Source organism: Engystomops pustulosus, chromosome 7 (assembly GCF_040894005.1).
Source record: "Engystomops pustulosus chromosome 7, aEngPut4.maternal, whole genome shotgun sequence".
NCBI classification, from domain to species: Eukaryota; Metazoa; Chordata; class Amphibia; order Anura; family Leptodactylidae; genus Engystomops; species Engystomops pustulosus.
The window spans coordinates 22,129,475-22,201,563 of NC_092417.1; the positions used below are offsets into that span (position 1 = coordinate 22,129,475).

General features: G+C 45.6%; 2 protein-coding genes across 2 annotated transcripts; both read left to right on the top strand.

Annotated features, from left to right (window-relative positions):
• The first annotated feature begins 1,469 nt into the window (after positions 1-1,469).
• On the top strand, positions 1,470-16,811 carry TARS2 (threonyl-tRNA synthetase 2, mitochondrial). The gene is made up of 19 exons (XM_072115100.1): positions 1,470-1,632; positions 3,268-3,357; positions 3,783-3,970; positions 4,048-4,171; positions 4,329-4,450; positions 5,497-5,614; positions 6,166-6,227; positions 7,360-7,438; positions 7,734-7,880; positions 8,272-8,370; positions 8,867-9,033; positions 9,227-9,389; positions 9,680-9,817; positions 9,898-9,975; positions 10,720-10,820; positions 12,968-13,072; positions 13,265-13,337; positions 13,423-13,537; positions 14,441-16,811. Exons 1-19 carry the CDS (start codon positions 1,561-1,563, stop codon positions 14,587-14,589), a joined length of 2,190 nt encoding a protein of 729 aa, XP_071971201.1. The 5' UTR covers positions 1,470-1,560; the 3' UTR covers positions 14,590-16,811.
• A 5,235-nt stretch (positions 16,812-22,046) lies between these two features.
• Positions 22,047-38,959, top strand: ECM1 (extracellular matrix protein 1). The gene is made up of 7 exons (XM_072115101.1): positions 22,047-22,202; positions 29,031-29,111; positions 30,189-30,523; positions 33,448-33,915; positions 35,088-35,308; positions 35,568-35,655; positions 38,150-38,959. Exons 1-7 carry the CDS (start codon positions 22,133-22,135, stop codon positions 38,306-38,308), a joined length of 1,422 nt encoding a protein of 473 aa, XP_071971202.1. The 5' UTR covers positions 22,047-22,132; the 3' UTR covers positions 38,309-38,959.
• Positions 38,960-72,089: the final 33,130 nt, after the last annotated feature.

Below are 72,089 nucleotides of genomic sequence, written 5' to 3' on the forward strand. Positions count from 1 at the left end.
CTTATGCTCTATATTGTTCCTGTCGGGGGCTTGTAGTCCTGTGTGATTCGGACACGTGAGGGGGGGGGGGGGGGTAGGGACCCCCTGACTCTGCTTTTCAGTTTCCATTGTAGACGTGTGGAACCGCCATCTTCATAAAAAATGTTATCTGTTTTGTCAAACTGAACAAAAGTGAACAATCCCTTTAAATGACCGGATACTATGGATGGCATTGCTATGTGTAATCCTAGGGGGATTTTTTATTTTTTTTGATTGATTGAAAGAATGGAAATTGTAAATACTGATATTTTTGTGACAACCCTTTAACTATGTCCTCATGTGTTTGTGGCTCGCGGAGTCTTGTGTTTTGCAGTCAGATGACTCCCCATTGTGCGGCGTAATATCCCCGTGTATGGAGGGCGGTAACAGCCGCAGGGTGGGGAAGGAATCTGATCCTGACAGGGATTGGTGTGTTGGTAATTCTCCAGTAGTGGCACAGAACTGCTTCATGTTCTGGATCACGTGTCATGGAAATTTGGCCACTATTGGGAGAATAAGCATAGAGCTTGGTGCTCTGCTGCCATCTAGTGGTTATATCATATGCATGACATGTTACACTCTGCTGCCATCTAGTGGCTGATTATATGCATGACATGTTACACTCTGCTGCCATCTAGTGGCTGATTATATGCATGACAGGTAATACTCTGCTGCCATCTAGTGGCTGATTATATGCATGACAGGTAATACTCTGCTGCCATCTAGTGGCTGATTATATGCATGACATGTTACACTCTGCTGCCATCTAGTGGCTGATTATATGCATGACATGTTACACTCTGCTGCCATCTAGTGGCTGATTTTAATACTCTGCTGCCATCTAGTGGCTGATTATATGCATGACAGGTATGATATGTAGTACTCTGCTGCCATCTAGTGGCTGATTTATATGCATGACAGGTAATACTCTGCTGCCATCTAGTGGCTGATTATATGCATGACATGTTATTCTCTGCTGCCATCTAGTGGCTGATTATATGCATGACATCTAGTACTCTGCTGCCATCCAGTGGCTGATTATTTAAAAATGACAGGGACAAATGACCTGATTCGGCCACTAGAGGGCAGCAGAGTTCTATAGATTATTGCACAGTCATGTGATGTGTAGAGTTATGGATTCTGTTGGTCATTCTAGTCTGGTCATTCTCCCATGTCATATATAAAGACTGCCACTGGATGGCAGCAGAATAAACACTATTATATGTCATGTGTAGAATCAGCCACTGGATGACAGCAGAGTACTTGTGTTACATGTCATGTGTACATTTGGCCACTAGATGACAGCAGAGTACTTGTGTTACATGTCATGTGTACATTTGGCCACTAGATGGCAGCAGAGTACTTGTGTTACATGTCATGTGTACGTTGGGCCGCTAGATGGCAGCAGAGCACCACGGTCTGCGCTTAGAGACGGCAGGCTGTCATGTGACGCAGTGGTCACATGACGCGCTGTGGGCGTGGCCTAGGAGTGATGGCCGCTCCCTTGTGTCAGTGCTGGGGACATGCTGCCGGCCGCTGACTATGAGGCTGATAGCGGCGCTGCTGCGGAGGAGGAGGGGGGCGCTCCGTGCACACTACACGCGGCTCTGCACGGTCTGTGCTGCGGTTATGGGGTCCTGTATGTGGGGGCTAGACCTTAACCCTGTGTGTGCTGTCAGCTGCGCTCAATGTCATGGATGGTGATTGTCTTTACATGGGGAAGGAGTATTGTTATATCTCTCCATCTCATACATGCTGCCTGCAGATAGGACACCATGTACAATGTGCACACCCCCTCCTGCTCTATAACATGCTGCCTGCAGATAGGACACTATGTACAATCTACTCAGCTCCTTCTGCTCTATAACATGCTGCCTGCAGATAGGACACTATGTACAATCTGCTCAGCTCCTCCTGCTCTATAACATGCTGCCTGCAGATAGGACACTATGTACAATCTACTCAGCTCCTTCTGCTCTATAACATGCTGCCTGCAGATAGGACACTATGTACAATCTGCACACCCCCTCCTGCTCTATAACATGCTGCCTGCAGATAGGACACTATGTACAATCTGCACACCCCCTCCTGCTCTATAACATGCTGCCTGCAGATAGGACACTCTGTACAATCTGCACACCCCCTCCTGCTCTATAACATGCTGCCTGCAGATAGGACACTATGTACAATGTGCTCAGCTCCTCCTGCTCTATAACATGCTACCTGCAGATAGGACACTATGTACAATCTGCTCAGCTCCTCCTGCTCTATAACATGCTTCCTGCAGATAGGACACTATGTACAATCTGCTCAGCTCCTCCTTCCCTATAACATGCTGCCTGCAGATAGGACACTATGTACAATCTGCTCAGCTCCTCCTGCTCTATAACATGCTGCCTGCAGATAGGACACTATGTACAATGTGCTTAGCTCCTCCTACTCTATACCATGCTGCCTGCAGATAGGACACTATGTACAATCTGCTCAGCTCCTCCTGCTCTATAACATGCTACCTGCAGATAGGACACTATGTACAATGTGCTTAGCTCCTCCTACTCTATACCATGCTGCCTGCAGATAGGACACTATGTACAATCTGCTCAGCTCCTCCTGCTCTATAACATGCTACCTGCAGATAGGACACTATGTACAATGTGCTTAGCTCCTCCTACTCTATACCATGCTGCCTGCAGATAGGACACTATGTACAATGTGCTTAGCTCCTCCTGCTCTATAACATGCTACCTGCAGATAAGACACTATGTACAATCTGCTCAGCTCCTCCTGCTCTATAACATGCTACCTGCAGATAAGACACTATGTACAATCTGCTCAGCTCCTCCTGCTCTATAACATGCTGCCTGCAGATAGGACACTATGTATAATCTGCTCAGCTCCTCCTCTATAACATGCTGCCTGCAGATAGGACACTATGTATAATCTGCTCAGCTCTTCCTGCTCTATAACATGCTGCCTGCAGATAGGACACTATGTATAATCTGCTCAGCTCCTCCTCTATAACATGCTGCCTGCTGATTGAACATAGTGTCCTATATACAGGCAGCATGTACAATGTGTTCAGCTCCTCCTGCTCTATAACATGCTGCCAGCAGGTTGAATGCCCAGTTCTCCATGACAGGTTCCCTCTAATGTTTAGTTATGTGATTCTTCTGCTACAAATAACTTGTATTTATTCTTGTACCATTAAACATTTGGCTCCCTGTTAATTCGGTTTGTTGCTGTGTTTAGGTCCCTCCTGCACTGAAGGAAGTCGGGAGGACATGGAGGAAATATTCCAGTGTCTGTTCGGGTGTCCCGGGAGGGCACAGGTCCCCAGAGGTAACATCACCTTTTATTTGTACATTTTCTTTATTTGTCTGAATTGTAATAAAACTAGAATTTCTAATTCTCCATGTGAGATGCATAGTCTCAGGCGTCAATATTTCGGTCCCACCCCCTCCTGTACGCTTTGGTGCTGCCTTGTACCATCTCTTATGAGTTGTTATATCTCATGTCTCCTTTACCTACTGCACCATGTACATCCGTGCACCCGCGCCTCCCTTGTCCCCGCGCCTCCCTTGTCCCCGCGCCTCCCTTGTCCCCGCGCCTCCCTTGTCCCCGCGCCTCCCTTGTCCCCGCGCCTCCCTTGTCCCCGCGCCTCCCTTGTCCCCGCGCCTCCCTCCTCTGCCCGCTCTCCCCCCTGACGCCTCCATCCCTGTGTTCTATGTTCCCCCCTGCTGTCCTGACCTCACGTTACTTCTTAGTCTCCAGTGCCTGAGTTCATCCTCCATCGTCTTCGCTGCTTTGAGGCCCTGCAGGAGCGGCACGAGGCCAGACTTACAGAGCGGATCCTGAGGGAGTCCCGCAGCATCCGGATCTCTTTACCTGATGGGAAGGTGGTGATTGGGGAGTCCTGGAGAACCTCTCCGTATGATGTGGCCGCACAGACCAGGTGACTGATCATTATCCTATATGTCCTGCTCCTAGTGCTGTCTGTACATTGTACCTATAGCGCCATTCTCTGGGCAGGTCGGGCTCCGCACACAATATCCTTGCGGCTCGAGTGAACGGAGCGGTGTTTGACCTGGGGAGACCCCTGGAAGAGGATTCTGATATCGACTTCATCACCTTCGATTCCCAAGAAGGACGGGATGTGAGTATTTGAGATTGTCATTCCCCAGGTCACCAGCAGGTGGCAGTGGTGTAGTGTCCTGTGTACAGCAGTGCGCATCATGGGTAACCATCCCTCTGCTTGCTGTCAGTGAATCCTTATAGTTGTTCTGTGTTATTATGAGTTGTATTCTGTGTAGGTGTTCTGGCATTCCAGCGCTCACGTTTTGGGGGCCGCCCTGGAGCAGATGTATGGGGGTCTCCTGTGCCATGGACCCAGTATAGAAAATGGATTCTTCTACGATGTACACCTGGAGAACAGGTAACTGCTGCGCCACTTTAATACAACGTCCGACCACCAGCGATGTGACACTAATACTCTATAACATGTCTATTGTACAGCAGCCCCTTTACATCCCTTTGAGTTTTGAAGGAGTCTGTCCCCTGATTTTTACCCCATTAATCTAGAATCCTTTGCTGTGAACTGTGAAATCTCACCTGTTTACCTATGGAAAATCTTCTTCAAAGTCATGTGTCAATAAGTACAGTCTGATTTTACCTGAGATGAGTCAAGCTTAGAGGCTGCAGGGGGAGCTGCTCTTGAGGTGCCCCCGTTTCTATTCTATAGAACCTAGAAACATGGTTCTGTTAACGTTTGTAATAATCGCTACAAAGGACCCCATCCCTGGGGATCAATGAAGAACCGTCATGTAGGAAATGTGAGCTGCAGTTAAAAATCCAATTCCCTTCTATGTCTTTAACTCCCTGTAGCTCACAGAACCACAAGCCAGATGCTTTTTGAAAGATGAAATTCTCTTCTTTAATCAGATATGAGAACCTTCGCTACCTTGCTATAGAACGCCAGATATAGGTGTCTAAATTGACTCGCCACCTCAAGCTCTGAGCCCAACTCTTCTCTAGCACAACATGACTCTTCTCTGCTCCTTGTCACATGACTTTGAAGTAGATTTTATTTTAGATTTAACATGCCAGAGGGGATTGTAGAATTTTGGTCAGCATATAATTGCATACCAGCAGACTCCCACCTGAAGCTCAAAAGGGTTACTTCCAAGAACTCCTGTACTCTCACCCCCTGCTGTCAGCCAGGTGTGAGTGTGCCTAAAGGGGCTCATGACTGATGTCATTGTGTCTTGAGAATTGAAGAATGTGGCTGCTTTCTTCCAAAAACAGCGCCACACCTGACTGTGGTTGGTGGAGGTACTGCAGCTCAGCTGTATAGAGATGAATGGAGCCGGGTTGCAATATCGGCTCAAACCTTGATCAGGTGTGGCACAGATTTTGGAAGAAGGCACCTGCGCTATGTCTGGTGCACATAGTAACCCCGTCTCTTCCCCTGTTGTCTTGTAGCACGGTGCTGGGCAGTGACCTTCCTGGGCTGGAAATGGCCTGCAGAGAGATGATCCGCCAGAAACTTCCCTTCCAGAGAGTAGAAGCCTCCCGGCAGGAGCTGCTGGAACTGTTTAAGGTGCGTGACATCCAGGCTCTACTACTCCATAGCGGCTCTGCTCTATATTATCCTGCCAAATCCTTGCTTTGTAGTAGATGTTCCAGGAGTTTGGCGCAGTTCTGGCGCACAATGTAGCAAAGACAAGAACCTATTGGGAAAAAAGACAAACTGCATTGAACTGAAGTGGAAGGCGGCTCACAATTTACACGGGAATCTACATCCCGCATTTAGGATCCGTCAGTCCAAAATAAACACTTGGTTTAAGCCTAAATGAAAGTTCTCCCATGAGCGCTGCAGTCTCTTTTCTGCACATCAAACACAGCGCTGCACATTGAATAGTGGTGGGGTTTGGTATTGCAGCGCAGCACTACTCCCTTAGATGTAGCTGAGCTGATGGAGACATTGGATCAGATGATCCCTGGTGGATAGATTCTGGTCCATCTTATGGGACCCACAGCTGTTGGATGTATATGAATGACTTTCTTATGATATATATTATATATGACATATTATTCATTTGCTTCTCCTCTCTACATTCTGCCACTTATAGATTTCCACTTTTTTTACAGTATAATAAATTTAAGACCCAGATAATTGAAGACAAAGTGGAAACCTCGACCAGTATATACAGGTAACGTTCCGTCTCCGTGTTGCTGATGGTGTAACCTTGGCCTCTTGCCCCTGATCTGCAGCCCCCCGGGGCAGTGAGCGCTTCATACATTACTTTATATGGTCACCAGACATTCACAAAGCACTGACAAATGGGAGGAGTTTTCTTTCCAGCTGTAGCTATGAATGTCGGGGTAGGGGGTCCATGCTCCAGACCTCTATGACCCAGTAGATACCGTATACCCCTGACATTATAGAATGGTGCAGTCTAATAATTTGGGGGTCACTGCAGGGCAGAGCAAATGATGATATTGCTGGTAGTCACAGCTGATCTCTGCAGAGCTCAAGACTACCTTAAAATGTTCGTCTAAAGGTTGAAGAACATGGAGGATTTTTCCGAAAACAGCGCCACACCTGACCATGGTTAGTGCCGGTATTGCAGCTACACTGTATAGAGATGAAAGGAGAATACCACACCACCCATGATCAGGAGAGGAGCTGTTTTTGGAAGAAAGCGACCACGTTTGACCTTTTAGACAACCCCTTAAATACTGGTGTCACACAGGATGGAGTCACCAATGGATTTCCTTCACAGAAATGTAGCAACATATATTCCTGGAAGATGCCGAGTCATTTGGTGGCTGAGAGTCTTCTGAACTGCAAAAATGTAAAACCTCATGTAAGCCCTGAACTTGAACAGGTTGAAACCCCAAAATTTGGGTTCATTTAGACTGTAGGTGCAGTGTTTGAACTTTCACACACACATCTGTGATCAGACCGAGTCCTACGTCATGGACTGGATTCCTTGCATCGTATTGATCAATGATGCAGGGATTCCTAGCCTCTTATGTCGATTTTATACTAGTACACCCTTCCCGAGCTGTGGCGCAGGACTCTGCATGGTTCGTGATAACGTGGTGATCGTGGATAGTGTGTGGGGAGCCCTATAGGTGAGAATTCCCAAAATCCCCTGCACTATGCAGCGTCTATACAATGTAGTGGATAGACGCCATATGTGATCCACCTATACAAGCAATGCTCCTTATATGTATACACCTCACATACATAGCAGCATAGGATGGGAGTGGTATTAGTATATGCAATCCAAAAAGTCCCGATCCATTGATCCAGCTCCTGATTATTATTCCCTTTAGGTGCGGCTCTCTCGTTGACCTCTGCCAGGGACCTCATGTCAGACACACGGGGCAAATTAAAGCCATGAAGCTCCATAAGGTGAAGTAAAATCTGTCTACATAGGATGTCTGGGAGTAGTGGGGGTCCTGGTAGTCAGACCCCACTTATAAGAAACTGATTCATCACATAAGTTGTCGTAGGGCAGGACGAAATTGCTGTGTACCCTCAGCCGTTCCTTCTGGCCACATCGGTGATTTAGGTGTTGGTGTGGACAGAAACAAGTGTTGGTATTTGTGTAGATGGTAAAGCACAGGTTGTCACTGCCCCACCCTCCATCATGTAGTAATATACGGGTGCCAGGTCTTTATGACTTGACATATTTTGCTCTTGTTAGAACTCAACAGCCTATTGGAAAGGAGACGCCTCTATGGAGAAATTACAGCGAGTTTATGGAATCTCCTTTCCGGACAATAAACAGTTAAAAGAATGGGAGAAGGCGCAAGAAGAGGCGGCGAACCGGGACCACCGCAAAATAGGAAAGGTACGGGCTGTATATCGGGAAGAAATGGGAGTCATATGGTCCTGATCTGCTCCTTATGGCGGAAATGGGTCAGTACCGTCCCACTGATGACACGTATGGCCTATATACTAGAGAAGTGACAGTGCTGGGGGTCAGGCTACTGAGACCCTAAGAATACCGAATAACCCCCCCATGTGTGTTCACTGCTCACACACTATGTCCCAATTCTCTGTATAGGTTGGATACCTGGTGATCTGATAATTGCTCCCTATGGTATGGATCGGGCATAAGTGTCATCCACCTCTAACACAGCAGATGGGGGGTGGGGGGAGAAGAAGACTCCAGTATCTGTAGGTAAGAGGAGAACTGACCTGCTGAGCCTCCTATTTATCTGGGTTTTCTTTGTTTTTAGGACCAGGGATTATTCTTCTTCCATGAAATGAGTCCTGGAAGCTGCTTCTTTCTTCCCAAAGGAGCTCACATCTACAATGTCCTCATCGACTTCATCAAGGTATTTGGATCTCCACCCGTACATCACATGATGGGGCCTGCACCCTTCAGGCCTGAGCCTAGTCCTATGTGATCCTATTGGAGACTTGTATTCCTGGAAGTCATAACTGGAAGCAGTTTGTGGCTCTGCCATAACATGACTAAAGCTCCAGTCACAGGAGAGGAGAAGCGTGTAGACCCTGGACTATATTAGTATCGGATCTGATATGGGTCTGACATCCCATATCCAGACTCGTTAGTATAATTGCCTTGAGTCTTATGCCACGCGTTGCAGGGTGTCTCCAGTGATGGAGCTGCACTTGGTGTTGGCATCTCTTGTGGTACTTGACTTGATGACTTCATCTGGTCCATTGACGTCTGGTGGCGCCTCGTGCCCGGGTGTGGCGCACACTTATTGTCTATTGTAGTGTGAGCCCTCATCTACATATTACCTGGGGGTGACTCACGTCTGTACTTTCCATTCTTCACATATTTCCACCATTACTCCCATCATACAGGAAGAATACAGAAAGCGGGGGTTCACCGAGGTGATCACCCCCAACATGTACAACAACAAGCTGTGGGAGCAGTCGGGGCACTGGGAGCACTACGGGAAGAACATGTTCTCCTTCCAGGTGGAAAGTGAGACCTTCTCTCTCAAGCCGATGAACTGTCCCGGTCACTGGTGAGTCACGGTGTGATGTCAGGGCCTACAAGGAGGGTTACACATGGCACAAGTAGTCCTAATGATGGCTGACATATGACTACTGCACAATAGTGGGGTGCTTTCTCTGTATCACTACCCCACCCCTACTCCACTCTTATTCCAAAATCCACCATTTTGTTAACCCTTTCACCTGTACTTTGGGACCTTTCAGCTTGATGTTTGATCACCGTCCTCGGTCCTGGAGGGAGCTCCCGCTCAGACTGGCTGATTTTGGGGTTCTGCACAGGAATGAGCTGTCCGGAGCCCTGTCGGGGCTGACGCGTGTCCGCCGCTTCCAGCAGGATGATGCCCACATATTCTGTTCCATGGATCAGGTGAGCGGGTCAGGGGCATCTACAGGTACTAGATCCTTGTCTTTAATATGACACTGTTTGCTGCTGATCTGATTGGCTCATTTCACGGTCCATAGATACAAATGTAACATAGCGGTGATAATGGTAAGATCTGCAGCAGACGCTGTCACTGAGCCGATTCTCATCTTGTAACATGTAAAATGACAGCAAGCAGAGGTCTTGAAGTGATTGAAAGCGTTTGTGTGTTCTCAGCCTTTATTATAAGATCAGAATATCCCTTTAATACCTTGATGTACGTAACCCTGTTACAGCTGGAGGAGGAGATCAGCGGCTGCCTGGACTTCCTGCGCGCCATCTACACGGTGTTCGGCTTCACGTTTAAGCTCTTCCTATCCACACGTCCAGAACAGTACATGGGAGAGCTAGGGGTGTGGCAGAGGGCAGAGCAGGTAGGTGACCCTCTCCTCCTCACTGACTGTTTCCTGAATAGAGGAGGAGGCTCTTATTGACTTCTCTCATTCTCCTTTAGGAACTTGAGAAGAGCCTGAAGGGGTTTGGTCTTCCATGGGAGGTGAATCCAGGAGATGGAGCGTTTTATGGTCCTAAGGTCAGTAGAGTCGCCTGGCAGCGTTATAGTGCCAGTGCCCGCATGCTGTGGGCATCACTTCCTACATGTGATGATTTAACACCGTGTCATCCACTTCTCCAGACATGTGCCCGGAATATCTATGGAATGTATCCAGACTTATTATAGTGATATGTGATCTGCTGGTTCCATTGTGGGGGGACCCCGGCCAGATATCACACAGCAAGTTGTTATCCGCTGCTCTTGCGGCACTGGCCATGACCATTTCCCTAAAGGTTTTTCCCTCCGCTGGACTGGATTGTGGTCGTGTGAATGACGCAGGAGTGGCCTCGCGCACACACCCATTCCTGGCAGTAATCCTATAACTTTCCCTGCACTGACGTCTCGTGCCAAGTCATCATTTACTTGTATTTGTTTGGATGGGAAAGTGAGGGGTTGCCTAAGGGTTAAAAAAAAAAAAAGTTTTACGTTTGAGAAATGGCATCGCCTTCGTTTACACATATCATTCTGCAATATCCGTAGATGTTCGTAGACGTGCTACTAACTGCATACACAAAGGTATAATCGCACCGATCTCCAGGACTACTACATAACAGTCTGCATCTCTAGGGTCACTGCTGATGACTGATATTGTTGGCTGTTTGTGCAGGGGGTTTGGAGCTGTGTGTCAGTGACGTGATGATGACACATGGACTTGTACAGTCCTACAGTATCAGACGGTAGAAGTCGGTGACTTGTAACTGGGTTTTCTCTTTCCTCCTCTAGATCGACATCCAGATAAAAGACGCCATGGGACGCTACCACCAGTGCGCCACCATCCAGCTGGACTTCCAGCTCCCCATCCGCTTTGACCTCCGCTATGTGGGGTAGGCGCTTGTGTCAAGTATTTGTATTTGCAGAGGGAACAGGAAGAGGCTGGTCTTAGAGGAGAGAGTTGTGCGGTGTTGGTGAGTGGGTGGCGGGGAAGGCGCCGGTGCCACTGATGGAGTAATGTAAGATGTAACCAGGGAATGTATAGGAACTTAATGTAGGATCCAGGATTCACAGCTACACGTATCTCTGTAGAATAGAGGGGGCCCAATCTCACTTATTGATGGGGCCACAGGTAAAGGAAAGGGGTAACAATCAAACTTGGGACAACCACTCCGGTTACTTCTCCTGTGGACCCCGCTGCTTCTCCAGATCACTATATACATAGGGCAGTCTAAGAAATCCAACCCTTTCAGGAAAGTGTGTGTGTGGGGGGGGGGTAGTTAATGTTAAGGGGTGTTCTTGATTCAGCAAATAATTGATATTGTTTGTGTAAGGAACAGTTATACAATTTTCCACTTTACTTTCTGTATTAATTCTTCAGTTTTCTAGATTTGATATTTGTCATTGTATAGGAAACTTTGTTTACTTCCTGTGGATAAATATCAGTCCCTGGTCATGTGATGTCACACAGGTGCACGGCTCGTTATATCCCTGGTCATGTGATGTCACACAGGTGCACGGCTCGTTATATCCCTGGTCATGTGATGTCACACAGGTGCACAGCTCGTTATATCCCTGGTCATGTGATGTCACACAGGTGCACAGCTCGTTATATCCCTGGTCATGTGATGTCACACAGGTGCACAGCTCGTTATATCCCTGGTCATGTGATGTCACACAGGTGCACAGCTAGTTATATCCCTGGTCATGTGATGTCACACAGGTGCACAGCTAGTTATATCCCTGGTCATGTGATGTCACACAGGTGCACAGCTAGTTATATCCCTGGTCATGTGATGTCACACAGGTGCACAGCTATTTATATCCCTGGTCATGTGATGTCACACAGGTGCACAGCTCGTTATATCCCTGGTCATGTGATGTCACACAGGTGCACGGCTAGTTATATCCCTGGTCATGTGATATCACACAGGTGCACGGCTCGTTATATCCCTGGTCATGTGATGTCACACAGGTGCACGGCTCGTTATATCCCTGGTCATGTGATGTCACACAGGAGCACAGCTCGTTATATCCCTGGTCATGTGATGTCACACAGGAGCACAGCTCGTTATATCCCTGGTAATGTGATGTCACACAGGTGCACGGCTCGTTATATCCCTGGTCATGTGATGTCACACAGGTGCACGGCTAGTTATATCCCTGGTCATGTGATGTTACACAGGTGCACGGCTAGTTATATCCCTGGTCATGTGATGTTACACAGGTGCACGGCTCGTTATATCCCTGGTCATGTGATGTCACACAGGTGCACGGCTAGTTATATCCCTGGTCATGTGATGTTACACAGGTGCACGGCTAGTTATATCCCTGGTCATGTGATGTTACACAGGTGCACGGCTCGTTATATCCCTGGTCATGTGATGTTACACAGGTGCACGGCTCGTTATATCCTTATGCGTGTGATGTCTCATAGTCGACCCCTGTGAGACATCACATGACTAGCATTATAAAGAGCTGCGCACCTGTGTGACATCACATGACCAGGGCGTCCTCACATGACCAGTGACGTCCTCTGTGTACGCGGCTTGTATAGTTCCTGGGTATCATGTACAGGTGCGCGGTGTTCCCATCCTCTGGTGTAATAATCCGATAATCGCTCTCCTGTTACATGTTACCTGAGGACACGGCCTGGGGAGAGGAGGAAGGGACAGGATGATCACATACCAGTCCTCCCCTTGTTATGATATGTAGAAGTGTTTCCTTCCTTATCTATGAAGCCCCTGTCCCAGGATTATCAGTCATCTGTGGTATCTGGTGTCCCCCATATGGATGGAATAGGGTTAGTCATGCATGCGGCCACCTCTATGCTACTCTTCATGAGTACTCTACACATAGAGGAGCAGAGTGTTGGCTCCTCAGCCCCTGCACTCAGATGTGGGACCCCCATTCTCTGCCCTCAGTGATGAGACTGTGACTCCATTAGTGGATTGATATGCACACAATGCAGGATAGTAGATGTATCTGCAGCCCCTCCATTATGCTATTAACCATCCGCATCTTGTGTCTCCCATCACAGTAAAGAGGAAGGAAAGCCGGAGAGGCCGGTGATGATCCATCGGGCGGTGCTGGGATCCGTGGAGAGGATGCTGGCGGTTCTGGCTGAGAATTATGCTGGGAAGTGGTAAGTGTCTGTATATGACATTTGGCGCGGCTGGTGACCCCTGATAAGGGTTTACACATACTGGGGCATATGTAGTTATATATAACCCTTCCCCATCTTACTTTTTGGTGTTAAATAAGTCTTGTATTTTAAACTCCATACATATACATTATAGGAGAATACATACATAACATGACTGTATTCTGTCTCCAGGCCCTTCTGGCTTTCCCCATTCCAGGTCATGGTTGTCCCCACCGGAGGCGGCGTGGAGGACTATGCCCAGGAGGTAGGTCCCTGATCTTCCCCCATATCCTTAGCTGTGATGTAGGTGCCTCCCGTATAAGTGATGGCTCTTGCCTCTTTCCTGGCAGGTGTACAGGACTGTCCATGATCAGGGCTTCATGGCCGACATAGACACAGATCAAGGAACCACCTTCAATAAGAAGATCCGCAAAGCACAGCTGGCACAGTACAACTTCATTCTGGGTCTGTGTTCATCCTCTGTCATGTGCTTTGTGCCTAAGATCTCTGCTTGCTTTCAACTGACACATTTTAACAAAACTCATCTACAGTGGGAGGTTCCCAAACTTTCAGAGAGGCTGTAGATGTTGTGTCTCTTCTAGACTGATACACTGTAACGAGCACAGCAGCTGTGTCAGTAGCCTGTGTCGCAGCCAGGAAGTTACCATTCATTGACAGCAAGCAGAAATAGTAATATCCAGTTTTTGTGCCGGGTGACATTTCGTGACACTGGTGCGGTGTCGCCCTGGAGCAGATGTGACATGAGGAAGGAAACCAGCGCTGACATGTGACGTGTGTTTATGTATCGTCAGGAAAGCCGCAGCTATATTGGTATAACCCGCAGCCTAGAGGATGTATACAGGACTTACAGTATTGATCTAGGGCTTGTAGACCTCAGGATTAGGAGCCGTCTGGAGGATACAGACAGGAGTGCAGGTTTTCGGAAGCAGTTTTTGAACCCAGAACCAGGAGAATATTGAAAACACAAGAATTATCATCTATGTCCTTTATATTTTCTCCTATGATCTGCACCTGTTTTTGTATTCAAAAACTGCCTCATAATCCTGAAACGCTGCCACATTTGCCCACAGGCTGTACCTGGTATTGCAGTTAAGTGTATGGGAGTGGGTTGCAATACCAGACTTGGCCTGTAGACAAGAGGGGCGCTGTTAGCAGTCCTCTAGAAATAAAGAAAACCTTCCCTAGTGCGAGGAACTACACAAAACCTCACATGTCCCTGTGTGTATACCTGCACAGGCCTGATTCTACGCTCTGTGTATACAGGGTTTCTATGTGATTCTGGTGGAGGTATGACACTGCGGCACAGCTGTCCTTGGTAGGTCTCCTCATACTTGTCCTCTTCTATAGTGGTCGGAGAGAAGGAGAAGCAGAACAATACAGTCAACGTACGGACGAGAGACAGCAAGCAACATGGAGAGCGGAGCCTGGAGGAGCTGATGGAGCGGCTGAGCGAGCTGCGGGACCACCGTGTCCACAACGCTGAGGAGATCTTCTGATGGCATCCGGATTGTCCATAGCACATGAGACCTCACGTTACTGAGTGTGGGGGGGTCACGGCAGAGCTTTACCATCTGTTCAGGGATCATCTTTGATGGATTATCGAGCATATTATAGTATTCTGTATGGGGTGACTCTAATTCCCATCTTCAGTCATATGTGATGCTGGGAGTCCCTGCTTCCCTGAGGGACTACTATCAAGTCTTGTTCTCATTGTAGTAGGGATTACTAGCGTCATAAATGGCTATGACATTGGACTGTGTCTTTGGGACCATACACACATGACTGGTACCGCTGGTCTGGACTCCATAGCCTTCCATACACGTTGAGAGGCCAAAGCAATGATCTCAGCCCCCCCTCCAGCTGATGTGTTCCGGACTCTTCCTCACTCCCGCTCCCCAGTTACATGTGCATGCTCGGCTCGTCTGATCATACACATGTATGAGGGGGTCAGGAGGGATAGTGGGGCGCTGCACGCTGAGGTGCGTCACCTCTGCCGATCCTAATCTTGTTTGTTGCCAGTATATTTTTATACCAAATAAAGAACGTGGGATCCTCATGACTGCAGGTAAGCACAAGGCTTAGGATCCTGCTATTTACCTTCCTATTTGGCTGTGGGACATGTGATAACGCGTGGATTTACCCATCTTCTATCCAAATCAAACATCCCGCCCTCAGGATTGTTAACGTTTAAGGTCACCCAATTATTCCCTCTGTATACATGTCCTGGATCATGTGTATGCTGGCTCCTTATTCTATCAGATAAAGCCACCAATTCAGAAGATGTGCACGCTCAGCCAAGCCAAAGGTGCATGTATGCTGGGTGTCTGGGTATATAACTGCCCCTGCAACCACTAAACTTGACTCGTCTCATGTGAAAAATGAGATGAGTCATATTTGCCATACTTTGGAAGAGCTTTTCTTTTTTTTTTTTAGGTAAAGAGAGAATTCTAAAAAGGGTATTTCATACTCAACCTGATGGGACTAGTAGTTCAGTGGGGTAAAATATAGTTCTAATACTTGCTACTCCTGGAAGAGAAGATCGGACCCATAAAGATTGCATGTAGTCCCTGGGATACATTATGCATATGTGCTGACAGTTTCTTCTATTGTTAGGATAGGCCATTGCTTAAGGATGGGTCCAATGCCTGGTGCAGTCACAGGTTCCTTAGCACCCATCGGGATAGATGAGAAGGTATTGGATACACAGGGGACATATAAGGACACACACGGGTGCACCACATGATTGTATTGTAGTTACACTGTTCCGGTATTACTGCCGCTTCTTCTATGGAGATTTCTATTAGCAGTTACAGCCATCTGCCACTTGTGGCGCTGTTTCCAAGGCAGAATTGTAATCATTTTATTGTAACAGCGCCCCTGTAGTCAGTGGGTTGTGTCTAGTATTGCACCTCACAAGGGATTTGGAAAATTGCCGTCTTCTAACACCCTCCAGAGCAGGAATGTTGGCGCTTACTGGAAGTTTGTCGTATATGATGCGGTGATCGTCCTGGCATCTCCTCATGTGAGAGGTTTCTGGAAATGACAAGTCGTGGCAGGTCCCAGTAAGAACCAGTTGTGCAGATTCCTGGATGTGCGCTGTGTTTACATACAGACTGGTGGATTCTCTCCATACAATGAGCTGGGTCGTTGGCACATGTGTGGGCCGCGCCCGCTCTCTATGTAGGTCAATACTTCTGAACCTAAAATAAGCAGCCCCTAAAGATAGAAGACCATCGGGGGGAGTAATGTTTCACCTGCTCAATATTGTTATGTTAACTCCCATCATCTTGAGGGGTCTATTCTTTGCAGTCCAGATCAGACTTGGGCCTGGGCACAAAGAGCTGATACCAGGGAACAGTAGCCTTCAATTGTATAAAACTGCACATATGGCCTTAATAGCTGTCAGCCAAATGTGTTGGTGTAGATGACATCATATCTAAATATTCAGGGCTGTGGAGTCAGTTGTGATAAAATGGACCAACTCCGCCACCACTAACAAAATAAATGCCAAAAATTCAGAAAATTACTTTAAATGTCTATTCTATTTCTTATCCATTTATTGATCTAAGGTCCCCTATAGTCATACTGCACAACTTTAAGGGGGCCACCAGCACCCTATATGCACCAATAACCATCGTACAGCACAAAATATCCCCCAGAGATTATGCACAGTAAAGCAATAAATACCAGCAAGAAACCAAATACTGCATTCAGAGCAGATAATAAAAATAAATAAATGATCTCCTTTCCTGGCTCCTTTTCTCCTCCTTCTATCGCACTGTAATTTTTTCTCTCCTCCATGTGCTGCTCTCCCGCGCTGGTTGTATGCAGTGGCATCAGGACCCAGAGCAGAGCTGTGCCCGGGTGCAGTACAGTACAGCACAGCTGACAGGTACTTACCACCCCAGGGTCCTCTGCTGCTCCTGCGGGCGTTCTGCTCTGGGTCCTGATACCTGTGCATACAACCAGTGTCAGAGGTGAGAAACAGAGTGAAGACACAGGAGAGGACCCGGGGCAGTGAGGACTTCTCAGCTGCACTCACCATTACCCGGCCTCATGCACCAAAAAATGCTTCCATTAGTTATGTTACGTCAGTTCTGGAAATGCTTATTGGACTCTGTTAGCAGGGTGCAGACCGCAACTCTTGGCTTGACCGGCTGCATGTGGCCTGTCTGTGCGGCTAGTACTTTTCTGATCCCCTTTTTAGTTGAGATGAATGTGGCTGCACTTTATGTACATGCTCAGGCGTGAAGCTCCTCTGCTACAGATTAGAGGAATAAGACACTGGAAAGGAAAGGCCACATTTAAGCACTGCCAGAGTGACCAGGAAAACAGGACTGCGGAATCAGTAGGTGACCATTTTGGTTCTGCTGGTATTCCTCCTGATCCTTTCCATACACATGCACTCTTTGCTCCAGCAAGCATTTGTGTTCTGATTGGGGAGAGGGTAGTTATCCTCTGGTAGTAGCTGTGATACCCATCCTATGAAGAGGGGGTTTGACCACTGGGACCCCCACTGGATTCAAGAATAGGGGTTCCTTTCCCCCATCTGAATGTAGCAGCACGGTGGTCCTTGGCCCTGCCGCTCCATTCTGTATGGCACCTCCAGGCACTGTACTCTCTATGAGCAGTGTGGGAACAGAACCAACGTTTTTCTGATCAGTGGGTCCGACCCATTTTGTTAAAGGAAATAACATTATGTATTGTGCCAACACCTTTAACATAGTTGGACATTAGATGCCTTTGGTCTTTTTTACTCCAGGGTGCGGCTGCAGGGCACAACACGTGCATTGGTTTATATTTTGGGAGTTAGTGATGACCTCATATCCATCACCGCACAATACTTCTAAATAATGTGTGTCAGCCGTGATAAGTCATTGCTATGGAAAGTTTATCCGGCCCTTTCCTCCTCTCATGGATTCTCCTTCACCTCGGATGATGAGTAAGTGGCTGATAGTGTCATAGAAGCAAAATCTCTCTGGGTTTCCCCATCCACTTATTACAAATGGGAACAGATGCAGAAGTGTGCGGCTCGGCCCTGTCATAGAAAGTTTCTCTGTGTAACACAGCACATCAGACGGGTGTAGTAACAAGCGTTGGCCACTACAAGATGTATGGTGCTGTCTTATTTTGGCTCCATATAATGAACTGCGGACATCAGTTCATCGTGGGGGTAGTCTGTGTATCTGACCCCCACTGATCAAATGCCCTATCCTATAGATATGACCAGGTAACACCCTTTAAAATGGAGATTTGGAGCTTTGTATCAGGAAAGAAAAGGAAGTTGTTATGCGGAGGTCGGCCATAATGCACCCATGGGATTTGTGAGGGGTAACTGGAGACGGCCGTACACATGAGATGGATGTTATATAATGGTTCAAAACCATAATTATCTTAGTTGTCCATGGCAGCCAATCACAGCGCTGGTTTAATTTTTCAAGAGCTGAAAATAAAATAAAAGCTTCGCTGTGGTTGGTTGTTATAGGCAACAGAATATTTTATCAATTGAGGCCTGCGAGCTGAGGCTTCACTAATCCCGAAAGTAAAGGAGGCCCCAATCTACACCACAAACTGAAATATATGGGGTCATAGGTCTATATACCCTTTTAGTGGATAACCTGGAGGAGGGCACTAGAGGTGGACACAGCTATATACCATTGCTGTGATTTTGGGGGACATGAACCCCTCAGGTCACTTACAACAGCCCAGTCATTTTTCCTTACACACCTCCCATCTGTGCAATCTGGGACTCTTAATACCATCACGTTTTGCCAATACAGACTATTGGGGAGATTTATCAGAAGTGTCTGAGGTAAAACTGCTTTAGTTGCCCATGGAAACCAATCAGAGCTCAGCTTTCATTTTATAAACAGCTGCGGGAAAATGAAAACTGAGCTCTGATTGGTTGCCATGGGCAACTAGAACAGTTCTGCTCTCAGACATGTCTGATAAATATCCCAGATAGGGGAAAAACCTCATAAAATGAATCCCTGATCTATAATAATATAGCAGCACCCCATGCAGTGTTGAACTACAGTTCCCTGGGCCTATCCATCACCAACCCCCTAAGAATTAGACCCCAATTGACTTCAAACTGGGTTGTCTTCCACTGGACCTCTTGGGCCCAGTATCAGGATAGAGGATCCTTTGATACTTTGGTGGGTCTATCGGACAGTAACCCCAGGGTTTTAGTGGTGCCCAAGTGTGGATATGATTTGGGGTTAAAACTTCATATCATAAAAAGGGGATTTGGCGGCTTTAGTGGTGTAAAAAGAGAGCTATATGGTGGAGTAGTGTACAGTAGTAAAATCACCTACCTATCCTCCGTGTGGTTCTGCATCCTCGCAGCGGTGGCCATGATGGTGTCTCATAGACCAGTATTAGGCCTAGTGAGGGCAGGTTATACTTCTCTATGGGGCACATGAATCATAGTTTTTCGGCTGTCACTTTTACAAGTTTCCTAAAGCTGGCCTACTTACTCATTGCAATATATCTTAAAGGGCACCTACCACCCCGATTCTACCTATAAAGGTAGAAGGGGTGGTAGGTGGATGAATGGGACGTGAGGATAGCCCTTTTTTGGGCTAATCCTCACGTCCCGGGTGTCTTTTAGAAAACTTTATTGGAGGCATATGTAAATTTTTTTATGTGGCTACTGGGGCGTGGAGTAGCCGGACATGAGGCTACTAGTCGCGGCTACTCCACGCCCCAGTAGCCACGTTACTCCGCCTACCATTTAATCTTCGGCGCGCAGCTCCTCGTAGCTACGCGCCCTCGTCCTGGTCCCCCGGCACCTGCGGCCTTCTGCGCATGCGCAGAACGCAGGGGACCAGGATGAGGGCGCGCAGCTACGAGGAGCTGCGCGCCGAAGATGAAATGGTAGGCGGAGTAACGTGGCTACTGGGGCGTGGAGTAGCCGCGACTAGTAGCCCCAATGTCCGGCTACTCCGCGCCCCAGTAGCCGCATAAAAAAATTGACAGTTTACAGTAAAGGTCTATCCTCACGTCCTATTCATCCACCTACCACCCCTTCTACCTTTATAGGTAGAATCGGGGTGGTAGGTTCCCTTTAAAGAGGACCTGTCACCTATAAAAACGGCACTAAGAGGTCCTAGCGCCAAAACAGACGCAGCAGAGAAACCTCCGATAATGGTAGCAGATGCTGCCACAAACGCCGGACCACTCTCAAAGTGGTCCGGCGTATTCATGAGGGGGCGGGTTTAGGGGTGGTGACATCCGCATGACGCACTACAGTCACCGCTGACCTATGGAGTGTGAGGGGCGTTCTGGGGAAGAGGCAGCGCCTTGGACTCTTTCCCCCCCCCCCCCCCCCCCTCATGAATTTGTCGGACCACTTTGAGAGTACAGAGAGTACGGACCGGCGTTTACAGTGTACATTGCGGCAGTGTCTTCGGTTTCCGATAACGCTAGCAGTGTAACACTGCTTCATAGGAGATAGCGCTAGTGCCGGTTTTATAGGTGACGGGTCCTCTTTTAAGTTTTACCCTTATGTGATACATGTGAGGAGTTGCCTGTTTAGTCTCACTTTTGCGACTTTTGTGACTTTTTAGTCCCAAATAGTAGCTCCCAAAAGTAAGTCTGGGTTTGGCATGTACTGCTTTGGGACTTATTAGGTGCAAGAATGGGACAATTTCAGAGCTTAAAAGTCTCACAAGTAAGTCTACAAGATGGCAAGTACCATCATTCGGTCCATATAAAATGGAACCCACACCATGAATACAACATGTGTCAAAAAAACCAGAGCGGTGTGTAACAAGACTAAATTTCATAGCAAACAATCAATTTTTATTAGACGAAAAACACCATAAAAACACTTAAAAGTCTCACAAGTTGAACAAACATCTGGGCTACAAGGATAAATAGAGATTAGTGTATAATAATGAGTCCAGTAATGTATCCACCATACACAGCGAATAGAAACCTCTTCAGGCTTTTGGATGCTGTTTATTTGTTTTTTTTGTAAACCAAACCAGAGGTGAGAACCTATTAGCTATTATCTTAGAGGGGCTACCGTCACCTCCTTGGTCCATCCATCATTACAATATCTGTCTGACAGTTTTAATTTATTTAGGGGCCCAATTAGAGGCCGTCTGTAAATGTAGGGAAACCGTCAGCAGGCTGGCAGCAGCAGTTATTACAGTGTATGGGGGTTCAGGTTGGAGATCACGTCCTCAAACACTCAGATTATTACAGCATCACTAGTGTGATGTGAGTGATCCTAGTGCCCACTGTTACTCATCTTCTTGTCAGCCTGTAGTCATAGAGAAAGTGAGTGCGAGTGTGAGTGCGAGTGCTGCCTCATGTGTTTCCCCACAAATATTGAGAAATCACTTTTTGGAAATAGAATTTTATACAACGACGTAAGATGCTCTGCAACATTGTGTAATATTATAGGACTCCCCTGTGTGGTGAGTATACGTACATATAATACTGTATATAGGGGCAGTGTATACATGACTCATTTACATCTATATACTGTGTAATATACTGCTCCCTGTGTGGTGAGTATATACATATAACACCGTATATAGGGGCAGTGTATACATGACTCATTTACATCTATATACTGTGTAATATACTGCTCCCTGTGTGGTGAGTATATACATATAATACTGTATATAGGGGCAGTGTATACATGACTCATTTACATCTATATACTGTGTAATATACTGCTCCCTGTGTGGTGAGTATACACATATAACACCGTATATAGGGGCAGTGTATACATGACTCATTTACATCTATATACTGTGTAATATACTGCTCCCTGTGTGGTGAGTATATACATATAATACCGTATATAGGGGCAGCGTATACATGACTCATTTACATCTATACGTTGTCAGCTCACAGGATCCAACCACAACAACACTAGAAACTGCTGCAGCTGAGATCACAAGACAGAGGCGGGCAGTGACCCAGCGGGTGTGACTGCAGGCCCGGGGGTGTGGAGCAGGACTCCCTCATATAGCGGGGAGCTCATCCAGGAGCACACACACCGCCTGCCATCCAGCAACCATGAGACACCCAGTGCTGGGGAGGATAGCCGCACTACTGCTGCTGCTGCTCATCTGCTCAGGGGGCACAGGTAAGACACAGCTCTGCTGCTCCTACACATCAGTACAGATGTAGCAGAGCTCAGCGGCTTCTAGTCTTCTACATACATCCCATATAGCAATTATCTCAACAGTCTTTACGTTAAAGTTTTAATAGTTTAGTTGTTCATGCTGTATACGGTGTGTATGTCATTATCTACATGTAGTTGTTGGCAGAGTGCCCCCTTATATATATACATGGCTGGCTATATAAAAAAATTTAAAGGAGTTTCCTTTGTTATTAAAAGTTTTTACATGCCAAATCTATCATATAGCGGACACCAACAGAATCCCATGAAACCATTGACTTTTAATCAGTTTCATCAGGTTCCTCTGCTATATTCTTCATTTGGATACATGGGATAGTCCTGCATGATGTTCTGGTGGTCAAATATGGGTCCCCTGATCATAACATGACTATATCATGATCACTCACTGACTCGACTCAATGGAAGACCCCAGTAATAAGCGTTCAGTTTCCCTACAGCACCCCCGAAGGATAAATTGAGTATTACATTAAAGTAATTTTGAAATTGCACAATTTTCCTATCAAATAACGTGGGCTTCTAAATCCACTGATCATAAAATACAGCTGGACCCATATTGATGGGCTGTAATAGATGGGAGTAAGTGTTTAGTTTCCCTGCAGTGCCTCCACAGGGCACATGAAGTATTACACCGAGGAAGCTGAATTGTGAACCTCTTCATTACTGCTTTTTTTGGCAACAACTTATAAAATAGAAAAAGTTGCAGACAGATCGTACATGTAGGGTTGAAGCAGAATTTTCTGCTGCCTTAGACGAACTATAGAATGTAACCCCCATCCTCAGGTTATTGTTTTAAGTAAGGGGGTTCTCCGTGTTGTGTCCTACACCCACGCTGACATCAGGTGTGAAGAGACACTATTTTACAAGTTAGGTCCTGCTTTGTAGCGGGTGACTGCTCCCCTGATGCCGCCCCCCATTGTGCTGCAGATGTTGCTGCCTGAGGCAAGAGGCTCAACTCTCTTCATGGCTGGTGCACACCCGAGTACATGTTGTACACAACTGCCATACTACTAAATGGTTGTGTATAGGTGGTCCATATTCTCCCAGGTGAGCAGCTATTATATTACACCCACATATTATTTCCCATGGTAACTAGTACACGCCCTTATGTCCAATATACAATTAATATGTAATGATATAACTGGATGACCCACTTACTACATTGCACAATATTACACAGCGGTTCTGGGTTGCTGTGTGACGCCTGGGGGTGCCCTCTCATGTACTGGTTTCTCTGCCTCCATAATTATATCCTATAGAGTCATTTCCTATATCATCTCCACGTTACGGCCTCATCCCAACATTATTATTAATGGCACACACCCCGTTTATTGGCTTTGTCTTTTCTGGTCCTTTTAGCAGTTAGGTACTCTGAGACTTCTCGAGGTCCTTAATCGTTAGGGTACTTACGGTCATAGTGTGTCCTTTTGCAGTTAGGTGCACTGAGACCGATTAGAACCTGAGTAAAGCCACAGGGTATGTAATGGTGAAAGGACCCAGGATGACGGACCAAAGGTACCACACCTAATGAATGCGAAAACTAAGCTCCATAGCCACAGAACCTAGTGTGGGTCCTTTTGCTGAAAAATACTCTGGCTTTACTCAAGGTCCTCAGCTATTTCGTCATTAGGTACCTTTTGGCTTTCTCTAGAGGTCCTTTTGCCGTTAGATCCACTGTGACTTTACTCAAGGTCCTCAATTATCAGACCTTTGGACTGTTACCAGGGATCCTTTTTTGTCCACCCCAAATAAAAAAATGAATTTACTGTATTTAATTCCTGAGTAATCAGTGGGGCTTATCCTCCCGGGGATCTGCTGTAATAGTCACCACAGATTAATCCCTATGTGTGTGTGAACATACCCTTATTAGGCTGTGTGTGTTGTCAGGTATCCCGGGGCGCTCACTGTTTTGCTTTCACTGCTGCACTTTGAGAAAATTGTCCAAAAAGTTTTTTTTTTTTTTGTCAATTTTGGCACAAACTGTAAAAGAAATTCTGCTCCCCGATCTAGTCACTGGTATTTTATTATACGTCACAGGTTTTAATTATCTAAATATAACCCCCAGGCCCTTGGCGTGAAGTCATGTGCTGCCCCCCTGTGATATAGCGGCTTCCTAGGGATAGCCACAACATTCCAGAGCCGGGGGCTCCCATTGTAGAGCGGCGGGTGATGTTGCTCTGTCACCACCTGCACACAGCCTGGAAAGCTCCAGGGTTATTACACTCAGCCATTGTCTGCAGGACAGTAAGCGGGTGATGGACAGGAGGCCCCAAATAACAGGATTCCCCCTCCATTATGGGGCAGGTTACATAATAAACCATAGGGCTGGGATCCAGCAACAATACACTGTCCTTGTGGAAAGCTCTGAAATATTAGTACAGACGATCCCGAGTTACTGACTGACCCCCTCTGCCCCCTGTGACCTCTGGTGACCTTTCTGGATGTTACTTTAAGTTTTATTGATAATCCTCGTTCCAAAAATTTTGAAAATTCCATTGTCACAGAGACAAAAAAAAATTGTGTTCCTGCTTACATACAAATTCAACTTAAGAACAAACATAATAAACCTTAACCCTGGGACTGGCTGTAGTTACAGCAATGCCGTGCCATCCTAAAATCATATTCGCACAGGACTAGTGGTCATAAACTTAATCCCCATCTCAGTTTACTAATAGCCAGAGCCACCCCAACCACATACTCTACTATCCTCCTCAAATAGAAGTATTAGCTGTGACTAGTGGCACAAGCACATGTACACGGAGGAAGGTACATGGCAGAGCCCCTCATACCCCAGTACCCACAGAATAATTCTCCAACCTAACTTCCCAATATCACAACTTTGCTCTTCAAACATGGGTCATGGAGGAGGCCGTGGGTAGTAAGGTTGGATTGTGCTGTGACTAGCAGCAAAGGGAAAGTTTCATATCTTTGCTATATAGTAGTCACTTAACAATCCACCATCCCAACTTCCCAATAGTCAGAACAGACCAGTGCTACACCTTTGGTCATGAGATGGGGGTCATGGAGGAGGCCCGGCTGTGACTACTGTAATGTTAGTGAGGAGGATTGTGCTGTGATGTTGCAATATCACAACTTTGCTCTTAAAGTATTGGCCCAGGTTAGTAAGGTTGGATTGTGCTGTGACTAGCAACAAGGGGAGAGTTTCATGTCTTTGCTATACAGTCACTTTACAATCCATCATCCCAACTTTCCAAAAGTTAGAGCAGACCAATTTTACAACTTTGTTCATGAAACGGGGGTCATGGAGGAAGCCCTCGTGTGACTAGTAGTAACTACATTTGAGACAACTCCTCACTAGAACCCAATAATCACAGCACAATCCTCTCCATAGTCACAGACTGTCCATAACTTTACTCATCAAACAGTAGGCACCTGTTGTAGGAAGAGGCTTCTGTAACTATGTGAAAGCTAGTGTGGGGGAGTATGTATGGACACATATATGGGTATGCTATTTGGAAGTAGGGGTGAAGACTTTAGCTGTGACTGTCTCCAAAATAGTCACAGATTTATTCTTCACCCCTAGTAGCTTTACTCTGACTAGTGGGGGGGGCTCAGCTCTGAGCTTGGATAATGACTAACAACTGAGGGACAGATTTGTGCAATGTTTGAGTCAACATGACTCAATAGATGTGACACATGGCATTATTTAGTGTGTAGGGACCCCCCCCCCCCATTGTCCCGTGGTGGCAGCATAGCAGAGCTGAAGATGCGAGGTAAGCTACACATTGAGGGGCATGCAGGCGTGCACGGCAGGAGGAGTCCTCGTCTGCATGACGGATCCTCCTGAAAGAGTCTGTTTGTGTATGGTGTCAGGAAGGTTATCCCCTCCGCTGCCAGAGACGTCCCGCTCTGTATCACCACTAATCTGGGCATTAGATGGCAGGTGAATTATCAATGTGTACAGTTCATTACATAACCACAATGGAGGGTAAAGGGGGCAAATACTACACCCGGGCAACACAATTTTTCAGCAGCTGTGGTTATGCAGACCATGGTCCGGGAGATCTGTGTAACTATACATTTCTTTGTGGTGTTAGTAGCAGCAGGACTGTGAAAATGCATTTATATTCCATTGGGGGCGTGTCCTCACACTATTGTGCTCTGTGCGCTCTCTATATTCCTGTTTTCTGCTCTGAGTGACTTCTGCGGTAAAAGAAGTCTACCACAACTTTATCTCTGTAGAGGGGAGTATCTGTGGAAAGCTAAGAGCACAGCAGTGTGAGGACAAGTCACAATCCTGGAATAGAAATGCATTTTTCACAGTCCTGCTGCTACTAACACTCCCACACAGTTAAGGAGGGGTATTGCAGTTTTTATCTTATTGAATATGGATGGGCATGAGTTTCGGTTTAAAATTTGGGATGGAGAACACATCTGGAGCTACTGGATGCATCGCTTTACATAAGATTAGCCAATGGGTGCGGTGCTACTTTTATCCTTGATCTTGGGCTGGATCCAAAAACTGGATCACATCAAAAAGGGGGGGTCATATATCATAAAAAACATGGTGTCTTTCCTCTACAAACAGCGCCATGCCTGTTCGCAGGTTGTGTCTGGTATTGCAGCTCTGCTTAATTCCCTTCAATGGAGCTGAGCTGCAATACCAGACACAACCAGTGAACAGGAGTGGCGCTGCTTTTCTTAATTTGACAAGAATGGACACCTTTAACCTTGTATGTAATGTCTCCCAGGACAGAAGGCGCGGTGTTGTGCGATCTGTTCTAATATTCGGGTGACATGATTCACGTCTGGATAATTGGCCGTTGTCACGGACGGTTTATATTTCTGCCAGTCTGCTGCTTATAATAATTTTCTCACCCTGGATAATTGCTTTATATAAGTGATCTTGATGGGTATCTAAGCTATTAGTGTTATGTAGTGCTATGGGTGGGGATAGCGCCACACACAGGACACCACAGCCACTACATCGAGACTGGGGATCATATAAATAGAGGCCATTGCATAAGTTTACACGCCCCGTTTCATCAGTGTCACTTATTTTGGCATATTAGATTATGAGAAATGTACTGACATGTCCCAGGCAGAGGTGAACGCGGTTGTGTGTCTCTCCCTTTACCCCATGGATTTTGGGGAAGTTTAGATGGAGCTTTCGGCCTGGTGTTGCAGTTACAATGATGATTCACATTGTTTGCATTGGGTTGTTATGACGATGGGGAATCGGCGCATGTCTTGAGGTTTACTGCCTGATCTGCTACAGATGAGGTGAATCTCCAAGTCAACAGTACCGAAATCCCTAAATTTTATTTGTATATTGTAATCTAAAAACTGCTCTAATTTGGGGCATCCCTCCTCCGTCATTTCCATGTGATGTCTACCAGGGTGTCCGAAGTGGAAATTCACATTAAAAATCAAAGTTACTTCTATTTTTCTGTGAGCAAATTTGTTAAACTCTGTTTATAGGGAGGGCTCCAGGGGTGCGCACCCCGGGGCCCCCACCACTTTACTCATAAAGGGGTCCCCAACAGATTTTGCAATTAGGGGCATTGGGGGGGGGGTGCTGAAACTAGAAACCATGGATGTAAGGTCAGACTACAAAAGGTTTGTTTGTTGTCTGTAACCATGGAAACAGATAAATCTGCATTAGAGCTGTATATATAACAGAAAATAGTTGCAAATGTATACACCTCCCTACAAGCAGAATACTACAGAAAGTGTAACACTGAATGATTTTTAGTATAGTCTGAGTTTTACTATAGAAGAAGCGATTAACCGCTCAAGGGCGAAGCACAAATTACTTTTTTATTTTTTTTAAATCTTTTTTTATTTATAGAAAGAGATAACATTGTGCTGTTACAATGGTCAGACAGACTCATATTGACCTTGGAATTGGGCACAAAAATCATGAGACTCAAAGAGCAAGTCTTTTTTTTTTTTAAAGGGGCACTCCACACCGCGGTGACCTTCTCCTAGGTATAAGCTGTTCCCCTCTAGCAGCTCATGACTGCATAATCTGGTTGGGGATTTGTTTTAATTCACTATGCAATACCACAAAGGTGAGACGAACATTGACTACTCAAAAGTTATACATGACATGGCTCATAATGATTCCACTTGAAGGGACAGGTTGTTTAGTGCAGCTTTGTGCTCTGCAAGGATAAAAAGGTCCCTGACTATGAGGTGATTAGTAGAGGCCTTCCTGCTAGGACCTCTGTGATTATCTGTAATCTGAGAGAACCCGTAAGTGTTCAATTTCCCTGCAGCGCCCCCATAGGGGAAATAATGCATTGCAGTGCTCAGTCCTCCAGATTCCTAGGGGGAGATTTATCATCGGTTTTGCTGGGCTTTTTTTGGCGTAAAAAAATCACATGTAGGTTTTTCGGCAACTTTTCATTGCTAAAAAGCTGCACATTTCCACCACTTCACTAAACCTAGAACTACTGCTAGTGCAACAACATGTAAAGCCAAATCCATGACTTACAACTTTTTTTTTTTTAAGTTGTGCTGGGAGTTTTTATGCATTCTGCAACTTTTTGAAAGAAAAATCCCAGATACATCTAGAGCATAAGAACATTTATTAAAGGGCCAAACCACATTAATGAATCTGACGACCAAAGACAGAGATAGAGCTGTCCCAAGGATCTGCCTAATGATAAATAACCCCCAAACCCTTCTGATGAAGTAAAACTATTGTTTTTGCATTAAATTGAAATGAGTTTATTTTATGGCATATATTGATTAAATAAAAAGTACTGTGTACCCTGATCTAACGCTCAGATGTGCTTGTTCTTTCAGAGGAGGAGATCCCTATAGTGGAAGACTATGAAATGCTCCAGAGAGAGGTGGTGCCCCAGATGCCCCTGGAAATAAGTCAAAGTAAGATCTGGTATTATTTCAGAGGTTTCCTATACCTATACATCCCCATCTTACCTAATGTACATTATACTCTAGTCCCTACCAAAGCTGTATTCAGATTTCTGCGTAGTGTTAATCCCTTCTCTGCACTAGTATATTGCATATTAACTCCCCAAACACTATAGACCAGTAGAGAGATTACCAATTACTCCCCCCCCCCCCAAGTTGTGATGTCATACAAGCTGGGAATAAGATATGTAATAGATACATGAACATTATATACTGGGTACATGCCCGCGGAGCAGCACAGGCCTGGTCTTGTGTACACTGGCTGCCCACAATGTGCCCTGTGCTATCTCAGCTTTCCATGCAGTGTGCCAGCCGCTGTCAGGCAGTGCCCGTGCCCATAGGGCGGTGATGTTTACCATAGGGCGCTGTGATTACTGACCCTAATCCTATGTCTATTGAAGAGCACCGATCGCCCCCAAGTCAGGGCATGTGCTGCTGCACCCACTGCCCCCCGGGGGACCCATCACTACTACATACTCTATGTGGATTCATTAGTGTCATAGCTCCAATTTGTCTGGTACACAGCTACAAATCCCCAATACATTTTACCACTCCCTAATCGGATTTTGATTTTGGAGTAAGAATTAAAATCTGACGTTTGCACAACAATTATCGTAAATAAAAGTTCTCCTTATATAGTGGAAAGATTAAATTCTGGCTCTCCACAGCCACCACCAGGGGGCGCTCATAGGATGTGATGTATACACCTAGTGAGCTCCCCCTAGAGGGGGCTGCAGGTAGCAAGTATTTATCATTTAGAGGAGGTTGTCCACAAGATAAATGGTAAGTATCTAACTACTACTATCCCCTCCATAATCCTGAATATGAGGTCCTATCTATGCATGTACACAGCCACTGTCATCTACGAGTCTGACAAGGATGGCTTAGTGCTGGTTATCTAGAGTAGTCCCATACAGACCTGCTCCACCTCCTTTCTCCACTCCATGGTTTAAGGGACCCCTCCATCTTTATTGGGAGTATGAGGGAGCCAAGTTGTGGCACTAACATTGTCCCCTCTTCTTCTTCTAGTTGAGTTGTCGTCTTTGATCAAGGAAGGAACCGTGATGAGTCCTCGCGGGAGAAGACCCATATCCCCCTGTGGTGGACGCAAGCCTTGTCCCTTGGACGGTTTGACGGATTCCCTGGGTGGCAACCTGAACACTTTCCCCCCAGGACGACCAACTCATGACAACATTGGTAACATCTGCATGAAGAATCGGCCTAAAACTTCCTATGGGCCCCACAACCTGCCCCGGACTGGATTCTCTCACCTGAGCCGCCAAGGGAACGCCATCAATGAGCTGGAGGAAGGGTACAACACGTGCTGTAAGAAACCAGAAAAACTCAGCTGTGCAGTAGAAGTGGTAGGTCCCGTGGTATCTGCTCCATGTCTGTATTCTCCTGGGATTCAGGGCCCCAAAGCCTTGTAATTCCAGTTCTATCCCTGTCCAGTCGGCCCAAATGGAAATTATTATTGGCTAGTTCTCAGAGCAGAACAGTGCCCTCACCGCAGCCTCTATTACACACTGCGCATGCTCTGGAACTTGTTCTACTGGTGGGGGTGTGTCCCTGCACAGCCTATTACTGGCTCTCCTCATAGGGGTGTGTTCATCCACAGCCCATTACTGGCTCTACCGGCAGGGGTGTGTCTCAGCACAGCCTACTACGGGCTCTACCGGTGGGGGTGTGTCCCTTCACAGCCTATTACTGGCTCTACCAACGGGGGTGTGTCCCTGCACAGCCTATTACTGGCTCTACCGGGGGGGGGGGCGGTTGTGTGTCCCTGCGCAGCTCATTACTGGCTCTACCGGTGGTTGTGTGTCCCTGCACAGCCTATTACTGGCTCTACCGGCGGGGGTGTGTCCCTGCACAGCCTATTACTGGCTCTACCGGCGGGGGTGTTCCTGCGCAGCTCATTACTGGCTCTACCGGCAGGGGTGGTCCTGCGCAGCTCATTACTGGCTCTACCGGCAGGGGTGGTCCTGCGCAGCTCATCACCTGAGCCGCCAAGGGAACGCCATCAATGAGCTGGAGGAAGGGTACAGCACGTGCTGTAAGAAACCAGAAAAACTCAGCTGTGCAGTAGAAGTGGTAGGTACCATGGTATCTGCTCCATGTCTGTATTCTCCTGGGATTCAGGGCCCCAAAGCCTTGTAATTCCAGTTCTATCCCTGTCCAGTCGGCCCAAATGGAAATTATTATTGGCTAGTTCTCAGAGCAGAACAGTGCCCTCACCGCAGCCTCTATTACACACTGCGCATGCTCTGGAACTTGTTCTACTGGTGGGGGTGTGTCCCTGCACAGCCTATTACTGGCTCTCCTCATAGGGGTGTGTTCATCCACAGCCCATTACTGGCTCTACCGGCAGGGGTGTGTCTCAGCACAGCCTACTACGGGCTCTACCGGTGGGGGTGTGTCCCTTCACAGCCTATTACTGGCTCTACCGGCGGGGGTGTGTCCCTGCACAGCCTATTACTGGCTCTACCGGGGGGGAAGGGGCGGTTGTGTGTCCCTGCGCAGCTCATTACTGGCTCTACCGGTGGTTGTGTGTCCCTGCACAGCCTATTACTGGCTCTACCGGCGGGGGGGTGTGTGTGTGTCCCTGCCCAGCTCATTACTGGCTCTACCGGCAGGGGTGTTCCTGCGCAGCTCATTACTGGCTCTACCGGCAGGGGTGGTCCTGCGCAGCTCTTTACTGGCTCTACCGGCAGAGTGTCCCTGCACAGCCTAATACTGGCTCTACCGGCTGGGGTGTGTCCCTGCACAGCCTAATACTGGCTCTACCGGCTGGGGTGTGTCCCTGCACAGCCTAATACTGGCTCTACCGGCGGGGGTGTGTCCCTGCACAGCCTAATACTGGCTCTACCGGCGGGGGTGTGTCCCTGCACAGCCTAATACTGGCTCTACCGGCGGGGGTGTGTCTCAGCACAGCCTATTACTGGCTCTACCGGCGGGGGTGTGTCCCTGCACAGCCTATTACTGGCTCTACCGGTGGGGGGGTGTGTCCCTGCACAGCCTATTACTGGCTCTACCGCTGGGGGGGGTGTCCCTGCATAACCTATTACTGGCACTACCGGTGGGGGTGTGTCCTTGCACAGCCTATTACTGGCACTACCGGTGGGGGTGTGTCCTTGCACAGCCTATTACTGGCTCTACCGGCGGGGGTGTGTCCTTGCACAGCCTATTACTGGCTCTACCGGCGGGGGTGTGTCCTTGCACAGCCTATTACTGGCTCTACCGGCGGGGGTGTGTCCTTGCACAGCCTATTACTGGCTCTACCGGCGGGGGTGTGTCCTTGCACAGCCTATTACTGGCTCTACCGGCGGGGGTGTGTCCTTGCACAGCCTATTACTGGCTCTACCGGCGGGGGTGTGTCCTTGCACAGCCTATTACTGGCTCTACCTGCGGGGGGTGTCCCTGCACAGCCTACTACTGACTCTACCGGCGGGGGTGTGTCCCTGCACAGCCTACTACTGACTCTACCGGCGGGGGTGTGTCCTTGCACAGCCTATTACTGGCTCTACCTGCGGGGGGTGTCCCTGCACAGCCTACTACTGACTCTACCGGCGGGGGTGTGTCCCTGCACAGCCTATTACTGGCTCTACCTCTGGTGTGCTACTGTGTAGGGAGACACCCAGTTGTCAATATCTGAATAGCTAAGAGATATAAATGAGGAACAGAATACTGAATGGGACCTTCATCGGTCTTTGCAGGATCTGGAATGGAATCAGCTGCCGCATCATGAAGGGAAATGTAAATTATAGTTGGGCCTCATACGCCCAGAAACTTTCTATAAAGTCTCTGGTCCGGATACAGACATAATAAATGACTTCTATGACACCCCCTGCTGATAAGAAGTTACAACAACAAGGTCATGAGCTCTTATCTGATCACCGGGAACTGAGTCAAGGAAACGCTGGAGGGGAAGGGGATAAAATGTACCAATCCATCATGAAGTCACTTTTTTTCTGCATAATATAACCTAAAGCTCTGAAATCCAATCTTGTATAATAAATACACAAAAAATGAACATTTTAAATAACAGTATACAGCTCTCATGAAGACCGATGTACGACCAGTCTATTACATGTATTCATGTGCAGAATCTCCATTTACAGACTACACTGGGTGTATGTGTAGTCTGTCGCCACAGAGACGCATGACTCTGCATAGGAGCTGTATACACACATCTGTATTTTTGTATTTCGGAGGCAGGGGGGCAGACTATGATGTATGAGATCCCCTCTCAGGATCGGGTTGTAATGTGAAGGTTTATGTTCTCTTCTAGTGGAAGACGACCTTGGAGGACTTCTGTCTGAACGAGTTCTCGGTGAAGACGCGCCATTTCCATTGCTGTAAGAAGTCCGGATCTCAGAGGGAGAGCTGCTTCAATGATGACGCCCCGAACCCCAACTACATCATGTCTGCCGCCCTGCAGGAGGTCAGCTCTGAGGTCAGAGCTGTTGTGGGGAGTCCTCGAGGACTCAAGCCTTGTCCACACAACTCTCCCACATGCCAGGAGATGACGGACAGCAGGTACAAGCTGTCAGACCTGGCCTTCCCACCCGGGGAACCCAAATCCAGCAACATCCAGAATATCTGCAAGCTGAGGAAATACCGCCCACTCTACACCGACAACCACATGCCTGACAGCGGCCATAGCCATTATGTGCGCCGCGTCAAAACCATACAGCGCATGGAGGGAGAGTTCAAGAAGTGCTGCAAGACTGAGGACGTGGCCTGTGCCCATTCCGGGGTCAGTAAGATCATCGGCTCGGGTCTGTTTTGTGCTACACAGTGCCACACCTATGAACAGGTTGTAGCTGGTATTACAGCTGAACTCCATTAAAGTAAAAGAGGTTGAGTTACAATACCGACCCTGACCTGAGGACAGGGGTGGCGCTGTTATCGTTACAAAGCGTGATTGTTTTAATAATATCGGACAATGCCTTTAAGTAACTATATTTCTCCCCTTTCCTCTGCAGATGGGAAAGATGGGAGTTGTAGTCTTCTATGTATAGCATTTAATAATCACTACAGCTCTCAATAATAGCCTGACCAATGGATGCGATGAGAGCATATTGGATTGTATAGTACAAAGACCACTATAACCCCCAAACATGGTAATAAGAGGAGTGTATTATGGCAATGATGGGAGTTGTAGTGGTCTATGTATAATTGGAGTGTATTATGACCATGGTGGGGGTTGTAGTGGTCTATGTATAATAGGAGTGTAGTATGATCATGATGGGGGTTGTAGTGGTCTATGTATAATAGGGGTGCATTAATACCATGATGGGGGTTGTAGTGGTCTGTGTATTATGGCCATGATGAAGGCTGTAGTGGTCTAAGTATAATAGGAGTGTATTATGACCATGATGGGGGTTGTAGTGGTCTGTGTATTATAGTGTATTATGGCCATGATGGGTGTTGTAGTGGTCTATGTATAATGGGGCAGTATGATCATGATGGGGGTTGTAGTGGTCTATGTATAATAGGAGTGTAGTAAGATCATGATGGGGGTTGTAGTGGTCTATGTATAATAGGAGTGTAGTATGATCTTGATGGGGGTTGTAGTGGTCTATGTATAATAGGAGTGCAGTATGATCATGATGGGGGTTGTAGTGGTCTATGTATAATAGGAGTGTAGTATGATCATGATGGGAGTTGTAGTGGTCTATGTATAATAGGAGTGTAGTATGATCATGATGGGGGGTTGTAGTGGTCTATGTATAATAGTAGTGTAGTATGATCATGATGGGGGTTGTAGTGGTCTATGTATGATAGGAGTGTAGTATGACCATGATGGGGGTTGTAGTGGTCTATGTATAATAGGAGTGTATTATGATCATGATGGGGGTTGTACTGTATGATCCCCTTGTCCATGGGTCAGATGCTTCATGTACATTTTTGCTCTTTTTTCTGCAGTGGAAGAAAGTTCTTGGAAAGTTTTGTGCCAAGGAGCAAATAGTGAAGACCAAACACCATGAATGCTGCAAGAAGAAGGATCAGAGCAGCATGTACAGCTGCTTCGCCTCTGAGGCTCCGTACCCAGAATATGACCGGGAGGTGGTGGTGCTGGACCTGGGGAACATCACAGAGGACGGCCTGCACAAGATATGCGGAGACTCCAAGCTCCTCACTAAGCAGTAAGTACCTACCTACCCATGGCATGGCCTACCCACAGGACAACAGCGGCTTCTCCATTCCGCCCATAAAACTTGGCCCAATCTTTAATGGGTTAACACCTTACTTTCCCACTAGATGGCGCCCACATATTTCAGTGTAGATAATAACGATCTATAAATCTATATGACATTGGATCAGTAAATAAACCCGCCATCCCTAGAAGACCTAATCATCAAAATTAGGAATGTTTATTCCTATTTCCTCTTTTTCTTTTTTCAGAAAACAGATGCCATTCCTAGTGTCTGGCCTGAAGACCTCGTGCTGCCCCCTGCCCCTGGACAAGAAGATGGGGTGCACTGCAGAACAGGTACGTGTCCGGCCATCAGAACTACAACTCCCAGCATGATGGTGCTTGTACAAACTACTGGAAAATCATTTATTGTGAAAAATTGAAGTCATCTGCATTTACCACTAGGGGGCAGTGTAATATCCGCTAATCAAAATGTAACAATACTGATCATTCTGCACCAGCCGCAGGTTTTACTAATCACTAATGCAGGATTGTAGCCTAATATAGAAACCCCTCTTATATCATCAGAAGAAGCCTCGTGAAATAAGTAAACAAATAGTAAACATTTTTTAAAAAAAATCTAATAATTTTGATGCAGGCCGTGCCAACTTGGCTATTTGTAGCAGACCAGTAAATATTCCTGTCAGCAGAATCTCCCCCTGCAGTACTTTCAGGTAGCCACTAGATGGTGCCAGCTGCATACATAATTGTGCAATGTGAGCCATATACTGTAAATACATGTGCAGTGAGCGCCCCCTAGTGGCATCTGCTGGTCACTGCGTCTCTGGAGAAGGTATCAGCATCCCCGGCTACATCTGTCCAGGCTGACATCAGAAGACTGAGCTCCACACATCACCCCCCAGCCCCTGCAGCCATAAATCTATGAATATTACAACATGGACACCGCTCCAAGAGCGCAATCAGTTTCCCATGCGGAAGACCTGACCTGAGATATCACCATCAAATGTTCCATGGACAAGGTTAGAGACACCCCAGGGGTACGTGACTCTCTGGGAAACGCAGTGAACCCCACAACGTGCTCCTGCTGACACAAGGGGTCCCACTGCCTGACCCCCCTCTTCCCCAGTCTATATAAGACCCTACAATGTGGTCCTGCTGACACAAGGGGTCCCACTGCCTGATCCCCCTCTTCCCCACTCTATATAAGACCCTACAACGTGGTCTTGCTGACACAAGGGGTCCCACTGCCTGACCCCCCTCTTCCCCAGTCTATATAAGACCCTACAACGTGGTCCTGCTGACACAAGGGGTCCCACTGCCTGACCCCGCTCTTCCCCAGTCTATATAAGACCCTACAATGTGGTCCTGCTGACACAAGGGGTCCCACTGCCTGACCCCGCTCTTCCCCAGTCTATATAAGACCCTACAATGTGGTCCTGCTGACACAAGGGGTCCCACTGCCTGACCCCCCTCTTCCCCAGTCTATATAAGACCGTACAACGTGGTCCTGCTGACACAAGGGGTCCCACTGCCTGACCCCCCTCTTCCCCAGTCTATATAAGACCCTACAATGTGGTCCTGCTGACACAAGGGGTCCCACTGCCTGACCCCCCTCTTCCCCAGTCTATATAAGACCCTACAATGTGGTCCTGCTGACACAAGGGGTCCCACTGCCTGATCCCCCTCTTCCCCAGTCTATATAAGACCCTACAATGTGGTCCTGCTGACACAAGGGGTCCCACTGCCTGACCCCCCTCTTCCCCAGTCTATATAAGACCCTACACCGTGGTCCTGCTGACACAAGGGGTCCCACTGCCTGACCCCCCTCTTCCCCAGTCTATATAAGACCCTACAATGTGGTCCTGCTGACACAAGGGGTCCCTCTGCCTGACCCCCTCCTCCCCAGTTTATATTAGGACACATTCTCTCTTGTGGAAACAGAAATGAACAAGATCTCTGCTTGCAATCAGTGAATGGTCAGATGCTCTTTGGAATTCTACTCTTATCCACACTGATACATTGTAACAAATCCAGAGGGGGCAGTATGAAGAATCACAGCATTCACTGACAGCAGGACCCTCTCTCCATCTATATTGTGCACATACATTGGGACATATATAAACTATTTCCCATATCTATACAGGGATTGCCATCACCTCTACTCATACGTTGTTAATACTCTTCCTATCGGTATAACCTACACTCATACTAAAACCAGGTTTGATACAGGCACAAGCTGACCCACCCGCAGGCTGAGCCCAGCAGCTTCCAGCATGTAAAGGCTATATATAGGGATGAAAATGACTGCAGTCCCTCACAGATGCACTTTGCTTTCTGTACTGAAAGAGTCAAAGAGCACAGCAGTGTGAGGACACCCCCACATGAAGCGGATGTCCTTCACCTACTTGCATAGGATAGACAATGAGTTGGACATGTTTTTCACACTGCTATATTTCCATAAATATTCTGACCTCTAAGCCGGGGTGACCCTAAACTCTCCAATGTCTGAGGCAAGATATAGAATGGCGCCAACTCCACCCCATGTAGTAGAAATATAGCAGTTTTTTCTTTAATAAGGGGGTTCTCCATGCAGTGTCCTACACCCATACTGAAATTGGGTGTGAAGAGACCCCATATTTAAGTGTCAGGTGCTACTTTGTAGCAGGGGACTGTACCTTTGATGCCGCCCCCCATCTTGCTGCCTGTGGTGCTGCCTGAGGCAAGAGGCTCAACTCGTCACATGGCTGGTGCACCCCTGCAAAATTATATATATGTATTATATATTTTATGACCATTGGATTAATATCCTTTTTTAATTTGTCTTTTACAGAAAGAAAAGTTCATGACGACTTTGTGCGGAGCTAAGAAGTCCTTGTGGAAGGACAGCCAGGACTGCTGCAGCAAGGAGGGGCAGGAGCGGGAGCAATGCTTCACATACTACCTGCACAGCGTCTCCATGGCCGTCTCACAGAGATCCAAGGGAGAGTAGGACGTCCCATCGCAACGGATACTGGAGTCCGATCCATAGCGCCACCAGACCCACCCTGACCCAGGACAAAAATTTTATATATTTTTTTTTTAACACAGTAAATGTATAACCGGTCCCTAAATACTGGGATCAGAGTTGCAATTTTTGTCTTCAGTTTGATATTCTATGATGGGTGCTAACCTACTACTGTAATAGGGGATGCATAATTCTAGCTGTAGCAGTTACCCACCAGTGACTGGGAGGAGCTTAAAAGTAGTGGGCGGGTTAGTGACTGTCAGTGGGTGTGGCTTCTGTAAGCTTGTTGTATCCACACCAAATAATTATTGCTGTGTGAATGGATTGACGTTCGGGGCTAACCTGCACTCACATACATGATATGCGCTGGAAGCATCCCATAATGCTTTGCAAGGCTAACACGCAGAATCTATCACGGACTAATATGTTCCATTGGATAGACACGGTAGAGAGGAATCAGGAGTATTTTGTGTAACACTGCCAAAAATGGTCTTATTATTTATAACCACTTTTTTGTAGCGGCTTCAGGATTTTCACAGATGATGATGTAAAAGTAAATGATGTAGAGGGAGAATGAAGCTTCTGTTTTGTAATTTACAGACGTGATGAAAAAATGGAATAAAACAGTCACATGTGGCAATGTCTTTCGTTGGTTATTCGAGTTACTCATCATTGATGGCCCCGCCCCTGAGGAACTCACAGGATTTTCTTTTCGTCAGCACAGATTTCTATGGGAAGCCATTGATAGGTGACTGGTCGACCTATAGATTTCCTTAGCAGGGTTATTCATACAAGTCATCTCTTGGTAAACTGGCCTTACTTCCAACTTTCCCATATAAAAGTAGACACCTGTATCCTCCTCCACCGGGTCTACAATAGGGAGTGCTGTGCAGAGATGACATCACTAACTGTGATTGGTTGAAGTGGTGATTAGGGGTGGATTATGACGGCCCTGGGCTCTGGGCTGTATAAATATTATATCCCCTACAAGTCTGGAATCACTTCCTACATCTGGTACTAGAATCAGCTTCTTGTGGAATGGAGGACGTGTCCCTTTCAATGTGGCTTTCAATCTGCGGTTTCAGGACCTTTGGTGGACCTTCAAAGGTCCTGAAATGGCTCTTGTGTACAAGGGCCCCAAGGTACCACCGATATTATAATCCACTACTGGGGGTGACAAGAAGTTATGGCATACAAGTTCTTGTATGCCAGGCAAGTTATTGAAGGATGTACTAGGGAGAGATGACGGTAGGAAAACTGTGTTTGTTCCAGTCTCTCCCGCTCTGAATATCGTTCACTTTTCGTAGTTTGTTTTAAGAGCCTGTACAGATTGGCATATTTGTAGGTCATTGTAATGCATGGGTTTAATGCAGACAAACAAATATGTCAAGTTGTCATAAGACATTGTTATTCTACTAATAAAATGAGCAGTGACCGGCTGAGCTGCAGTACCAGCCACGTCCATATACAGGGGCGGCGCTGTTCCTCATCCGGTGATCTGCTACTCCTAACAACACAGAATACATGGCAGAGGGCTTCATCATGTGTAATTTAAGGACATCTAGTGGCCTGTTTTCAAACAACACTCTAATGTAGAAGATGTGGGCAGTGGTGGATTTAACAAAATTTTAGAAAAGAACTGCTGAACCTGATGCTAAATGTTCCACCACTAGGGGGAGATCCCTGCATACAGAATTAGTGCTATATGGGGCAGAATGTGAAACATGACTCCCTTATGAGCCACTTATCACTTACCCCAGTAAAACCTACCTCCAGACCTTAATGTCTCTACACAAGGAGTGTTGTGGCCCACGAGTTCGTCGTTGAACAGATCGATCTCGGCAATCATCTCCCAGGTATGAAGTGTTTCCTATCCCTGCAGCGCCACCACAGGGGAAATGAAGTACAGGCAGTCCCCGGGTTACATACAAGAAAGGGTCTGTAGGTTTGTTCTTAAGTTGAGTTTGTATGTAAGTCGGAACTGTATATTTTATCATTGTAATCCCAGACAGAACTTTTTTTGGTCTCTGTGACAATTGGATTTTAAAAATGTTGGGTTGTCATAAGAATCAATATTAACAATAAATCTTCATTACAGACGCCTGTGATAACTGTTATAGCTGATCATTGTAGCCTAGGACTAAAGTACAGGAAATTACCAATATCCAGAGGTCCGTTTGTAACTAGGGGGTCGTATGTAAGTCGAGTGTTCTTAAGTAGGGGACCGCCTGTACTACACAATGAACAATACTATCAATAGGCAGTCCATGTAATCCTGGGTCATCCTGAGTGGCAAATAGATGAGGGTCCTGAAATGGGGGCTAATAGGGTACATAGGGTCACCGCCTGAATAGTGTCACATCCCTACAGTACGTACCATAGATTTGATGGTGTTAATCCCCAAATGTTCAGTCCGCAGTCCGGTTCCCTCAGCACCTAGACTATAATAAAGGGAATAGTAACACATTACACCACTGCTTATTGCCCCCATAAATAACCGGACCTCGTGTATCTAATCTGATATCCACCCCGGGCCCAGCTTTTCCTGTCATGTGACCGGCCCACAGACTGTTATGGATGTGTTTGTCTTACATAACAACCCTTTTTATTACTAAGAAAACTCTTCACTTTGTGTCCCGAAATATCTTCTACAAACTTTCCACGACATGAAAACATCCCCATGGGAAGGTTTGAACAAGCGAGATAAGAAGCCGCCAATTATAACCCGGCCGCATGTTCTATTCATGTCTGTCACCCCAGGCCTGTGACATGTGCGGGGACCACAATCATCTCCGCAGCAGAATACTGGACACGACTGATTATATATATATACAGTATTACAGAAGTATGATTAAAAAAATCTTTATTTTGTGTAACAGCGCCAAGTCTGTCCGCAGGTTGTGTTTAGTATTGCCGTTTGACTCCATTGACGTGAATGAAGATGATCTGTAATACCACACACAACCTCTAGACTGGTGCGGCGCCATTTTGAGAAGACAGTTGCCATGTTTTTCATTTTTAGATATCCTTCAGGTCCTCCTATCCCAGGTGTTTATGGAGCCCTTCACCTCCATGAGGCTCATTTACTTACACGTCCGCTGGAGTTCACCGAAAGTGCATTGTCCATGAATAAAGCACTGTGAGGCGATTCACTAAGATCGCGCGCCCGATATCCTGCATGTGTCGCTTCCCCGCTCAGGTCCGCCGGAGTTCACCTTCTTCTTCCCGGTGCTTGGGCTTGCGACACAATGTTTATTCCTGCGCTCAGTCCGTTGGCATTCCCCCTAAATTGTGTCGCATGGAAGCCAACGCAGCTGCGCCAAAAAAAGGTTTGAGTGCGCCAAAATCCCAGCGCAGACACTTGTTAAATACCTGTGCAAGCCGTGTAATTCCCGAAAAAGGCACACAGTCCGATAAAAGTGAGCAGTGCGACCCTTAGTAAATGAGCCCCACTGTGCCCCCTGCTGCCTAGAAAACTTATTTTATATCTTCCATATACCTACAATTGATCTTAAGTTACAGGCCGAAAGCCTTCTAATAACATCTGGAGTTCATGTGAAGAGTTGTCATGGAAACTGGGCCTAGATTTAAAGGACATCTACCACTAGTATGAAGGACTGCATGCAAATGAGCCTAAGGGGCTCCAGGCTCCATTAACACCTAGCAGTTAAAGCGCCCCTGTGTCACCCCATATGTGCACCTGCAATGCATCATGGGGTACCAGAAGGTCGCATTGTAGCTCTGTCACATTTACAAAGTTGAGATACCCATCACAACCACTATGCAGCAATGGAATCAGGGAAGGCGTTCACCCTTCAATCACCACAGTTGGCGAAAATCTTTAAGAAGAAAATGAAGGAAATCTGGATTGTTAAATCTAGGCCCGGTTTCCATAACAACTGTTCATGTAAACTCAAGATGTCATCAGAATTTAGGTCAGTGATGCGAATTCTGGATCTTCTTAGTGAGCTGGCTCATTAGGCTCCACTCACTAAGAAGAGACGGCTCTTCTGGCTCCTGAACGGCTTCCTATTATTTATTATTTATATAGTCACCCCACACCGCTCACTTTTAACCCAATTGTATTGGGTTAAAGTGGGCGTGGTAAGACGGTTAGGGGCGGGGTTAAGTGAGCCATCAGCTCACTGATGGTAGCTGGCTACCGTAGTTCACGAACAAGAGCCGGCTCTTTGTGCCGGCTTGTTCGCGAATGACACATCACTACTCTAAGTAGTGCAGCCTAAGGCTTCTGGCCTGGAACTTAAAATGAATTTTTAGGTATATAAAAGATATAAAAGTAGTTTTATAGGCAGCAGGGGAATACATGGAGGTGAAGGGCCCCTTAAACACCTGGGATAGGAGGACCTGCTGGATTTATAAGAATGAAAAACATGGCAGCTGTCTTCTCAAAATGGCGCCGTACCACCAGCACTTTGTAGAGGTTAAATAGCTGCACGCCGGCATATTATTATCAGCCGGCTATTGTCTTTGATAGTAGTATGCCAGTGTGCAACTATCTATTCTCCTAGAAGCACGAGGGGTTAAATCATGTGGTAGATTTCCTCTACAATCAGAAACAAGCCTGATAAAACAGGGGCAATTATTCATAGATCCAGAAAGTGTAACAGCCCATGAAGCTACAGCACAGAGGGGCTCTGGTGACACCCCCAGAGCCCTTGTGACTCATTAGCATAATTCCAAAAGTTGATTTTAGAAGGAAGGAGGCCATGGATAATCTAAATGCAACCATAGTCACGATGCCTCGTTGTATGAGTAATGTCTCTGGTTTATTATGGGCTTATATTGGTATGATAGCATGGGGTGTGTATCTTCTCTCTGAGTTTTAGAATACCTCCCTTATATATAAAGAATACTTCAGAGCTGCATTCACACTTTTGCTATCATTGAAAACCTTCAGCAGGTAGATTATTACAGTCAAACATTACATTTCTTATCGAAATCAGGTGTCTATAGTGACCTTGATCACTCAGAGTGGTAGTTATTGTAAAAACATGAAATGTTGGGTGATTTCAGCTCTGAAGGCAGCAGATTTATGAATGCAGCTCAATGCCTACTAGATCGGTAATTGCTAAAAGTGTCCTGTGTTACGGGAGAATGTCACTGTGCCCAAATCCACATGATCCTGGTAGATAAGGACACGGTGTGGAGCCGGTGTGTATATTAATAGGGATCAGGAAGGAAAGTCATGACATTACATGGAAACAATGCCATGTTCTGACGTGATGGGGGCACTGGGCATCTATTCTCAGACCAATAAATATTTAGAGTCTGGTGGCACAACCAAAAAATATCAGTCAGACATTTCCAAAATTGGTGTAAATTTAAAGGGAACCTATCATGAAATTTTCCCAAATACAGCTGATAGCAGGTTCCCATAGAGCCCTATTAACTAATTGAAACCCTTCTTTTAGTTAGAAGTTGTTCCCTTACATCCCCATAAATCAACTTATATTACCGGGCATCAGAGAGGCTGAGTCCTGCTCAGACGGTCCCTCCTATCTTCTCCTTCCCATGTCCCGTGCCTCTTCTCAGCATTCAGCACCTAGTGTCATATGACCAGGGTGATATCATCTAAGGTCCTTTACCCAGTTACATTTGCAATGTCCATGTATGTACGTATCTGATCACATGGCAGTATCGTGGCATGATCACAGCATACCTGCATGGACTTCTACTCTCCCCATCCTCCCTGGAGGCTGCTGTGATTTCATGTGATCAGATACATACATGGGGTAAATGTTGCAAATGTAACAGGACCCTAAATGACATCATCCTGGTCACGTGACATGAAGTGCCCAATGATGTTCCACACAGCAGTATGTCCTAGCAGTGAGACATGTCAATCAGAAACATGGAGGCGGGGCAATGCCAGTAAAATTTACTATACATCACTCACAAATGGAGTGACACATCAGTTTAGTTGCATACAAGTTTACGAAATGATTTTTGTACCATTGCAGCCATGGAAAGGAAACATTTAGGGATAAGGGCAATGCATTTAATCATAGTTTGTAATGAAGTATTTATTTTGGGTGGGTTAATTTAAATGTTAGGTTCTTATTAACCCCTTAGCGCTCTGCGCCGTAGCTGTACTGCGCTGAGTCCCGCGAATAGCGCTCAGTGCAGTACAGCTACTGCGCAGAGACGATGCCGGTTCAGCGCTGCACAGCAGCCGAACCGGCATCGGTAGCCGCAGGATTTCAGCGGTAATTTACCGCTGACATGCCCGGCTAACACCCGCGGTCGGAGTGGGCTCCGATCACGGGTGTTTAACCCGTTAAATGCCGCGGCCAACGCGACCGCGGCATTTAACATGCCTTCTGGGGGGCTTTACCCCACGATCGCCCCCCCCCCCCGCACCGTTTTCGGGGGGGGGGGGCGATCACCTGTTTGGGCACCTCTGGTGTCCGATCGGGTCCCCAGAGAAGCCTGGAGGGATTGCCTTTAAGATGGCGTCTGTGACGTCATCTTAAAGGCAAAGTGTCAGCCTATGCATCTGCATAGGCTGGCACTGATAATACCCTTCAATACATTAGTATTGCAGAGTATTATCAAGAACAAGCAATCAGATGATTGCTTGTTCATATCCCATGGTGGATCATGTAAAAAAAATGTAAAAAAAAAATGTTTTTCAATAAAAAATTACTTTATAAATAACTAAAAATGCCCATAAGCCCCAAAACATATAAAGAGACATATAATGCTCAAAAAAGTCTAAATCATAACACAAACCCCACATATATAGTATCACCGCGTACGTAACAATCCATAGAATAAAACTAAATAACTTTTGAACCCATATGATGAACGCCGTAAAAAAAAAACGCTAAAAACCCGCCAAAAATTATGTTTTTTACCTATTATATCTCACTAAAAATGCAATAAAAAGTGATCAACAAAACATATGTACTCCAGAATGATACTGTTGCAAAGAACAACATGTCCCGCAAAAAACAAGCCATCAACCAGCTCCGTAGCCAAAAACGTAACAATGTTATGCCACTTGGAAGACGGCGATGCAAAAATGATAGATTTTTCCCCACATTAGGGTTTTATTTGGCAAATTTAGTAAAACATAAGAAAAAATATTCATGTCTGGTATCCCCGTAATCGTATCGACCCATAGAATAAAGATTACAGGATTATTAGGCTATATGATGAACACGAAAAAAAAAAAAGTAAAAAATCCAGTACAGAATTGATGCTTTTCTACTCATGACCTCAAAAAAAGTTCCTAAATTTTCAACAATAGGTGATACCAACCCCAAAATGGTAACACTGGAAAAAGCATCTCATCGCGCAAAAAAAAATAACATCACATGGCCCAAATAACGGAAAAGCGAAAATTTTATAGCCTTCAAAAGGGGCCAATGAGGAAACTAAAATCCTGGCAGCTGCAGGGTGCTCCTTCCCTCCTGCGCCTCGCTGTGCCCCCATAACACAAGTAATGTCCACATGTGGGGGGTCGCTACACTCAGGAGAAATTGTAGAACAAATTTTATGGTGGGTTTTCTCTTTTTATCTTTTGGAAATGTGTAAATTTTAGGGCTAAATGAACGTATAACCGACAAAATTTGACCATTCTAAATTTCACCGCCATTTTGATTCAATTACTTTGAAGATCTCAAGGGGTTAACAATCTTTGTAAATGCTGTTTCTGATAGTTTGTGGGGTGCAGATTTGAAAATGGGTTGGTTATATAGGGGGTTTTTGTTGCTAAATATGTCAAATTTAATTTCAAACAGTATTTATCCCCAAAATAGTCAATTCTGAAAATATGGAAAATCGCTATTCGATTTGTAGGCCGCGTGACGTCAAAATAAATTATCCAAACATTTCAAAAATTATGAAAATGTAAAGTAGACAAATGGGAAATTTTATTCAGCAAGTTATTTAGGTGGTAAATCGATCTGCCTGAAAACGCTGTGATTTTGAATTTCAAAAATGGCAAATTTTTCTAAAAATTCATCATTTTTTTCCTTTTTTTGTAAATAAATACAAAACTTATCAGCCAAAATTTACCACTAAAATGAAGTACAACATGTGGGGAAAAAACAATCTCAGAATCACTTTGATAAGTAACAGTGTTCAAAAGTTATAACCATATAAAGAGACGCAAGTCAGAATCCAAAAAATGGGACTGAGCCTTAAGCTGTAAAATGGCTGCGTCCTTAAGGGGTTAAAGGGATATTAACATCAAATAATTGAATGGAAAGACCATTTATATACAAGTCTTGATAAACCTTTTTTAAGAATAATTTATTAATACATTCTCACATTACCATACATGAACTTATACTGTATGAATATATATGTATACAGCATAGGACCCTGGGGGTCTATACACATGTGACCCATTAATGCACATCTGCTGCATATTAGCCTCCTGACTGGACAGTGTGTTCATAACACCTACAATAGGCAATATAAGGGTTAAAGGACCATGCATACATAGACAGACATCCACTTCTGCATTTCAATGAGTTGTACTTACTGTAGTGATATCTTCCAGGGTTATGGGCAGTGCTAATAGCTGGGAATCTGCAGAGCATCAAATGTTAAATATATAAAGCAACTTCAATTTTTTAAATTGTTGTTTTTTAACCTTTTGTGCCTTTGCAAAATGATAGATACATTTGGACCAGAACCTGACCACCAGCAAAATCAAAGGTTTCCCCATGGTTAGGAGACATTGTTAGTTGTGTCCTGTTAGGGTTTGAGGATTGAAATATATTAGTCTACGATAATAATAATAATCAATAATTCTTTATTTATATAGCGCACACAGATTACGCAGCGCTGCACAATGGGGCTCACAATCTAATCACCCTACCAGTATGTTTTGGAGTGTGGGAGGAAACCGGAGTACCCGGAGGAAACCCACACAAACACATACAAACTCTTTGCAGATGTTGACCTGGGTGGGATTTGAGCCCAGGACTCCAGTGCTGCAAGTGCTACTCACTCAGCCACTGTGCCGCCCGATTGGAGTATATAAGTTTTCAGCAAATTTATATCATAAAAACAAAAAAAAAAAATACTCATTTCACATTTCCCTTCTGTTCCTGTTCTGGTAACCAAAAATTTGCCAATGACCATGTATGAAATTTCAGTCTATTCATTTGAATGGACAACCTGTAATACTACATTTCTCCTTTAGTGGCCGCTGCAGGGAAAATCTTTGGCTGGTTAAAGCTCCTCCCACTTCCAGCATGATCTAGTGATCACAAAGGGTGTGAAGAGAAGTCTCACAAGGTACAGAGAAGATATGGATAAACAAGGTCACGGGTCGATTTAAACACCCCACCTAGAGGTAGAACTGGATAGAACAATGAGCCAGGATTCGGATTGGACCAGTGTCTCGGGTATGAAGCAGAAGCAGCAGGTATTTATGGTAACCTTGATGCAACAGTTAAAACAAAATGTAAATATATATAAACATACATAATTTGCAGAAATTTATGAAAGATTTTTTTTCTTTTAACCCTTAAATTTAAACATTATAAATTGCCCCTATAGTGATTGGATCCACGAGGCCTAACCTTCCTCCTCACCGTCCTAAGCCTGTACATGTGCTGAGTGTTATTTGGTTTGACACGTGAGCCCATTGTAGTGGCAGGGGGATTAGGACACAGGAAATAACGGGTTTTAAGACCTGATAGAAACTAATTGTGTCTGCGGAGGGGAAGGGAGTGGGGATGGTGCCCCTGAATCCTCTCTGTGCTCTCTAAGTCTATGGGTGACCTCTAGGCCCGCAGTCAGGCATCGCTGATCAACAGCTGATATCCTGTCAATTACCAGTGACCTGAAAAAGTGCAGCACCTGCCCGGCTTTGACCTCACATTTTTTGGCACTTGGGATGGATATAGGATAAAGTCCTTGTAAAATGTTCTAGTCAATGCTCCTTAAGAGCCAATGCAATGGGTACACCCTGTATTTATCAGATAATGGGCTTGGGGAGCAAGAATCATGCCTCCCCTTTTTTGGAGCGATGAAAGAAAATTTCTTTGTCCTAAGCCATGCCTTTTGCTCTGCCCCATGCTTCCCCCACACAGTATAATTTCCCACATCTCCCCCTCACATTGTGCCCCCAGAAGCTCCCCCTCATATTGTGTTCCCCAGGTAAATCCTCTTCATATTGTGGTCCCCCAGCAGCCACCCTTCATACTGTGCCCCCCTAGCAGCTTCTCTTCATATTGTTCCTACTAGCAGCTCCCCTTGATACTGTGCCCCCCAGAAGTTCCCCTTCATGCTGTGCGCCCCAGCAACTCCCCTTTATACTATTCCCCCCCAGCAGCTCCTCTTCATACTGTACCGCCCAGCAGCTCCCTCTTCATACTGTGTTTCCCAGCAGCTCCCTTTTCAAACTGTGCCCCCCAGCAGACCCTCATCATACTGTGCTCCCCAGCAGACCCTCATCATACTGTGCTCCCCAGCAGACCCTCATCATACTGTGCCCCCCAGCAGACCCTCATCATACTGTGCCCCCCAGCAGACCCTCATCATACTGTGCTCCCCAGCAGACCCTCATCATACTGTGCCCCCCAGCAGACCCTCATCATACTGTGCCCCTCATCAGCTCCCTCTTCATACTGTGCCCCTCATCAGCTCCCTCTTCATACTGTGCCCCCCAGCAGCTCCCTTTCATACTGCCCCCCAGTAGCTACCCTTCATGCTGTGCCCTCCAGCAGCTCCACATCCTCCAGTAGCTCCCTCTTTATACTGTGCCCTTCTAGCAGCTCCCTCTTCATACTGTGCCCCCAAGGAAACCCACATCATACTGTGCCTCCTCCAGCAGTTCCCTCTTCATACTTTACCCCCCAGCAGTTCCCTCTACATATTGTGCCCCCAGCATCTACCCTTCATACTGTGCTCCCCCAGCAGCTCCCCTTCATACTGTGCCCCCCCCCCCCAGCAGCTCCCCTTCATACTGTGCCCCCCCCAGCAGCTCCCTCTTCATACTGTGTTTCCCAGCAGCTCCCTTTTCAAACTGTGCCCCCCAGCAGACCCTCATCATACTGTGCTCCCCAGCAGACCCTCATCATACTGTGCTCCCCAGCAGACCCTCATCATACTGTGCCCCCCAGCAGACCCTCATCATACTGTGCCCCCCAGCAGACCCTCATCATACTGTGCCCCTCATCAGCTCCCTCTTCATACTGTGCCCCTCATCAGCTCCCTCTTCATACTGTGCCCCCCAGCAGCTCCCTTTCATACTGCCCCCCAGTAGCTACCCTTCATGCTGTGCCCTCCAGCAGCTCCACATCCTCCAGTAGCTCCCTCTTTATACTGTGCTCCCCCAGCAGCTCCCCTTCATACTGTGCCCCCCCCCCAGCAGCTCCCCTTCATACTGTGCCCCCCCCAGCAGCTCCCTCTTCATACTGTGCTCCCCCAGCAGCTCCCCTTCATACTGTGCTCCCCCAGCAGTTCCCCTTCATATTGTACCCCCCCCCATACTGTGCCCTGCCAAGAGCATTTCCCCTTCATACTGTCAGCCGTAGGTCTTGGTTAAGGAGTTCTATAGGACAACAGATTTTAAATAAGAAGACCATTAGTGTAGACAACCAGCAAATACAAGGTCCTCCGTTATACAAGGCTTATTCTTTTTTTTTTTTAAACTGATACCCTGCAACAGAGGGGTAGACATGTTGTAGAGTAGCAAACAGGTAGGTAGCAGATCCAATTGTACACTTGACCAGTGCTTTTCAGGAAGTGAGACACTGCCTTGTCCTAGCAGGTCATACAGGTCTATTACTGGCATGGGCGGCCTTGCTCTTAACCTTCAGTAATGACTTTGTAAAGTTCCCCTGACCTTCAGCAAGATTCCACCATTAGAATCACTTCCTTTTACATTATTCTGAACAGCGACTCCATTTAAGAGAAATATGTGCCTATACAAATGTTTTATCCTGGATCAGACCTTTTGACCCTAAACATGCTTTATCCTATTCAGAGGCTTTCTGGCATTGAGCATGTAATCCCTACATTGCTGAACGCTGTCACTGAGATATAAATATACATATTCTATTAGGTGTAAAATGGAGTATAAATCCTAAGATATGTAAAGTCAAGCTTTGAGCTCTCGCTGTTTACCCAGGCACACATTGACTGAATGATCCGGAGGTCGTTTTAGTTGGAAAAACACATCGACCTGGCAGCAAGGATTTGGTGGTTGGGAAATTCGTCAAGAGTATGAAGCTTGGAGAGCAGTGTAAATGCTGTGGTGCCAGCTGCCAGCACAGTCTGATTGGTGTGGTTTTATGGTGGTTTAGTGGTTGACCGCAGCTAGGCCCCTCCAATCCCCCCCACTCAAGGCCGGCAGAACAGGAACCAACTGTGAGTTCAGGGCCCAGACAGGACAACTCCCGGCACTGGCAGACTCTGCAACCCGAGAAGGTAGAGCCGACAGAGCGCAGAATATTTTCTCTCTAGTATTTTCTTTGAGGAAGTTCCAGTTCTAAAAAGTCATTTGAAAATTCCAGATTTTGAACCTGAAATATAAAACTTTATAACATTTGAAAGTTCTCTGTGGCTAATCTACGTTCACATGATACGTGCCGAGTCTAGCGGGGAAAGAATAATACATTACTGAAACCTAAGAGGTCTCACAATCACCAACACTTTCTTCAAATCTGCTGTAAAATAGAGGAGTAGAGGAGTCTGTGCAACATCTCCCACCGGGGCCTAGCCTTTTCTTGGGGCCTGGAGGCAGCCGGGGGCCCAGAATACCGGTGTGGCTGCCGGTTGCGGCCTAGGGCACGCTGTGTTCACGGTGCTTGGTATGGCGACCGGAGGGCTGTCCTACAGCCTGGCAGGTCTCCAGCAGGTGGTGTATGCAAGAAATATGGAGGGAGAGGCTGATGTACTGGTTCTCCCTGGGGTAACCCCTGAGTGTCCATAGTATGAGTCGCTGAGTTATGGATGGGGGGCCATGTTGGTAATACAGCTGTATTCAGGGAACAGATGGAGGCAATGTTGTGCAAAACAACTCATGGTTCTTTATTGGAACAACTGCAGGCAACGAGCCAAAAGATCTGATTACAGATGCCGGTTTTGTTGGAGATTCTGGATTACTGGAGTGGTCATGAAGAGTGATCCTCAGGAATAGATTCACCAGCCTGGTAGTAGGTGCAGATTGGGCTGTAGTTGTGTCCAGGTATGGAAGCTGCAGCTTAGTCCTGGGTGTTCTGTGTGTGACACTGGAGGTGCATCACACTATCTCTCTGGTCACTTACAGTCTGTGCTCTATATTGAGTGCTAAGGCCTAAGAGGCCTGTGGTCAAAGCATGTGCTCTAAGAAGTGTGTTCTCTCTAGGAGAGCTGGGTTTCAAGTGATGCTCCTCAGTAAGGAGCTGGCGACTAAGAGGCCTTGCCCCTTCCTGTCCAGGGGTTTTGTCAAACCCTGGTCAGGTGGTGGCTCACTCTCCAATCACACTCCAGTTTACAGGTTGGACTACAATTGGATGACAGTAAATCAAAACACATCCCCTGTTAACCCTTGCTGTACAGGCATGGTCTACCACTGCTAATTACCTTACAATGAATGTATTACCCTAAAAGTGAGTTGATCAGACTCCTCTAGAGGGATCCTACAGATAGAGGGCCTTATTCGCAAGCACTCCCTTGCCTACACATTGTCAGGGGTGTTGCACCTGCTTCTAGTGTGGGTGGTTTGATGACCCTCAGATAGTTGTCACAGATTGGAGAGGCACATTCACATGGTCAAGGTTTGCAAACATTTCTTATGGCTCATAGACCTCATGTCCATACAGGAGGATGCAGCCAACTAGGTAAAAAGTTCTATGTTTTCTCCAACCCTGAAGAAGGGAAATTATCTACATTGGACACAAAAATTTAGTAAAATGTTCCGAGACCTTAGGACATTGTGAACAGTCAGCTTCTTCCTCAGGGATGACCGGAGAGTTACAGAGGAAACATTATACAGGGAGCTCTGTTTATCTGCTTTTTAAGTAAGTACAACACCTTTCACAGGAAGTTATTACTGGCCGGGTACAAAACGTTTTTGGAAAAAGTTCCTCATCGATGCTTAATATACAGGACTGGACGAGGGGCCTCACATTAATAACCTGATAGTGATCTGAGAAGAATAGTCACCCGCTCCACAGCTTAGCAATATGAAGCTCAGATACTACATTTAGGGAGATGGTGGGATCCCAGTAGTATTTGTATTGTGCTCAGGCCCCATTTAGGACAATCTCCTGGCACAGTACAGCAGTGTTATGGGACCATTGTTGACCCAGACAATATCCATGTCCATGTCATAACTTATTAAATTAATTTTATAATGAACACATTCCAAAACTTGCTTAAAGGGGTATTCCGGGAATATGAACGTCTGATACAAAAACCCATGATGCTATCAATAAATGAATATAACAAAACTCAATGTCATTAGTTACAAAATGGAGCTTAAATAGTTTGATTCAAAAAATTTCATGGCTTCTCTAAAGTATGTGAAGTTAAAACCAAGATGGCCACCACTGGAAACTACAAGTCCCATGATCCTGTAGCTCTCAGTAACTCCTCCTCCCTCTTATGCTCTGATCCCAGTGATGATATAACAGACTTTCTTACTCTGTTTCCATAGTAATCATGTGTAACTGCCATCACTGAATATGACCTCACCACAACACTGGCCATACTAGATCCCCTGTAACAACCCACTACAGCCAAACATAGTGGGGATCACATGACCAGCCCAGGCAGCTGCAGGACATGTGATGCGGACATGTGACCAGCGGCCATTGTCCTGTGTCTTCTCCACGCGGTGGAAACTAATGGACTGATTAAAGGGCCAATAACATTTTAATTCTTCCTTACAGTGTATGTCAACAGCATTTTTCTGCTTAGAGGAGCAAAATTTTAAATAACAACTAATTACACAGTGGGGGTCATTTACTAAGGGCCCGAATCGCGTTTTTACGGCTGGTTACCCAAATTTTTCCGTTTTGGGACGTTTTTCCCTGAATTCGGAGAAACCGCTGCATTAAAAAAAAAAGTGTCACTGGACACGCGCTTACCTGCACCCGGCCCGGCTTGGTGAATTTCAGTGCATTCCGAGGAACTTCAGTGCAGCAGCGCCACCTGGTGGACGTCGGAGGAACTGCCTTAGTGAATCGCCGGAAGACCCAAATCCACCGCAGAGAACGCACCGCTGGATCGCGAGAGGACCGGGTAAGTAAATCTGCCCCAGTATCTTATATTTTACTGACTCATTTGTATATGAATTATGCTTATCCCTGGAATACCCCTTTAATACTTCATATACTGCCCATATATGGACTTACAGTAGCTGTCTCCTTGATGTAGGTTTCCTTGTTTGGGGTAAAGAAAATAACATTGACTGATGAATGTGCTTGGTGTCAGAGGCTGAAAATCCCAGAATAAAGCTATAAATGCTAAAACTCAAGTTGCCTACCCCCACCGGCTGAGCGGCATAACAGTATAAACCGTGGGGGGAACTAATTCCGAAGCTTTGGCCTCTTAGTGTATACGGGCGCCACATGTTCATGCCCCTGCCCGCCCTCTAGTACTCAGTAGTGGATTATAATACAGGGGGGTTTGGGTGGTAGCCCGGGGCCCAAGTCTTCTAGTGGGCCCATGTACACTCAACCACTGACCAAATTTCATACTCAGAAGCACCTTCACCCATGAAATCCTCCTACATCTGTTTCTTTTCTCAATACACATGTACACAAGAACCCTTTCAGGACCTTTAAAGGTCCTAAAAGAGCTTTCAAACCACATATTGAGAGCAGACAAAAGGGATGCATCCTTTTTTCCCCAAGAAGCTGATTCTAGTCTCATATGTAGGAAGTGATTCCAGCAATACTATTCCTAAAACCCAGGACCCGTGGCAGTCTTAATCTAGTGTGTGTTAAGGATCCCTTTAAATACTGCAACCTAGAGCAGTCAGCACCACATATTATGCCATACTCTGTAGTAGACGTGGCTCCAGTATGTGTCTGGTACTTTGACAACACTATAAATCACCATTTGCCAGTTCTCTTCTGTAAAAATAAGATAACACTGTATGATCCGCCTATTGTTTGCATAGCACCTGCTAAGGGTCACATAATCCCCCCATACTCCTGGGCCCCATACCATCCTGCCCTGTACTGTTCTGTCTACTGATTTGGCATGTTGAGAGCTATCACCTTTGGATCGCACTGTAAGCCCCTATATCCTGTCCTGAAGAGGTTTATCTTGGACAGGGGCCAAAGGTCTTCGGCAAACTCCTTGGAGACAAATTCTGTCTTAGCAGAACATATTCCATGAGTTATGGCTCAAGATAGCGGCTGAAATAACACTGTGCATTGTACAAGACCTCAGGAGATAATCCATTACCATAAGGGCTGATATTCTATTATTAATTAGTGGTGTTAATATTTGTATTATTTTTTTTATAAAAATTAATAATGAATTAATATTTTTAAATTCATTTCTGTTTTTTTTTTGCTATAATTTGTGGTGTTAAAGGATGCAATGTTTCTAAACCAAGCACACTTACCTGCCTGCGTGTGACTCCTGGCATAGGATCTGTTCTGCATTTTGCTTCTAATTGCTTTTTGGGAAAAAAACGTCTTTAAAAATTATTTAAATGAGCTCCAGTAGCCCCTGAGGCTCATTTGCATAATTTTAAAAGACAATTTCCAAAAAAAAAAATTAGCTATAAAAGAATAAAGAAGAACAGATCCTGTTTTAGGAGGCACACACCCACAGGTAAGTGTACTTGGTTTAGAAACCACGTGGTAGATATTTGTATTCTTTTTAATTACTATGAACAAAATTTACTTTTGTGCTTAATTTATTTCTCTGTCACTATTGTACTTTTATTATATTACTTTAGCACTTTTATTGCAGTGTTTTTTAGGATAAAATTTATAAAAATCCAGATTGGCCCAGCTTATGAATATATTTATTTCCAAATACAAATATGAGAAATTTTGTAGCAGCCAGGACTGAAGTTTCTAGACAGTGTCAGATATCAGTATTCACATCCATAACTTACCACCTCTGGTCTAGTACATGCAGGTTTTACAGCTATAACATTTTCATTGCTGGGTTATCCAAATATTTTTTGTGATATTGGGCCCTTATTTTGGGGGTTTTACTATGGATGTAAGATGTCAGTATTTTACATTTGTGCTATTTTAATAGTTTAATGTGAATCAATCACTCTGTTTCTTCTGCCCAGGAGCAGCATATGGTAAAGGAGGAGACGCTGAGCTCTGTGATATGTTGCTGTATATGATTTGGGCAGGAGCTCTGAGTGAACCTTGCCAGGACTCCTAGAAAACACAGTAAGAGTCCTGATTACTCCGTCCACAAGACTCCTAGGAGAGGCAGCATAAGTCCTTATTATCAAGCTCAGAAAACTCTTAGCAGAGGCACAGAGAGTCCTGATTACAATGCACAGAGAGCCATGATTATGATGCCCACAGGAATGCCCCTTTTAGTGCAGAATTTTGTATCACGGACACTTTATAAATACATGTGCAAACAGTTTGTCCTGAAAATAATGTGCAAAGTCATATAAAAATCTAGTGCAGGGGCTGTAATAAATGTGGGCTATTGTCTCCCCCAATGAATGACAAGAAATCTCTCTGCCTCTCCTAGGAGTCCTGTACAATGAATGATCAGGACTCTCACTGTCTCTCCTAGGAGTGAGGGGGGGGGGGGGGGGCGGGGGGTTTGTGTCAGGGTCTGTATGCCTCAACACCGGCGTACAAGCCGTGATTTAGTCGCAGAGTCGGGAATTGAGAGTACTCTGCCCTCTTAGCAATCAGTTATGATCTATCAGGAAATCTGGAACTAAGGGGGATATTTATCTTAAGCCGGCGCTCGTGCATTTTCGGTAGCCTATTGATGTATCGGGCAGGGAGCTGCATAGCGTTTATTTTACGCCAGGCAGTAACACCCTGTGCCGGCCCACTCCGGGCCGACCGTGCCCTCTGCTCGACCAACTGTGCCCCCCCCCCCACCCCTAAACGTCCCACTGGCGTGCAGGTGGCGGATTAGGTTCTGTCACTTTTTTTAAATCTCATTCCTTTATTAGTCTCAAATGAGATCTACTTTGTAGGGTAAAAACTAAAGACAAATTTGGTGCAAAATTAGGCGAAAATGAATCGGACATGTGACAATTCCAAAACACATTTACTAAGGCAGAACTAGATCCATCATAAATCACAAGCCAAAAAAACCCAAACCAGGCACAAAAATAGGCGAACTGAGACACACTGGGGGTCATTTACTAAGGGCCCGATTCGCGTTTTCCCGACGTGTTACCCGAATATTTCCGTTTTGCGCCGATTTTCCCTGAATTGCCCCGGGATTTTGGGGCACGCGATCGGATTGTGGCGCATCAGCGCTGGCATGCACGCGACGGAAATCGGGGGGCGTGGCCGAACCAAAACCCGATGGATTCGGAAAAACCGCCGCATTTAAAGAAAATAAAGTGTTGCGGGACTCGCACTTACCTTCACTCGGTCCGGCTTGGTGAAGATCAGTGCATTCCGGGGAACTTCAGCGCAGCAGCGCCACCTGGTGGACGTCGGAGGAACTACCTTAGTGAATCCCGGCCGGACCCGAATCCACCGCAGAGAACGCGCCGCTGGATCGCGAATGGACCAGGTAAGTAAATCTGCCCCAATATGTTCAATTTCCCTGTGGTGCCACCTAAGGGGAAATGAAGTATTACACAATGTCCATACAAATAAGTAGGCAGTATGTGGAGTGCATGATACTCTTTGTAGTTGCTCTTCCTATGGTAAAAAGCAGGGCCCTCGCCAGGTCTCCCTAGGCCCCTGGGCGACAGAGCCTTAGTGGGCCCTTTTGCAATAATCTATGCTATATACAGCCCCCTTGGAGTTTAATTATATAAAGCCCAACCTGAATAACCCTTATAATGAAGCTTATGAATTGTTATTTGTTCTTCTACTGTTCTATCTCTATGTCATAGTTGCTCTGACTCTACTCAGGAACCAGGTGGATCAGGCTGAGCCAATGTAAAGCCAAACACAAAGTAATCCTATGCTTATATTTCTAGCAGTGGGATATCTGTCCCTACATCATAGCTGTGAGTGAGGGGGGATCATCCTGCCCCTATAATGTAAGCGCTGATAATAGGATGAAGCAATCCAAGCATTATGTGCACAGCACTGAGTCTACTTTTCCCTGTCTTTGATGTATAATCAGCTCACACTGTACCAATAACCTTAATGCACCACACACAATACACAGAGGGGTTTATTTTAGGAACTAAGCCACACCAATCCCTCCTAAAGCCTAATATTTTGTAAAGTAAGGAACTGCTTGTGATCTTCCGTTGAGATGTACCAACATGAGATTGCCAATGTATTATGGCCATGTGATATCCATATATATGGCTATACAAGGCACTTTTTATCTCTGAACATGGAAGCAGCTTACAGAAAGATCATATTACAGGCTCCCATATAAGTCTATGGAGAAAGAAGAAGAGTGTAGAGGAGAAGATGCACGTGTGACAAGCAGAGACACAGGCAAAAACAGCTGCTGCAGCTAATAGTAGTTATTCTATCTTACCAATAGTGCTTTATTTATATCAATACAGGTCACATTACTTTCACTGATGAGTAAGAGTAATGGGATTGATTATCCTCTACTTTCTTTGTGCAGTGTATGGGAGACATCATGGCAGCTAGTCTCCAGCCACCAGCTCTGAGACAACTGAGAATTATAGACAGAACCTACAAAGGGCAAAACTGATACACAATGCACAAGACATGCTGGATAGTGGACTGAAATAGTGTCAGCTCAGTGAAGGTGAACAGTTAGATAAAGTTAGCTTGTGACATTGGTGAGTGAAGGCCTCTTAAAGGGAGACACCACTGAACAGATGCCCAATCTTCCCTTACAATAGTCCAGCCTTGATATGGATTGTTTCCGAATCTTAAACACCCAGTTGACAAGTGAGGTGACAAATCCTCTTTAAATGGTATGTAAACTTTAGTAGACAATACTCTTATAGTTCCAGGTAGTCTAAAATCCAATTTAAGAAACTTTTCAAATATTCTTTTTCATATGTTTTGTGTACACAGCTCCGACGCAGATCTGTGTATCTCCATTTCCAAATTTTATATGTAGTCAGGCACTGCAGTCCTATCTGCAATATCAGACTACACATAGAGGTTGTGTGTAGTCTGTTACCATAGATACACATCGATCTGCATAGGAGCTATGTGCATGGATTGAAATATAGTTGATATAATTGGGGGATAAAGCATGAAAACATGTAGAAAGTAGCTGTCACCGCTGCCTGTACAGTCACTATTGCTGCCTTTGTTCTTGCTAACAATAATCATTGTGAAAAAGAAGCGTCAAGTCCTAAAAATTCAGCATCTGTCTGTAAATTCTTCCCAGGCCGTTCCTTGGGATCTCATCTTATTGTATCAGCTGCCGCTGGATGTGAGCCCCCCGGACCCTGGTCATACTTGTGTGATGACATAGTCAGGCGTACAGCTGTTTTATCACTCCAGCCTGGAGACGGTTCACAGGACATCTGTCTCATCAATACGTATAATGGATCGTCTCTTCCCTCCGCATCGATCGCTAGATCTCAGGGGAGGATTACGTCCAGACCACATGGACTGATAAAGACTGTGCCGCTCTATTAAAGGGCTATTCCATTTCCAATCTCATAAAATGATGGAGATTCACTTTTTGAGCCAAGTGGTTGTGAGAATAAAGGTGTACAACAAGCAATGCTTCCTGGGAAAAATATGCAAATGAGCTCTTCTCAATAAGAGAGACTACTGCCTCTCTAGTGACACCTATAGGTATCTTCCTGAACAGATATAGATATAATCTAGGAATTGTAGAAGGTCCTGCTCAGTGATGACACCATTGTCCTCTCATTATACTCCAAGCGCCTATTAATCTGTCCAGACAGCCCCACAAAGCCGCAACCCGATATTTCAACATCTGCTTTGAACCTCCTTTCCTCACCTCTCAGCAATCCACCCACCGCCATAGAAGGAAAGAAACTCAAGACAATAATATTTTCCAGCCTGATAATAGATGATCACTGCTGTGAGTTTTATGAACTAACGCGCTTTGATCTCCGTTATAAATGGGTCATGGATGAACACTTCTGGCATAAATAGAACGTGCGAGTTCATCTCTCCGCACGGATATTAATGTCAGGGCCGTCAAAAATATATGTGGACGTGGAGTGACATGAAGCTGTATAACAAGCAAAAAATAAAGGGTGGAATTATTTAAAGGGGGTTCCCTGTTGTGAATGATCCCTAAGTATTGGATTAAACTCTTGGAAATATGCGGATCAAAAGGTATAATCTCCAGCGATCAGCTGTGATCTGTGGCAGTAAGGGATTCATTTCCCTGCAGTGCCTCTACAGGTGAAACTAAGTATTACACAGTGCTCATTATAAGCAATGGGTGAGCAGGACAGGTCATGTCCTCCATGGTGTAAGACACTCTTTATAATTTGATAATTCTAAACAAGATTTCTCCATTCACCCACAATTAAGGACATTAACAGAATTTGTGAATTTCACCTCGAAATTAATTTAAAGTGTGATTAATTTGTGCAAATACACCTATGACCCCTGCCAAACAACAGGAAATTTGGGTCCGACCCTTACAGCAACTCTAATAAATGGCGCTGTGCTGCAGTACCAGACATAGCCACACTTACAAAGGGGGAGCACTGTCAGGTCTTGGTCAGAGAATGGTGGAGTACTGGGAGTTGATCTTCAGATCTCAAAATCTCACATTGATGCCATTATTTTAGCCTCAGGGGGTTTTTCTGGATTCCTTGACGTACAAGTGACAATAAGAAAAGATGGCGGACTTACCCTGCTCCAGCTCCTGTTTCCAGCTCGGCCAGAAGTTCCTGGGGTCACAGGACCCTCTTTGGCCAATCAATGAACTCAGCATAACCCAGGACATCACTCCCTCTTATGTCACAAGTGACGTCCCGCAACCCCTGGTCAGTGAAAGACACCAGAGTTAGGGGGCGCCATTTATTCACAAGGCAATTTGTGACACAAAATGTGTTCTGTGACAGAATTCATTTATTTATTACAGAATTCTACGGACACAGAATTGACAAAATTGACGATATCCTGCATGAGTCACTTCCGTGCCGAGGTCCGCCGGAGTTCACCTTCTTCTTCCTGGTGCATGTAAGTGCTTGGCTTGCGACACAAATTTAAATGTTAAATCCCGCGCTCAGTCCTAATCAGTCAGATCGTCCACCGGCCCGCCGGCTGATTTCTGTCACGTGAAAGCCAGCGTCAATGCGGCAAAATCCCATCTCACAATCCCCCGCGCGATCCCTAAAAAGTCAGGAAACCCGACGAAAATGCCACGTGGGACCCTTAGGAAATAAGCCCTATTTACTAAGTGCAATTGAATTCTGTTTGACAAAATGCATTTTGTCAAACAGAATTCATTTTCTGACTTTTTTTTAATTTTGTACTTAAAAAATGGATTCTGTGTCCCAAAATGGACTGTGAACAATCGTCGCCACATACCAGTGGACCGCGCTTCGTTGTTAATTGGAGCTAGAACTTTTTTGGTCACTGCAGCCCTCAGGTGTTTTCATTGAATTTTGGAAAACCCCTTTAAGGGTAATAAAAGGGTCAGGGTCCCCTTAAAAGATTCCGACAAGTGACATATCCTCAGCCATAAGTAATTCCGGGATTAATGCTGTCCGTGTGGGCCACTTCCTCAGCTTGTGCCATGTATTTCCATGTATAAGGGGAAGGCGCTCTATCTGTGATCCCATACTCAGAATTTACACGTCAAGTCTGTAAGATACACACAGCTTGAAATTTAAACATTTCCCAGCGTTATTTGGATGTAATATATACATTTTGGATGGTCTCCTAGATCCACGTCCACAGCCGCGGCTATGAGGTGACAGCACAAACCTGTTCTGTGTCAGTGATCTGGAATATACTGTATATACTAGAGACATTCTGCTCCAACTTCACTTTCCGTCTATTATTTATGTGACTACAAGTGCTGAGCAAGTCACAGCTTTTACTGCCCGAGTGTTTTCAACTTCCCAACCCTATTGGCTTGTCTCCTGGTCTTCACCCTATAACCACCCTATTCTTCATGGATCTCCCAGGTTGCTACCTCTGGAGTGATCTATGGTGGCTGCTGATATGTTTGTCTTGGATCAAGATCTGGTCTAACTCGGGCACCAAAGGGACATGGTCAGCCGGCTACGGTTAGTGCAGTCGTAGGTCATAATATGAGCAAAGCACCTGTGGTCAGTGCTCTGCAGGAACATTAAAGGGAACCTGTCATCAGGAGCCCCTTCTGACTCTACCATGCCCCCATAGAGAATAGTGTACACATTGCCAAAGAGTTTTTATATTTTTGGAATAGATTCATGACAGAGATGCTTCCCCCTGGACACGCCCATGGGACACTGCTCTGCAAAGAGAACGGTAAACTTTTATCTAACTTTTATTTTTATGAGAAAAAGACAATTTTATTATAAAAACACTTTGGCAATGTATACACTATTCTCTATGGGGAGCCAAATAAGGGCTCCTTAAGATAGGTTCCCTTTAAAGGAAACCTACCAATTGATTTGATGCATTATGAACCAAAGGTCCTGAATGTTATAACAGTTTTTTCAGCAAAACCACTCAGCTCAGGGATTAACCAAGATATGATCCTGCATCAGTGTTGCTACAGCATTCTCAAGGTGTGTTTGCTTAATAATGCGTCAAATCAAATGGTAAATTTCCTTTAAGAGAACAGGAACCTGAACACTTTGGCATCTTGCTATGGAGGTTACCTAAGGCTAAGGCAGGACTGACATGAAGTGCTCATTTTGTGACCTTTAAAATGATTTCAGGTTGCAGTTGGTTCCACGGGTTTTCACCCTTTAGCCTTTGCTTATGGGATCTTAGTTGGAGGGAAACACAAGGTCCCTACCTATAAATTGGTTGCAGTTTTGTGGAAGTTGACCCAGGAAGATGTCACTAGGAGCCCTCATCATGGTGATCATACCAGGTTGTATATGCCATGCAGTGCCTTCAGTGTATAGTACACTGACATCATGCAATAGTTTCAAGGGAGAAGGTCAATCTGTGACCCACTGGCTTCCTTACCACTCACAAAGTGCCAATGAGTTGGTTCCTCAAAATGCTCTGTCCATGAGGTGAGGAATTGGCCCGAGTTTTTTGAGGGTGAAACTCATTCCTAGGTCTTTTTGTCCTATTTTTGTCATATTGGGGACCCCAGTTGTTGGGACCCCCATTTTGAACCATGGAAACCAGATCGTCTCTTGGAAAGCGAAAGCGGTGACCTAATTGGTGGTTGCCGTCATCTTGGCCACTTTTCTAGTTTTGATAAATCTCTCCGTTTTGGCTCAGCAGGACAGCGCTGGACTGATAGATCTACTGTAGAGGAGGAACATCTTGCTTTTCTCAACAACAAAGCCAAATGTAAAAAGTAAACATATTCCCAGTGACGGCCTCGGTAGGAAGTTCATCAAAAGTCCAAGATTTCCCTGCACACTCACAAAAACACACTCCCTCACTGGTGGATTTTGATTTTATGTCTAAACATAAGTTGTGGAAAACATTGAGTCTTATGAAGTGAGGAGGAAGCGCGGTGTTTATGAAGCTAGTTATTATAAATTATTTAAAGGGGTTGTTCCACTATTAAATATCATACTTATTCATCACTTTATGACAATCTTTGCCTTTATCTTGATGTTATGTGCCTAAGGACACACATGCTCAGTCACTCTCCTCAATGCCAGGTCTCTGCATTGTCATGCTCTGATCACCATAGAGGAGCCAATAGAAATCCCTTCTTGCCCTGCTTGTCAGGGAAGGAGCATAACCTTGGGAATACCATGGCAGTACAGCTCAGTAGAATTGTCAAGTAAGAAGATATTATAATGATATCTACCAGAGGAACAGTCTGTATCACAAATGTCATGATAAACGTTTCCCCTCTACGACCCCTTATTATGTAGATTTGATGTTGTACTATCCTCATATTACAGATCCTGTGAGATGTAGGGTAAGTTTTGTGCAGGATGTGTCCACTCTGTGTTTTCTCTTACATTAGTGCAGCAGAGATCTCTTATATAATGAATCCCCTGATAAATGAGGCCGTGCCGCGTCCAGAATGAGCTGTTTAAGCATCTAATTGACATTCGGTGGGTCATCCCGTTCCCCTGCCAAGTAATAATTATCTAACAAGGGCTGGGACAAAGAAGGGAAATTTCAGACCCAGGCAGATGGATAGAGACTGTTTGTCTTGACTGTAAGATCTGTGGATTATGGGACCCTTTACAGCCACAGACTGGCACAAGTACCTTCATATCGATTCCATTATTGTTTGACCTTGTGTAGATGACATCTTAAAGGGGTTGTCCAGCTTGTATGTGGTATTGCAGCTCAGGTCCAATAAAGTGAGTCCCCATTTGTGGACAACCCCTTTAACAATGACATAAGTGGGACCTAGTGGTGAAGTTGATATACTCGACTAGTGATGGATGGACTTGTTCAAATTCGGGTACGCATGAATCTTATAATCTGCGCCCTTAAGCAGCCTTTGTGGTGAGCTGGACCTGGACCCAAACTTCTAAGGAAGTTCAAATCCGCAAAATTAATTGGTTCCGGTCGTCTCAAACCTTAATATGTATATTTCCATAGAGATTAAACAGATTTGGGACTTCTAAGGTTTTTCAGGTTGGTTATATATTATACTGGTGATCTGAAACTCAAGACCCCCAACAATCAGCCACTAAATATAACAAATGTCCCAGGCAAATGTATCTGATTAATCTAGTTTTTTGCCCTGCTTGTCAGGACAGGGGCAGCGCCTGCTTTGAAATGGTAGTGTAGCTGAGAATACAATGGGGCTCATTTACTAAGGGCTCCACGGCCGCACTTTCAGCGGGCTTCCCGAATTTTTCCGTTTTGCAGCGAATTCCGCCGGGATTTTGGGCGCACGCGATCGGATTTTGGCGCAATAGTTTTCACGCAACAGAAATCAGGGGCCGTGGACTTCGGACAACCTGACAGATTCGGAAAAAACGCGGAATTTAAAAAACTAAATGTGTCGCAGGATCAAGCACATACATGCACCGAGAAGCAGCAGGTGAACTACGGCGGACCTCGGCGCAGCAGCGACACCTGGTGGATATCGGGCGCACAACCTTAGTGAATCCCGGCAGAACCCGAATCCTCGTCAGAGAACGCGCCGCGGGATCGTGACAGGACCAGGTAAGTAAATGAGCCCCAATACTTCCAACTTCCAGGGGTATAAGGAGGGCGGGGAAGCTTTATTGTAGCTTTTTTGACACTTTTATTATTTGTATGACAAAGGGGCCTGATCTAAATTATTCCAAAATTGTGCCAAAATTTTTCATTATTTTCTGTTGTAAATTCAGTGGAGTATAAGACTGTCTAGACTAACTTTAAGAAACTTTAAACAAATTCACATCTGATTATTTCAGCACCCCAAACAACAGGACAAATAACCATCATTATAAAGAGGATAAAGAAGATTAAAAAACATATTTTTTATGCTAGAAATACGGTAAATTACTTTAAAACAGCTTTAAATGGCCCCTTGGGGCTTTTGGTATGAAAATGATTCATGGGAACAATTGCTGATTGATACAATAGCTAAACCATAAACTTTTACTTATCGGGTCTTGTACGTGATCCAGAGATAAACAAGATACGGGTAATGCCGGCCATTAGCGAAATTTAACATGTAACCGAGGGCTCAACAAATACCATACAAATACCAAAAGTAACATTCACAGAGTAGTAAATGGCCTGGCGCACGGACAAAATACATCAAGTTTTGTCATAACTGGTTGCACACTGACAATACAACATTCACGAGAGGCCAGAGTCTACTAGGACATGGGTCCAAATGTCTAAATACAATTACCTGACTCAAAGTTTTATGAAAAGCACTTGATGTACAAGTACAGTTTATGGCTTAAGTCTAGATGTGGTATCTCCTAAAATATCCTTCATATAGTCACTAACCTTTTAACACACTTTGAAAAAAAATTAATGGTCAAGGTTAAAGGTCACTACAAGAACATTTTTTATTTATCTTATCAAATAACGGCCCCTTTTCCTAATTAGCTTGGTCTTTTACTCCACAATCTAAAATCTCTGCTAAATCCATTTTGGTGTATCCAGCTCACAGATGGATTAAATTACAGCTCTCCATAGACGTTTATGGAAGAGAAGCAGAACAGGGGGTCATTGAAAGAGTGTTAGAACTCTCTGAATGGATTTTTTCTGCAGTGTTGTTTCTGAACTTCTTAAAGGAAGCCTACCATTTGATTTGATGCATTATGAAGCAAACATACCTTAATAATACTGTAGCTACACTGATGCAGGATCATATATTGGTTAATCCCTGTGCTGAGTGGTTTTGCTGATAAAAGAGATATAACATTATGATAATGAAGCTCTGTGGCTTCTATGGCTGCTCTGCGGCTTGCTTTGCCGCTTCTCATAGCAGGAGAGTTTCTCTCTGATTGCATCACCATCTCCTGCATCTCTTTTGGTGCCAGACAGAATAATCAATTGCTGCACCATCCCCCAGCTGCTGTGTATGAGTCATTCAGCTCAGGTCGATTAGTGCTTGACTAGTCATGCTTTATTTAGCAGCCATTTCAACTCCAAGCTCCTGTGTCTGTCCCAGACAGTCTGTCCCAGATTTCCCAAGGTCTTGAAAGGTATAATTGTTTTTTCAGCAAAACCAAAGGGATTAACCAAGATATGATCCTGCATCAGTGTAGCTACAGCATTCTCAAGGTATGTTTGCTTCATACTGCATCACATCAAATGGTAGATTTCCTTTAAGGCCGTGAGTGACAACTCAGCTGCCTCGCTGAGCTAAGGGTGTGTAACAGGTTCCAGTGGGAGTAACGGATGGATAAACCAATCAGCATCAGGGGTGGCGTCCAGGAACTCCATTTAAACTCACTGTAACTTCATTCTGGGCCTGCTATGACTTTATCCTCGGACTCCTGTGATATTCTGTATTTCTGATCTTGTGATCTGTCATTTATCTTATTTCCTCCTTCTCTGAGCTCTTTTTGCGCCTTTTGCGAGTCTATTTTTTACACCTCATTTGTCTTTGTCGTTTTGGCTCTTTGTTAAATGCAGGGTTTTTTTTTAAGCTTTATTGTGGCAAATGTAAAAAAGGCCCAATTTTATTGCACAAATCATACCGTTGCCTTTCCTACACATGGTCAGGACTGGCGTGTTACTGCACAATTATTTGCACCCATATAGGTGCAAATCAATTGTTAAATAAGGCACAAACATCTGGAAGCAGGAGAAATACATTGACAAATTAGGCACAAACTTGGATCACTCCTATACAGAAATCTCCGGCGAACTGCTGCAAAAAACGGGAAAAAAAAAATACCCCAGTATGTCTGTCTTTCTGTGCACTTACCAGTGGATCTCTGCTCAATTGTCCCCTGCTGTTTAGCAGGTTGTAGAAAGCGCAGGCCTCTTCCGTATCATGAGAAAGAGCAGTTTTCTTTCACTTTAAAGAGGACCTGTCAGTCCACACTAATTAAACATATCTTTGAAAACTGCTATTATACAGCAGCACAACTATCCCTATATTGTTCCTCCCCATGCCTGCAAAGTTACACAATACGTTTGTAAAGTTGACTTACTATCCATGCATATTTATTTTCTTTTAGCTCAGCTGGGCCTCCAGCTTCCTAATTGACAAGGAGTGTGCTATTTCTTCAGCCAAGCCAACTCGACTCTGCTACCTCAGTCTCCCCTTGTAAAGGAATGAAAGAGACCGCAGAGTGCTCAGGCCTGGTATAGATGGTGTGTCAACTTTATGAACAGATTGTGGAACTTTAAAGGCATGTTGTGGAACAATATAGGGATCGTTGTACTGCTGTTTAATAGCAGTTTTCAAATATATGTTTAACTAACATGTTCCCTTTAAGTGCTTCGTCCACATCATATGCTCAATTATTCTCTATAACCTTCTATATCTTGCCGCCGTTGCTACTTAGTGCTAGTCTCTATCTACCCGGGAATGTGGGAATAAGAGTGTAAAAATCCTAGAAAATGTAGTAATATAAAGTATAAGGGTAAGAAAACGTCATTTTTTCTCATGTTCCAACATGACAGCAAATCTTTAAAAATGAGGCAGCTTTAAGACTGGTCAAGCTTTATTGCTCCTATAACTTACATGAACCACCTATTTTCGCTTCTCTGCAATGTGTACAGTAGGGGACAAGCAAACCCTAATTATCAACATCATCTGTCAGAGCAACACTAATCATATATCCTAGTGATATAATATGATGAGATGATGGGAGAACACCTACAAAGTGGCCATCAAGCATGCACACAATAGCTTAAATCTATGGACCCATCCAGGAAACTTCCCTCCAGGAAGAGACATGATCCAATCTCCTAAACAGTGGGGCCCTTGCACCCATAGGCCCATTTATGACCATGTATAACGCTCACTTTTGTCAGACTTTGCACGTTCTTCATGGTTAAAATGGCTTGCACAGGTATGTAAGAAGTCTCTACGCCGCTATTGTGCCACACGCGACCCTTTTGTGGCGCAGCTGCGCTGACCTCCATGCCACACAAATTGGGGGGCGTTCCGGCAGCCGGCTGATTGATTCGGACAGAGCACCGTATTTAACATGAAAATTGTGAACTCTGTTGGGCCAGCGCAGGGAAGCGACAGATTCATGTTTTCACCATCTTGATAGCCCCTAGGCGCATAGCCGTTGGGCTAGTGACTGCTCAAAGGTGGCTAACAGTCTGGATACAATAAAAGGTGTGTGGCCCCTTTACTTGGAGGTTGCTCTACCCTCTCTCATCTTTATTTATCAGAGGGATGTTCTGGGGGCGTGGCTAGTAACGTGGGCGTTACAGGAGGCGGGCACATGCTTAAATACTGTGAAGAGCAGAGACTCAGCCTCTTTTTCAATGGTTTTCCCTCGCTCCCTTTTGATATCTTTTTTTCGTATTTTTTGTCACAGCGGGCGTTTTTTTAGGTGTAACACTGCCCTACATGCCCTTACATATGGCAGGCATACAGGGTGTTATCTGCTGTTATGTGTCTATATATTCAAACAAAGAAATGGTTAAATTATCAATGGTTTCAATAAAGCTGTGGCCGACCCCGAGTCCCCCCACAATGTAGAATGGTTAAGCAATGGTTTCTGTGTGGTTATTTATATTTGGGGTATGCGGTATTAAAGGGGCCAATCCGGCTCCGGGTTAGTAAGTGTTTATTATTTGAGCAGTCTTAATGAATCGTTCGCACCGAGCATTATACACGGGCAGAGAACTTTTAGAGAACTTTCCGACTTTCTAAATAAATGTGCCCCAATGTGTAGCTGCTGACATCAACTAGAACAGGTGTGAAGATAAGATGGTTCTGGAAAAAAAGATTCTAATTTTAGTAACCTAGGAGAACACTTGGTCTCTCCTTGGTCCAGAATAGGCTCAAACAGAGACCACTAAACACAAGGAGAACATACCAGACATGATTGCCATGTGCCGTACATATATGACGTATCTATGGGGACCCTAAAGAGGACCTTTCACCTTCTCCATCAACTCCAAATCTGTGCAGCCTTTAAGAGGAGCCACTAATTCTCCTTCTTTGTATAATAGGCCATCATATTATGGTATGAAGGACACTGGGCCCATCTACCTTACTGCAAGAATGAAACTGGAAATCCAGATTCTGCTAAATATTTTTGGACAGTGATCGCTTGTATCCATGGAGGTTTCTAGAGAAAACAGAAGCGCTGACACGTGAGGCGCCACATACTAAGAATTTCAGACATTTGTTATTAGTTTCAATTCAGCTGAAAAACAAAAGTAAATTTCGGCTATAACTGAAAACCGGTAATTACTCACCGGTAATTGTGTTTCCTTGAACCACGACAGCACCCAACCAGAGAGAGGGATCCGCCCCCAGGGACAGGAAACCCAGACTTCAAATTCTGCGGTACGCCCCATCTCCTTCAGTGGATTACAGAGACTGTATGGGACTTAATGTTCTTGATTAATTCTGACCACCGTGTCATTCAGTATCACTTTCAATGAGAGAATCTCACACCTCTGTGACACACACATAACACTGAACACCCAAGTGTGAAAAAGAATTTACAAGGGAGGGAATAACCAGGGTGCTGTCGTGGTTCAAGGAAACACAATTACCGGTGAGTAATTACCGGTTTCCCCCTCTCACCACGACAGCACCCAACCAGAGAGAATAACATAGATGAAATCCTTAGGGAGGGATAACCGAAGAAAGAACCCTTCGCCCAAAGGAAAGCTCCTGTGCACCTGCTACATCTAGCCTATAGTGCCTATAGAAAGTGTGTGGAGAAGACCAGGTGGCAGCCTGACAAATCTGATTAACCGACACCTCTCTAAATTCTGCCCATGAGGAAGAAACTGCTCTAGTGGAATGGGCTTTTAGACCTTCTGGTATCGGCTGACCGGCTGCTAAATAAGCGGAGCTAATGGCTTGCCTAATCCATCTAGCTATAACTACCGCTGAGGCCTTCTGCCCCCTGTTCTTGCCACCAAAAAGAACAAAAAGACTATCAGATTTTCTCCAATCTCTAGTCCTATCCAAATAAAGCTCAATGGCCCTCTTAACATCCAACTTGTTAAACTCTCTCTCCCTATCCGTAGAAGGGTTACTACAGAAGGATGGGAGCCTGATCTCCTGGGATCTATGGAATCTAGAGACTACCTTTGGTAAAAAGGCCGGGTCTGTCATCAGAACTACCCTGTCATCCAAGATCTTGAGAAAAGGCGCTCTACATGACAGAGACGATATCTCTCCAACCCTACGGGCTGAAGTGATAGCTACCAAAAATACAACTTTAATGGTCAGCCATTTTAGTGAACAAGACTCCAGGGGCTCAAAAGGGTCTCTTATCAGATAATTTAATACCAGAGTGAGGTCCCAGGGGGGCACCGTACATCTCCTAAAGGGGGTCATACGAGATGCCGCTTTTATGAACCGAGCTATCCAGGGATGAGAGGCTAAAGGAGACTCAAACAGGGAGCTAAGAGCAGAGATCTGAACTTTAAGGGTGGCAGGTTTTAGGCCCTTATCTAATCCTGCTTGCAGGAAATCTAATATCTTAGCTATATTTGGATGAGCTAAGTCTATTTTATCTGGAGAACAAAAATCTGAGAATACTCTCCAGACCCTGAAATAGATTTTAGAGGTAACTACTTTTCTACTCTTCTGCAGGGTTGTAATTACCTTGTCCGAGAGGCCTTTTTCCCTCAAGATGCGCCTCTCAAATTCCAGGCCGTCAGATGGAGGTTCGTAATCTGCGGGTGGAATACTGGGCCCTGGGAGAGGAGATCGTGACTCTCTGGGAGGATCCAAGGGTCTGATATCGATAGCTCTCTCAGTACCGAGAACCATGCCCTCCTGGGCCAGAAGGGGGCTATAAGAATAACTCTGGCTTGGTCTTGCCGTATCTTCTTCAGAACCCTTGGAAGAATAGACAGGGGTGGAAATGCATATGCTAGGCTGAAGTTCCACCTGATTGAGAAGGCATCCAGACTTAAAGATCGGTCTCTCGGGTCTAGGGAGCAGAAGAGCCTGACCTGTCTGTTCTTTCTTGTGGCGAATAAATCCACTTCTGGTTGACCCCAAAGCCTGGTTATCTTGGAGAACACCCTCCGATTCAGGGACCACTCTCCTTGACGTAAGAGATGACGACTTAGGAAGTCTGCCTGCAGGTTGTCCTTGCCCCTTATATGAACCGCCGATATTGATCTTAGATTGGCTTCCGCTAGTTCTAGAATCTGATGCGAGAGGTTCATTAAGGACCCGCTTCGGGTACCTCCCTGGCGATTCACGAACGCCACCGCTGTGACATTGTCCGAGGCAATCTTCAGGTCTGTCCCCCGAATCATCGGCAGAGCTTGTCTGATCGCCTGCAGGATGGCCTCTAGTTCTCTGTGATTTGAGGACTTTTTCCTGGATTCTTCGTTCCATGATCCCTGGAATAAGAGGCCCCTGACCTGGGCTCCCCAACCCGTAGAGCTTGCATCCGTAATCATGGATAGAGGGTTCTCCTCTCTCCAAGGCCGGCCTGCCTGGAGGTTCTCCTCTCTTAGCCACCATCTCAGGGAATCCAGGATCTGTTGAGGAAGTGTAATCCTCTGGTCCAAGGAGGACTGGTCCCCCCTCCAGTTCTCCAACATGAAGAGCTGTAAGGGCCTTGCGTGATACATCGCCCAAGACACCGCTGGGATTGCCGCTGTAAAGAGACCCAGAGTCTTCATAATGTCCCTTATGGTAGGGGATGGCTGTCTGTACAGCCTCTCCACCGAGGTTACTATCTTCACCACCTTGTCCTGAGGAAGGAAAGATCTCTGCTGAGTGGAATCTAATGTGATGCCGAGAAATATCTTTGATCTGGCCGGAGTGAGGGAGGACTTTTTCAGATTTACCATCCAGCCCAGGCGATGTAGGATCTTCATCACCACCTTTATTAAGATCTGCAACTCTTCTGCCGAACCTGCTATCAGCAGGAAGTCGTCCAGATATGGCACAAAGATGCCCTGATATTTCCGTATGTAGGCTCCCACCTCCGATATTAGTTTTGTGAAAACTCTTGGTGCTATCGCCACTCCAAAGGGCAGAGCCCTGA

Bases quoted from the DNA above. Each gene is read 5' to 3' on its own strand.
- TARS2 (XM_072115100.1), top strand. From the start codon at position 1,561: ATGAGGCTGATAGCGGCGCTGCTGCGGAGGAGGAGGGGGGCGCTCCGT. The intron at 9,818-9,897 runs GTAGGTGACCCT...ATTCTCCTTTAG, and splicing joins TGTGGCAGAGGGCAGAGCAG to GAACTTGAGAAGAGCCTGAA. The intron at 13,538-14,440 runs GTCTGTGTTCAT...CCTCTTCTATAG, and splicing joins ACAGTACAACTTCATTCTGG to TGGTCGGAGAGAAGGAGAAG.
- ECM1 (XM_072115101.1), top strand. From the start codon at position 22,133: ATGAGACACCCAGTGCTGGGGAGGATAGCCGCACTACTGCTGCTGCTG. The intron at 22,203-29,030 runs GTAAGACACAGC...TTGTTCTTTCAG, and splicing joins CATCTGCTCAGGGGGCACAG to AGGAGGAGATCCCTATAGTG. The intron at 35,656-38,149 runs GTACGTGTCCGG...TGTCTTTTACAG, and splicing joins TGGGGTGCACTGCAGAACAG to AAAGAAAAGTTCATGACGAC.